Below are 72089 nucleotides of genomic sequence, written 5' to 3' on the forward strand. Positions count from 1 at the left end.
ATGGCTTTCTTTGTCTTTGCCATACACTAAAATGTCACACTCTACTCTTAGCTCCAATTTAAACAACTCATGCACTATCTTTTTGGAAAACAAATGCAGCTGAAAAGAGGCTGTACAGCACGCGCACAAAATGAAACAACCCTTTGGACGTGATGAATGCTGTCAGTTCCTAGACGACATGTGCAACTTAATCTAAGTGAATGCTGATTACAGGTCGAGAGTGGAAAATACTTGGGCATTACCCACAGTAGCTAATACTTCTGCGATATTTGATATTCGATGATAGTCCTGCATAACTTATTTGTTTAATGCTCTTACATTAATGCATAGACGCACCTTGCCATTGGGCTTTGCAACCACAATCAACGGTGATACCCATTCTGATACCTCAATCGGTTCCATTATGCCCTCTTTTTCCATTTTTAACAGTTCTTCTTTTACTTGATCCCCGACAAACAAAGGAATATTCCTCACTTTATGGACTGTGGGTGTAGAACCGGGTTTTAATTGTATTAGGTGTAAGAATCCATTAAGATGTTCTAACTCATCTACACATGTTTCCACCCCACTGTGTTTTTTGACAACTCAGTACTGTCTTATCAGTATTTGTATTTAACTTTATATCTAGTTTATTTTGATGTAACCAACTCAAGAGTGACATTGATCCATTGTTTGCAACATAACATTGTTCCTGTTGCTCTTCTACCACTGCAATGCATATTGACCGAGAACCATCCAATTATATCTATTTTTACACCTCAAAAGGTTACAGGCTTTAAAACATACATTCAAACACTTTTTTTCATCTTTCCGAAGAATAACATATTACGCACCTGAGTCTATCATCGTCTCAATTGGTGCCTGATTTATGAATACTATGTCTCTAGGCCATCAAGATCCTCTTCTTCATCATTTATTGCAGAGATCGCTATAATCTCATTCTCATTGAACTCTTCCACAATGTTTATTCTCTGAATCTTGCAACAATGGGTCATATGTTCTTTCCTCTTGCATCTGCTACCTATCAAGTCTATGGCTGGACATGTAGGACTACTCACAAAATGATTTTGAGCATCACACCTGTAACATCTATGCTCTGATATTTCACCACCCTTCGCACCATTCGATTTGATTGAGTGGTTGAATGGTCTTATGTTACTTGTGACATTTCTACCAGGAGTTCTAGAGACAGGACTCGCACCAATGACATTCGTTTCTGCAGGTATCCTGTCAAACTCTATGCTTGTGCCAGTCCTCCTTTCTTCATATACATTTTAGCATTTTAACTCTTATTTGTGTGTTCAACATCTTGCATTATTCTGAGCACTTCTTTGAGGTTTCGATCGCCTCCTGCTCAAAGTTGTTCTCTCATTTTACCACCTTTGCATTCTAGCATGAACTGGTTGCACAGGCCCTCATCATTTTGTGGGCCGAAGCTACATGTACAAGGTAGGCCTCAATGAAGTTATGTATCTCTGAAAGACACAGGAAACCCCCCACTTAGTATAACTAATTAGCTCAGAAGGAAGAGTCCAGAGGAGTTTAATTTATAAACAAAGTATAAACAAGGAATTTATTGTGCCTGATACATCATTTAACCAGACAAATTAATCGTGGCTTAATCAGCACTTAGCATATTATTTACATGCAGGAGAATTAAGAACATAGTAATCCATACAATTCACACAATTGACAATAAATCATTCACTCATTTGTCCACACACAGCCATCATACATACAGATTCTATATAGTTTATGTACCCAACAACAATACATATATGATAAAGCCTGTTAAATCCGTTTCCCCTTCTTCTTGAGTGCGTTTGCTGAATGGGTACCTTTCCACAATAACATAGAGTTTTGTTTCATAAACTTTGTGTAATTAGGCTATGCACTTCCCCTATTCACTTATCCACCAGCTTCCACTATGCTCATCTCTCTCTGGTAGATCGTCAAGTATGTCTTGTGCTGCAGCGCCCAAACAATGCATCAGAAATGCTTTCTTTCTCTCAATTCCATAGTGTGATGTTTTGCAACATATTTATCCCTAATGTTGGATTGTCTGCCCTATCTAATTGAACACATTGAAGATCAATCTTTTTTATTTCGTGCTGCGAAGTCTAATTTATTACAATATATTGTGTGTTGTAATGCCTGTCCTTTTATTTTATTTTTTTCCGTGTGATGTACTTCTACGGTGTATTGCAGGATTAGGTCCGAATTACACTGTTTTTTAAAAAGACTTGCATCGGAATTCACTGCGCTGCAGTTATACACAGCCGGCTCATACTGTAATCCTTTGTGGGTAACAATGCTGTGAACAGGTTGCTAGGTTACAGGTCTCCGTGTTCTAGGGAGAGTGCTCGCTCTTGTGGGTTCTTTCTCTGATGTGGAACTGACGGTGCTACTAGCAAAGTGTGTCTTCCATTACTCTTGTTTGGGATTTATTTTTTCTATACCAGCACCCAAATTGATAAATTGCGCCCTCCCCCCACCTGGATCCCTTTCCACCATGCTGCGAGGCTCTGACCGACTGTACACATATTTCTGACTGGTGTGGTTCAGTGTCCCTCGTCACCACCTTTGTAGTGCTGATACCCACCTCAGCAAGCAGGTTCAAGAACTGTTTTTTGCTTTTATTCTTTCATCTGTAGTATAAAACCCCACCAGCATCCAGCATCCTCTTCCTTCACTCGTCTCTGATTCTCTCCTCACCGCCTCTCACACTCCATACTCCACGTTCTCCTCACCTTTCTAACCCATGCACTCTAATTATAGAATAAGTACGACACCACATACCATTTGTCCTGTTCAGCAGCTGCACGGTTTGATAATTGAGTCCAGATCTGAAGAGCTGAAATCAAGGAATAGGAACAATTTTGGGCATTTTGAAAACCAATAAGGTTCACATTCTGAAGAGGGTATTTATTTATGATGGAGGTAGAATTTTAGATAATTTCATGTAAGATATTAGACATTAACGTAAAGTTCATTGTGCAAACTATGCAATTCTGTGCCAGTTATAGCCTCACACTACCGGTGTATTGATTATATACTAATTGCAGTCACACATTAAAAGATGGTACCATAATATGCCAAGTATATGCAGGTACTGGCACCTATACCATCTATGTAAGATATAGCCTGAAATATGTAGGTGTCACATGATATGCAGAGAGTACACTCTAATTGCCCTGCACAGCTACTGTATGCAGTTCCTGATTCTTATGCATAATATCGTCACTATATGAAAGGTACGGCCTCTCATATCTGGGTACTGCCACCTAATAACGAGAATATCATTAAATGACCTCCAACGATGAACTTAGTGTCTCCGATACTTGCTAAAGTCACATGTTTTAGCTAGAGTCTTACATGTCCGGACCCATGTACCCATGTGCTGTGCCAGCAGTCCCCTTTTTCCCCATCCCTGTTTCCCAAGGCACTTGTAGCATGGCAAGCCATCTTCCTTCAAACTAGTGTGCAGTGTGCCCCATTTTTCTGCTGGCCTCTTCACTGGTGATGCTCGTTCTGATGCAGGGGAAACGCCTGCAACCAATCCTCGCCCATGCACCTCTATCTCCATATTGCTAAACAAATGAGGGAATGTGTTATATATTCTTTGGTATGTGTTAGCTTGTTATTATTAATGTATGCCCAGTGTGCGGCTCAGGCTCCTTCCAGGCTGGAGTTTTCAGATGGGGGCCATCTAGAAGTGGGGGGAGGGTTCCAAGGTGGCTGTTGAAAGATGGAGCTGGTGTGTGAACTGCTACTCATTGGCGCCTGCACCCAAGCTTCAACAATGTAATACTCTACCTAATGAATACTAGAACTACTGCCGTGACTGATGTGTCTTACCGCACAGCTGCTCTTCAATGTAATACTGTTGACGAGTTTATAAATTGAACGGGCCCCTATAGAGTCACTGCTGCGGAAGGCCACAGTTCAGTCAGGACCAGGAAGATTTCGCTAAGACCCGAGGTGCTTGAAAGTGAGAAGGCCCTAATATTATGATATAGGGTGTTGTTAAAAAAAGAAAGTACTGGCGGAATGAGGTGTACACCCAGAGTGATTCCTGTTATAGATTGATGAAGCTGTGGAGTGCTAGCTCAGAAGGGTCAAGGCGTGCAAGCCCAGCACAGCCCATAAACACCTCCCGTATACTGGCCCTGCAGTCTGACCGCATATCCAGGACACTACAAGGCCAATGGTCTGGTGCTCTTCTCGCTCCTTTTGGAAACAGAAGGGTCTGCAGAACCTCATAAATTAGAGTGCAACAGAAAAGCCCACACAGGAGTCAAGTCACGGAGTCCACCAAAACAAATAAGGGACTCAAAGCATAGCACTAGCCGGCAGCGGCCATATTTGAGGGGATTACGTGTTTATGCTTAAAGTACTTAGGCAATAATATATTTTTTATTGATTTAATTGCATAGCAATTTTTTTTACAATTAACATAATTGAAAGTCTATGTTCCAGACTGCTTAACACTCAGGTTCACCTGGTGTGGTCTCGTTTAGAGGTCCCCAATCTGACTCTTAGTTTTAGTCCATCTATCCCAGTGGTTCTCCACTGTTTAAGTCCAAGGGCCTCATTACACTGTAGGCGGTAACGATGGCGCTATTAGCGCCATGGTTGCCGCCGGTATTTTACCGTGTCCGCCTTGGTGGATGGCGGAATTACTGCCCTACTCCAAGGTGAGCGGGGGCAGTAATTCCCCTTTCACCAAGGTACTTCCCCATTCCCATTTTTGCCCCCATAGGGCTCAATGGGAATGGGGAAGGAGGTAATTACGGTACCGCAAATTGCGGTACCGTAATTAGCACCAAGGTCCATTTGCGGGCCCGTTCCTTAACGGCTGGTAAAACCAGCCGTTAAGGGCGGGTCCCGCAAAGGGACCTCGTAGTAAGGTGGTAAGGGTTTACCGGTACCGGTGCCCTTACCGGTACTGGTAAACCCTTACCGCCTACCGTGTAATGAGGCCCCAAGTGTCTTAAAAACTGAGTGACACCAATCACGCATCTGGGGTCTTCCCCACTTGTCAGAAGTGCCCATAGTTCATTTTCATCTAGGGTCGAATAGTTTGTTAGCTATTTTAACCTAGCCTCTTTTAGTGTGCTGCATTCCAACAACAAATGACGACTGGTTTCCACCCTGTCTTTCTGGGAGCAAAATCGACAGATGGCAGAGTCTGATTGCTTTCTCAAGCCCTGGATTTCCCTTGTTCTCACTTGATTAAGACAGAATCTTTAGTATAGTCTGCTCACTTGTTTATCAGGACATTTCTTTAGGTAGCCTCTCACCTCTTTTATTTTCATTGCAGGAGTTGGAATAGTAGAGGTCAAGCGGCACCTACTAGCAGATTCCAACGTGGAAATCCAGTCAGTTTCATACAACTTCTTTGTGACTTTATTGGGATTGTTTACTAGGAGTTCTTCGGAGCAGTCCAAATCTTGCAGAAGTCTAAGATTTTCTTCCTTCCATTTTATTAACATTTTGTTGGAATCTGTGTCTAGATCCTTCTTTATCAGATCCAATGCTTTGGGTTTCTGAGTATGCAACAGTTTTCTGAACAGCATTAACGAAGATCTCACTTTTGTAGTTGCAAGCGATGGTAGACATAATTCATGCCTGATTAGTACCATCAGTGTTGTCTGCGCCAGACCTAGTATTGCTCTCCAGAAATAACTCTCCATCATCAGCCAAATTCCATCCGGAAGACACAGCATTGTGTCTACACCGTAGATTAGGGACGGTACCACCTTCATCTTGAAAAAGTTCAACACAGAGACGAGGGAAAAGCGTTCGTATTTGCGGTCCATTGATTTCGCTTGTGCTGTCAAGGACCTCAGCTTTACTCTAGTGTTTCTTGCTATAGCTTCTTCTTTTTGGTGGTTGAACAGTGTAACTCCGAGGTATTTAAAGCTGAGGACCTCTTCCAGTCCTCGGTTGTCTAGCTTCCAGATGAATTTTCGTCTGTTATTCTTGACCTTACCATCAGCATGATTTTGGTCTTTGCTTTATTTAGTTGTAAGTAGGCAATAATGTTTCAGTAATGTGCTAAACACAGCACCCTGCCTTGTTGGGAAGGCTGAGCAGCCTACCAACCCAGTTCTTACCTACTTCTGGGAAGCAATACATCAAATTGGACGTATGGCTAGAAAGACTTTCAAAATTATATTCTGGTAATCCATGGGCTGTCCTATAGCATTGAAAGCAAAAGAGCACTGCTATTGCACTGTTTAGGATTTGAAGGAAGGAAGATACTCCTGATCCTCTCTGAACGAAGTCAAATTGCCAGTGAAGATGGACAGGACCCCGGAGATTGGGCATCTCTCAATGTTTACAAAACTATAATAAGGAAACAGCATATTCACTTTCAAAAGAAGCAAAACCCCATTTTGAAATGCTATTATTTTGAAATGGGGAAGGAGGGATTGTGGAGGATTTTTTTTTCAATGTTACAGGAACTGGCAAACAAATCTAAGTTTGGATTGTTTTACAATGTACAATTTAGATTATGCTTAAAATAAAGGAACACGAGATTATGGTGGAAATAAGCAGCGAAGGAGAACCCAGTTTGTATGAAGTGATTGAGAGTGCTAAGAAAATGAAACACATGATGTAATGCGTGAAGGAGTTGCAAAAGGGGAAATTATTGTTATTAAGAGAGGATGCGCTACTGCTAACAGTAGTGAGAGACATGGAAGGAAGGCTTGATGTCTGGAAATGTATCTACCCAGAAGAAGATTTGCAGTGGTAATAGAGAAAAGTCTTTGTCAGGGATTGAGAGTGTCCCTGGAAAGGGTCAGGAACCTGGGCATAAAGAGGTATTTCCAATGGCCACATGGTATCTGCAGGTAGGCCATTTTGACCAATGTGGTGTAAACTTTCCAAGAGATTAATAAAATACGAGTTGTAGGCTGGGGTGGCCAGGAGTGTGGAAGAGAGTGCCAGTGATGTAATAGAGGAAGTGGTTTTCTCAGTGAACAACGGTCTGGCCACAGTGAGGAAAGCAGGGAAACTGCATGCTGAAGTCCTAGTAAATGGCAAAAGGATTACCTTGTTATTTGACTAGGGCTCAATTATACCATAAATGATTGGAGGGCCTGGAAGACAAACTTCAAAGTCCCAGATGTCAAGATGGACAGACCAAATGTCCAGCCAATACGTACAGAGGAGCAAACATTGAAATAGTAGGAGGGTTTTACCTACCTTGAAGTGTAAGGGTGTTCCACGGTTTCCAAAGTCTACGGGCCTCATTACAACTTGACCGGTGTGGAATTAAAATGCTGTTTTAACGTATAATGGCACTTTTCCGCACCTGCCAAGTACAAGTTTGTCAGTGGGGTGGGGGAATTACCTCTAGCTAAGAGCTGTACTGGTAATACTTGTGCCGGTAACACCAGCAAATCCCTCACAGAGTCCTATGAGACTATTGATTGGGGATTCACCACCGTCTCCAGCATTCATAATCCGATGCCAGGATACAGGCAAAGTTGTAATGAGCCCCTATGTAGCTTAGTGCAGACGGAGTCTTGTTGTGTGGTATAAGCTAAGCATACCTGGACATGTGGCTGTCCTAGAAGCGGAAGTGCTAGCAAAGGTGGAGGATAAGTGTAGGGACTTGGTTGCAGAGAATGGGGCTGCCTCAAGAGGTTTCAGCACTGCATTCGGCTCATACCTGACTCAGTGCCTGACTCAGTGCATGTTTTGACTAGGGCAATGAACGTCCTGATAAGCCTCCAGGGATACATTTTTCAAAGCCTCTGGAAGCATGGGAGGAAGGATGTGATAGAACCGGTGCAAGCTCTGAGTGGGACTCTCATATTGTGGTGGTGTGGAAGGCCACTGATGAATTTGACTTTGTGTAGACCTTAGGGCACTGAATCAGAATTTAGATGTGGAGAGATTTCCCCTCCAAAATATAGGGGAGATGGTGAGTTTGGTGAGCAGAGGATGGGTCAGTGGCATATTATACCTAGCCTCAGCCTACCACCAGGTTAAATCGCACACTATGTTTAGGTATGCAGAAGGGGTGATATGTTTCCAAGACCACATATTGGTTTCAGGTAGGATGGAAAAAGAACATGATCATAGGTTGGAACACGTGCTCAAGACTCTTCATGAGGTAAGATTGACTTTGCAGAAAGAGAAATGTCAATTAAGAGTAAGATCCATTATCCATTTGGGTCACAAATTAAGAGAAGCAGAAGGAGAGCCAAAAAGGAATTGGTTACAGGTGTAGTAAATTTGGCCATACCCAATGACTGGCAAGATATGGTATTGTTCCTGGGGCTGGTGGAGTATTACTCTAAGCTAAGGAATCTTTGGTGAACAGGTGCAAAAACATAGATAACCATTGCAAGGAAGGGGTTTAGTTTCAATGGGTGAATTCGAGGATATAAAAAGAAATTTGAGGATATTAAGCAGGCTAATGAGTGCAATTCAGTATTTGGCCATTGTGATACTGAATGTAAAACATGGGTCATGACGGATGCCAGTGATTCAGGTTTACGAGTGGGTCTCCTGCAGAATCAAAACTGGGTAGATAAAGTCATTGTATTTGCATCACATACACTGAGGGGGAAAAGTTAAAATAGTCTGTGATTGGGAAAGAGCCGCTCATTGTTATGTGGGCAGTAAACACATTAAAAACATTCTTGAGGGGGAATAGGTTTTGTATTGAAAAATGTGCAAAATTTCCAAGTCCTCTCAAATCAACATATAATCACAAGGCCTGAGATAAGCATGTTCAATGACATGTTCAATGACAGGAAAGCACTCTGCAACTTTTATTAAACAGTAGACTTGCTCAATCGGAGGTAGAAATCACCACATTTTAAAGTGACAGAGTAAAACAAATTTGTATTTTCTGCTGCTGTTGGTTCTATTTTCTTTTACAGAAATGAAGGGTTAGGATTAGGAAACCTACAGATGTTGAAAAATGTGGGTCTTTGATATGAGTTTGGTATGCCAATACAATGGATACATTGCTTTATTATAAAAAGGTGAAATCTAGGGGAACAGAACTCTCATGGAATTGGATTTCATTTCAAGCAGAGCCATGAAGATAATGGGCCTCATTAGAGGGTTTCCGATATCCCACTAGTAATTCTAGTGGGGTAACGGGAAACTTCCCTACCGTTACCAGCGCCTGACAGACCAGTATCCTGGCAACGGTGGGAATTTCACATTCAATGGAGTGCCATAGGACTGCCACAGTTTCCGGTACTGATTTACCAGCAGATCAGGGCTGGAGGTAGATTGATTCCCCCACTGGCAAACTTGTGTTTTGCTGGTGGGGGAAAAGCGCCAGTGCCAGAATTACTGTCACATTTAATGGCATTTTTCCTGCACAAGCAAAATGGTAGTGACCCCAATGATAGACTCTGGGACTAGCTCAATGGAAGGCCAAACTTGCTATCAATTCTAAGGGAGTGTTTTTACAAGCTGCATATGTGTGTAGTGGGCTTAACCTCGTAAAAGAAATAATAAAAATATAGCTTAACAAGTGTATCTGTTTTATCTGATCTGCCATTTTATGGTCTCTTAGGCCTTCCTGAGGAAAGCAATCTTGACAATTGGTAAAACAGAATATTTTATCCAAGATCTGCCAGCCCCTGGAAACTGCAAGAACCTCAAAAGACTGTACTACCACTTGGACTCTTAAGTCGTCAACACCTTTAGCCCTGAACTAATAGTAAATATACCAGGTGTTCTGTAACCAGGCAGATAAGCTAATGACTTCTATAGAATGGTAAAGTGGACAGAAAATAATGCCTTTTGAATGTTGAATTGGGATTCACTATTTTGCTCATAATTCTTGAACAGAAACTCATGGAGTGCTGATTTTTGTCTTACATTATTCAACTTCAAATGCCCTGTTAAGTGGTATACATTTGTTTGAAGTAATTTTCAATAAGCAAATTAGGCAAAATTGCATTTTGTCGCATAGAAACAGTGCACCTCAGTGATATACATGTCTTAGCATCTGGATGGGCGATCCTGTTACTTTGAGATGGAAAAATATTTTGTGTATGAAAGTATAAATAAGTTATAATCCAAGATATGTAAGTCATTGACCATTTGTGCTATCATGATGACAATTGTTTTGTTTGATTTGTGCCAGAGAGAGAAATCTGGTGATTAGTAAAGTGGTCATTTTTGTGTAATTCACTATTTCAGAATGTTACAATGTTTATTGTAAGAAATCACTGAGGAACACTGCCCAATCACATACATTGACTAATTCGATTGTAGAAAGTATACACAACTCAAAAGGGCGGGTTCTATAAAAGGTCCAAAACACACTTACTAGAAAACAGACTGACTCACTCACTCACTGACTGATGGAAAGGAAGAAGGAGAATTGATAGAAAAAGGAAGGAAAAGGAATATATTGCTCTCCTGTTGGACACATTTTGGATTATATCAGAGCTCCGTAAGTGAGGCCTAGTAGAAGTTAAAGTCCCAGGCCTTATTCAGAGGATGAGCCAGCAGACAGGCTGGGGAGGAAAGCTGATCCCATCTTGCTCACTGATGCCCACCGGTCCCTGTAGGGAGAGAACTGAACCAGTCCATAAGAGGTTGCCCACCTGTCTGTGAAAAAGCCAAAAGAAAGTCATATGTCAGTTTAATGAAAAGGAGAAATATTTCTGGGAGTAATAGTATAAAGGGAATTAGATTAAATCATGGACCCTGTTGTTTGTCAGTACTGAGGGGTGGCAATATATATATACAATGTGCATCTGAGAAGTAAGGAAACATTTCAGAAGTGCATGTGCTTCTGGAAAAATATATATATTATAGAGTAGGTGTCATGGTGTGTAAACAGTGAGATCCCCTGACTCTTTCTGTGTATAATGACGACTAGCACGGAAGAATCATTAGCAGAGTTAAATGGACAGGTAACAGTGTGCATACCTAGAAAATGTATATAATTGAAGTAATTCCTGGGTATACCATGAAGCAGTATATTGGTGTTAATGCTAGGTTGTTCCATACAAAAGGGAAATGGTGATTCATCACTAACCATTTTTATGTTTTTAAGTTGACCATCGAAAGTGAGAAAGGTACACTTTTACACAGTAATTAAATGGCAACATCACTGAAGAGAATTTAGCCTACCTACATGTTGAACATTCATTTGCCTTTCTCCAATCCATTTACATGCAGGAAGTTCCAGTAGTTTGTTGCAATTCAGTTTTTAGAATGCTGTTGAAATTCTGACATGTCTGTTAAGCAGGTGGAGTGGTACCTATTTGCAATAAATGGGAAGTAGAGAGAATTTGATAGGTGGGATGTTACAGATTAATTATTTTTTTAACAAATCAAAGTCTTATCCTGGATCCTTATGTCTTTTTAATCAATGGTGCATGCGTGCCCAGGGTAGACAAAACATTTAAGTGGGAATATGTGTGGTCTAAGAGTAGCTATCTCTTTGACTGTAACTTTGAAAACTGAGGAGACTAGTGTGTTGATGATTATTCATCATTGGCAGTAGAATATCTGGGAAGTAGAACTTATTTATCTTTAAATTGATTTGATTATTGCTATTTTATTAATTAACATACCATCTGTGTAACCCTGTTTTTATTGTCCCAAAAAGGTATGAAGGCTCGGGAAAGGCCATAGAGGAGGATGAGATTTTAAAGGAAGTTACTACGGTTGAGAAGAGACAGCATGGGGCGGTTGTTGGAGAAGGTGTAAATCATTTCTACAAAGTGAGAGAAGAAATGAGCATTGATGATGGGTTAATCTTCAAAGGAAGACAAGTGATACCTTCGTTAAGAGTTTGAAGGAAAGTATTGATGTAAAGTCATGAAGGGCACCTGGGAATGACAAATACCAAGGGGAGACTACAAGGAATTTATTGGTGGCAATGGGTGGACAAGGAATGGAGAGTTGGTTAAGGTTTGTGTGTAGTGCAGTGACACATTTCTAGGAAATCAGTTTCAGCCATTAAGATCGTCAGACTTACTTACACGAAGGGCAATTTTGAGTCGACCATCTCCCTTATTAACAAAGCAACACATTGGATCAATACAAACCTGATGGGGCCTAAAGTAGACCCTGGTATTATTCGTATGGCTAGAAGAGTTGGCTGGGATGGCACCAAGCCCAAGAATGTGGATGGAGATAGTGTAGTGGTGACCTTCTCGGACGCAACGGTAGCTGGTTATCTCCTCACTTCTAACCTTGTACGGGACCTTAAACCGAATGGCAGTAGACTTTTTAGCAAACTTCTCTCTCTGTATTATTTTTATGTGAGGGCGGTTGATCAGGTAGCCCCAGGAACAACTCTGGGTAGAAGGGATGTAGGAGTTGGGGTTGGTGCGGGGGGAGGGGCAAATGGGTTGGCATCCAGTATTTGCACGTACCAAGGAGGGAGGCTGGAGTTCAATCCCCTTGAATAGAGGGTCCAATCATATTGGTGAAAGTGCATTTATTGGTGCTCCAGAATTGGCTAATCGATTTGAGGTTCTCACCTCTTGTGAATACCTTGAGTGACAGTCAGATGTCCCACTGAGCAGGGTTGCCATGGAGGTAGGGGTGACGGGACACGGGGCAGCTCCTTTCATAGCTCATTTCTTAGTAAGTGACCCCCAGGCCAGTACACCCCGAGAGTTCCGTCTGCTGTCCTGGAATATAGCAGGGTCAAGGGGGAAGGTAGAAAGGAGAGACATTGCTGAGTTTCTTCAAGCAAATGAAGTGATTCTTTTACAGGAAACATGGGTGATGGTGACCCCGAAACTGGATGGTTTTGTTTCTTTTGGGATCTCTGCTAAGAAAAAATCAAGGGGAAGATGCTATGGGGGCTTGTATATTTTGATCAAGATCTCACTCTAATGTAGGGTTAAGGTGGTTGAAAGACATATGGACTTCCTTTAGGTGATCCATATCTCTACCACGAGGGGTGAATCAATTTGTATTAACAATTTTTATAACCGTCCTCATAAAGCAGAGGTTGATAGACTAGCCAGGGTTAAGGGGTTTATTGAGGATCTGTTGTCTTCGGGGTGGAATAGAACTGCATTGTATATTTGGGGAGGTGATTTTAACCTTAAAATGGGAATGGGCATGGCCGAGGATTTACAAGACCCTTTAGAGGATTTGTCTGAGAATATTCCTGTACCAATTTTGCAGGATTCAAGGGTTTGCAATAAGAGCCTCCAATTGTGCTCTTGGTTGACTGAATAGGGGTTGCAGACTGTTAATGGTCACTTGGCCCCAGATATACCAGGCCTTGTGACTTTTAATAATCATTTGAGCTCCTCGATAATTGATTACTTTTGCATCTCTGTGAGTCTTTGGGATTGGGCATTGAGCTTTGAAGTGATCCCGGATGGGAATAGTGACCACCACCCCATCCGTCTTTGTTTTAAGGGATGTTGGGGGCCCCAACTGACTCTGTATCTTGTCCAATTAAGGTGTCGGTTCCCGGTTCAAGAAGAATTAAATGGGGGACAATTAAGGGGGAGAATTTGCATTTAGACACCATCTCGATGAATGTAGCTTTATTACTTGGTATATTGGAGGACACTTCACCGCCAGGGATAATTGTGGACCAATTCGTTGAACTAGCTGGAGCCCTTTTTGAAAGGTTTTATGCTAGCAAATAAAGGGAAGGGCCCAGTGTGATGCAAGGGTTGGTTTGATAAGGCTTGTAGAAGCACAAAGAGAGCACTATTACTGACATTAAAGGCCTCGATCTCTAGTAGAAGAGAGATTGCCCAGGCTAGGGCACTTTACCAAGAAGAGCTAAGAGAAGGAAACTGGCAATCGAAGGGGCATATTGGGAGAGCTTTCTGGATGCAGCTAAATGCAATGACCTGAAGGCCTTCTGGGAGTTTGTGAAGGGGGATCCTGGGTGCGGCTTGACCAATGAGGCAAGTGTTACTCACGTGGAGGAAGCAGCCTGGCTGGAGCACTTTGGGAATTTGTTTAGGGGAGAGAATACGAGGGGATGTGTAGACCCAAGTTCCTCCTGTCTAAAGTTTGGGCTGGATGATGTAACAAAGGCTATAAGTCAGCAAGCCCATAATCATGTGCCGGGCCCTGATGGGATACCATCAGACCTCTTTCAGGATCACCTGAACTTGTGGACACCTCTCTTGACGGTGGTGTTTAATGCCTGCATGAAATCAGGGAGATACCCCCCATCCTGGAAAAGGGCTATTATATTTCCTATATTTAAGAAGGGGGACCATGCAAGCCAAGTGCCTGCAGGCCAATATCATTACTGGCCACCTCTTTTAAGATCTTTGGGAGAGTGCTTCTAGGCCATTTCGAAACCTGGCTGAAGGAACAGGCGGTTCTTTCCACCATCCAGTTCGGTTTACGCCCGGGAGTAGGTACTATGGAGCAGAGCCTCAATTTGTATCTTCTGGTGGCCAACTCAGTCTTTTGTAGGGGAGAGGTGGTGTATTTAGCGTTTATGGACCTGAGCACGGCGTTTGACAAGGCAGACAGGTCAAAGCTTTGGGCAATGCTCAGGTCGATGGGCTATCCTGGGGACATACTGAGGGTTTTGATGGAAATTCACAGTTATAATGAGGCATGTGTGCACAGTGGTCCGGGGGGTCATTGCACAGCGTGTTTTGGGGTTGGCTGTGGAGTGAGGTAGGGCTGTGTCCTAGCACCAGTTTGATTTTTCCTCTATATTAACGGCCTCTCAAAGGATTTGTTAAATAGATTGGCAGGCTTTTTGGTATCGGGGGTTGGGCATGTCCTGTGCTAGCATATGCGGACAATACAGTATTGCTAACCAGGACCCTTAGAGCATTACAAATCTTGATTAATGCATATGCAGCCTTTATGAGTAATTTGGGGTTAAAAATGAACTCCAGCAAATCGTCTGTAATGGCTTGTGTGGGCAGAAAACTGCCAGTTGCAATGCAACCAATGATTTGTGCTTGAGAAGTTATCCCCAGGGTGAAGGTTTTCGATTACCGAGGGATTAGATTCTCGGAAGCCGTCACTGGGAAGTCACACCTAACAAAACAATCGGCTAAATTGAGCCAACAAATAGGGGACATTTTTCATTTTATGTCCCGTTGTGAGGGTCAACTGCTTGATGTGGTATCCAAGATCTATGTCGCACAATCAAAGGCAGATACACTATATGGAGCCCCATTGTGGGGTTTCCAGAAGTCTGATGAGTTACAAGTTAAGGAGAATACATTTTTTAAGGGAGATTACTGGGACTCCCTAATTCTTCATCTTGCATTTCTATTCACAGAGAATTGGGCCTGGAATTCTGGGCGGATCAGTGGGCATTGGCCCCTATACTCTTTTGGGTCCGGTTGTGGGCGAATGTGCATGCCTCCCTCTGCCATTTTATCATTAAATCTGTATTTGGGAGGATGGGGTGGCAAAACATTCCTTGGCTGGATTATATAATTAAAGCCTTAGGAGAGGCCAACCTAAGCATTCTTTTTCCTCCAGCCGCTCTTCTGAAGTGAATTGTTACAAACTTGTTCTGGGTGAAGTGTTTGCAAGGAAGAGAATACTTCTTGAGGATGAAAATAACTCTGTTAAACTGCATGCAATGATCAGCCGGCTTTTTGAGATTCAACCCTATTTAATCTGGGGTGCCAATAATAAAGACCGTTGGTTAATCACTCGGGCAAGGTTCGACTGTCTCCTTTTGCGAGTGAACTGGACAGGTTATCCGGATTGCGCTGCTTGCCCAGTGTGTGGGTATAGTATTGAAAATTTGGTGCATCTGTTAATATGTTGGCCGGGGTACATCCGGATCCGGAGAGTGACACTAATCCCAGTTCTTAGGGAGACTAAGGTTCGCCATTACTGAGAGGCTACTTCATTTCTTTTAAGTGCAGATTCTGTTTTGGTTGCATGGGAATTACTCGCCTTTCTGAAAAGAGCGATGTATTTTAGAAAGGGGTTATTAAGGTTACAGGGCGAGGAATGTTGTTGATTCCTTCGTTGAGCTGCAATGGGTAGGGCATATTGATTTTAGATATGTTTTAAAAATTGTACCGTTATTGGCTGTTTGTATTCTATTTTATATGGTATTTTTATAATGTGACTGTTTTGAAGATGTACAATGTGGTTTTTGTGATAAACTTTGTTGACTAAGTGGCTGACTTTAAGGCTGTGGTGAGCTTCCTGGATGATGTTTTACAGAGGGAGGGATGTCCACTGAAAATGCTCACAGACAATGCGTTGCAGTTATCTTTCAACATTGTAGGTGCTTTCATGCAGGGAGTATGTGTAGTTCATCATATAAACCAACGGATCAGTGTAAAGGTTCAACAATACTCTTATGGATGTGGGGAGAATGGCGGTGAGTACAGGGAAGAGTTAGGGGGAAGCTGTGGAGAAGAGTTTGTATGAGCACCGGGTGGATCTTTATGCTATTTTGGGGTTAGTGCCATTTGAGGTACTTAGGCAAAGAAAGGCCCACACTGAGGTGTGACCACCATGGTTAGGGGCATATAGGTTGTGGAGTGGGACAAGGAGCACCTGGAGGGAGTGGTGAGAGAGAAGGTACAGTGGGAAATAAAGAGCTTTGACCCCCTCAGTTGCATCAGGGGTAAGGAGATTGAGGTAGAGAATGTAGTGCCTGAACGAGGAAGCCAGGGTTGACCAGTAAGTGCCTAAGCAGGTTCAGGTGGGCATAACGGGTGATGCAGATGTACACAGATGTGATAGTCACAGAGTATGGCGAGACCTGTACAAGGGAAGGTTGGTGTCTAAGAAGTAGCTTCCAAGCATAAATATCAAGGGGGAGTGGTGTGTTATATATTCTTGAGTATGTGTTAACTTGTTATTATTTACCTACGCCCAGTGTGTGGCCCAGGCTCATTCAAGGCTGGGGGGTTCAGCAGGGCCTTCTTCAAATGGCGGTGGGGGTTCAATGGTGACAGTTTGAAGAAAGATGGAGGTGGTGTGAAGTGAAACTCTTAGGGACCTGATGCTATGCTTCTGTGCTCTAATACTCTGCCTAATAAACACTGGGAACTACTTCTGTGGCTGCCATGCCTTACTGCGAGCTGACCATCAGAATGGTCGGAAAATGCCACTAAAAAAAATGTCCTCTAATAATTCTCTTCGGCTCTGTCTGTTCGTCTGTTTATACTCCCAGCCATGATCTTTCATAAAGGTGTTCCAATCATCAGAACAATGCATTCTGACCACGTACCCAGGTTTTTTCAGGCCGCAATATTAATCAAAATTGTATTCACTTGGAATAAACTTTATAGCACTTTTTAAAATAAAATATTCAAAGGGAGAAAGAGATGCGGTGTAACACAGCAGAAGGAAACTGCCATCAAGTGTTGTTGAATCCTCATCAATATTTCCCTGCAATATGAAATATGCCTAAAATATTTACAATAAAACCAGTTTCAATTGATTGATTGATTGATTGATTGATATTTTATTTCTATCGCGCTCGTACACAAGTGTTTCAGAGCGCGACAAGGCAAGGGAGGGGAACAGGGGAGAACAAAACAGCGATCTTACTAGGCCCAATGACATTGAGAATGTGCAAGTGCATGGGCGAGGGGGGAGGGGAAAAGTGCATGGAAGGGGGGAGAGGTGGAAAGTGCGAAGCAGAGGAGAAACAGATAAATAACAATAAATGAATAATAAAGGAAACAAATAGTGGTAATGCAGCCAGCAATTTGCAAGTGCTAGGCTTAAGGCAGCAGACAGGGTAGGTCTGGTAAGTGCAGGAAGAAAAAGGGGGGGCTGTATGGGTACAGATACAGACACCAGTGCAAGGGGTGGCCCGGAGGCAGTGCGGGAGGGTGGCAGGGTAAGCAGGTACCTGAGCCCAAAAGACAGAGGGTGGCCAGGTGCACAGTGCCAAGAGAGAACAGATCAGCGGGGGATAGGGGGCGCGAAGGCAGAAGAAAAGAGGAAGGTCTTGAGGTGCTTCCGGAACCGGAGATGGTTCTCCTCAAGTTTTAGAGTGGCCGGGAGGCTGTTCCAGAGGGAGGCCCCAGACGAAGACAGAGATCTACCTCCAGCTCGTTCCTTAGAAAAACAACTGACCCTGAGTGAGTTGGAGGTAGAGGAGCGAAGAGCTCAAGAGGGGAGCTATTTGCGGAGGGATAGCTGAAGGTATTTTGGACCCAGGCCCCAGAAAGCCTTGTGGACAATGCAGAGGGTTTTGAATTTAATCCTTGCATCCACTGGGAACCAGTGGAGAGATTTCAGAGCTGGAGAGATACGATCCCAGGGCTTGAGGCCAAGGACAAGTCTCGTAGTCCTGTATCTCGAAGGGTAAGATAATGTTCAACTCTGAGGATTCTGAAGACCCACCATGGATCAACAGCGAGCAAAACAGACTAAGCGTGCAAACTTTATTCTTTAACCTGCGAGAATGCACTCACGAAACCGAGAATGTGATCGATGGTATCATTAATCTCAATATTTTGCAGCCACGTGGATTCTTTTGCAGTACATGTTGCACAGCACAAACAAGACAGATGCATATTATGTATTTCACGTTGAAATGTCTGCTGTGCTTTATTCTTGTTTTGTGAAACATTTACGTTTCCATGCGCTGGTATAGTGAAATTATAATGTTAAATATATAACGTAATTTTGCGTAGTAACAATTACAAAGTGTATTTATGCACAAAGCGTGCACATTAAAAAAGAAACACATTTTGTACAAGTGGAATAGTGCTGCAGATTTGATAGTTTGCAAATGCATGCATTTTGTTAAAAATGTATACATCAAACACAGTTTAAATTAGTTGTATCTATAATTTATGAAATGCTGTATCTGTTTCTGAAACTGAAAGTATGAGATTTAAAGATGTTTTAAATAAACAATATAAACTAGTACATTGTTTGCTTTTTTATTTTGTAATTCAAAATAGTCCATTGGAATTTCCTCTGAGGCATCAAGCACTTAATAGCTAGAGAGGAAGCTGAATATTCCTAATAGATAAGGCAAAGTTCTTAAATAAGGCTCCTTTATGACACTTTCAAAATGAATCTGCTACTTTCCATTGCTTTGCTCAAGAACCAGTGAGAAAGACATAGAGCCTGATTTACAAAGCATTTTCCAATGAGGTTTCCCCAGTTGCCAAATGTTGGTCATTTGCACGGCAGAGTGCAAATGTGCAGGACAAAAAGGTGGCATACATGCGTGTACACTGCCTTTTAATTTGCACTGCTCCGTACAAAGGAATAAACACTGACAACCATGCTTGTGTGGCAGGCAGTGTTTAATTGTAGTTGTAAATGCTGCCTGCCATGTGTGCATGTTAGGCAGCATTTACAATGGATCCCTATGGAGTCTGCAAGTTGCTTTGTGACCCTCCTCTCCGCCATGCAAATGAATGCAAACGGTCGTGACATAACAAACCTGCGCAAAAGCCTTATGCAAGGCATTTACGAATGTTTGTTATGTTACACTGCAACGAAATATGATCCCCAATATGTTTGTAAAGGGCACCTTTGGAGTAGTACTTTGTTCAGAATATATTTGTGGATTTAAACACGCAGAATTTCTCTTTGATATAAAATATAGCTCTGGCAAACTCTGCCTGTTTCATAAAACTCAGAAAACCCCTAATGCGACTATTTGGAATTTGATAAAAATCCTATTGGTGACTTCATGACTCTTTATGGGCAGTACATTTGTGTGCCGCTAGGCACACCGACTTTGGACGTAAACATGGGTGTATCTGGAGGAGTGGTAATGTCTGGCTGATTCAAAATGATTCCCAGAAAAGCTGCGTGTTGTATAAGCAACTTTTTCCAGTTCCAACCTGTAATGGGTAAGATTTGGAATGAGCAAATTTGCACGAACACATATAGCTCGGTAAAAAAAAAATACAGACTCTGAACGTGGTTAACTATCCTCACTCAATATTGCACATTATTTCCAAGCAAAATATTGAAAGAAATATTCATTCCACCTTTCCCTTTCACATATTGTTTTTCTGTTTTTCCTGTTTCTAAGAATTGGATTTGTTTTCAGGAATCTACTTGTTTGAGGTCCATTTGCCAGGGCAAATTGTGGTACGTGTAAATTGTGTGTGCCTCAACCACAATTCTATTTGAAATGCTATTCATGGGCAAGTTGCAAGGGGTCTGAAGCAGGAGTCAGGTCCTAAAAATAAAAGTGGGGGGACTCATCAACAAACGCAATGGGATGTGACGTCACCAGAAATTAGCATATCACGGTGAAATATGCACATTTCATTAAATTGGCTTTGCATAATCACCCAAATTTCACAGGATGAATGGCATTTGCCTTTCATAAAATGACCATCAATGCTATTCAGCTTCTGTCCTTTTGTCTCTACTCTCCCCCGCACCGCTCAATATCTTGCACTGTAAATAGTTACGAGAAGCCCATTATATGCTGAACCTCAATGTTGTAAATTATGTAATGATGTTGTGATTACCTTTTTAGTACTTACACACCTGTATATCATATCTGTAAATGATTGGTTTCTTCCTTTATGCAACTATGTAACCTTAAACTGAAAGTATTCATGTATATGCATTTTCCAGTGCGCCCTGATACCTCTGGGTCTGGCGCGCATAACAAATAAATAAATAAACATTCGTAAATTCAAAGAGGACATTCAATGTTTCTCATTTTAGCTGGGGGGGGGGGAACTGAGTCCACATTCTGTAAAAAGTGGGTGGACTCAGTCCCCAAAAGCCCCCCCCGCCACGTACCCTCGACTTGAGCCCTGGAAGGGTGCAAATTACATCTACTGCACTGTGTGTGCAAATGATCATCGTTGTGAAATGGGTCCTCTGGAGAGGCTCAAATGTGCCACTGGTGGATAGATATTTTGCTCAAATGTTTTGCTTGGTGGGCCTTTTGGGCTGTACAAAAAGTAATTCCATGTTAATGATTTCAGAACATTTAATAAAGTAACATTAATCCATCACACTTTTGTTCCTTTCCAAGGTGTGACAGGGTAGCAAAGTGGAGTTTTCTTCTCCGCTTGTATCTGCATGAGACGTTCGTGCAGGTGTAAAACCAAATGATTCCTATGCAATACGCCTTGCATTTCCACCTGGTGCATAACAGGCACATTCCATAGGAATCAATATCAAAAGCACCCTGCAAAGCATAATTTGCAGGCAGCGTTTGATTTTTCACAATGCGTAGAGTAAAAGTGAACGGTAAAGCCGTTTTTGCCTTCATTTTTTCTTGTTAATTACACTTCGCTTTGTGAGTGTTGAAAAGTACTTGCAGGGGACAGGGGTGGACTGGGAACCAAAAGAGGCCCTGGAAATGTTTTTTAAAGTGGCCCTATATTACACAGTATGAGCAAGCTCCATCCATTTCCCATGAGAAAATGTGCAAATAAAATAGGTAACGGCACAAAAGAGGCCCATCAGGAAATCTCCAGGGTTCTCTGTAAGCCAGTACACCCCTAATATTCAGTACACCCCTAATATTCAGTACACCCAAAGTTCTGATTCCATATGTTGCTTTGTATAAGCAAGCCTGCAAACAAATGATGAATTGTCATATAATTGGATTGAAGCACAAAGATACCATAATGTGCCCAAGATCACACAGTTTTGGTGATATGGAAAACCCTGATTGGTCTCCTGTTCAAAAGTTCCACATCTTTTCCTAGAGTTTGAGAGGAGGGCCCAGCATGAGATGAGGATTGAACTATGGGGCTTTGTTTTTCTATAAAATACAAAAAGAATGTCTGGGGAAGCTCCAATGCTGCAGGGATTCATGCTGGGGTTTGTTGTAGTCCTGTCACACATAAAGCATTTGCTGGAACATAAGTTACCGTTTTCTATATCCAAAACCTCTCCCTCCAAACAGCGTAAACACCCTCTGGTAACACGTTGCAGAAATGAACGCAAAAGGTTTTCATTTATCATGAATCCGTGCTAATGTGATGGCTTTTAAAAAATATCTTGCAGCATAGTTACACCACCGAACTCCCTCCTCAGTCATCGTGAATTTAACTGCAGTTAGTCTTCCTCAGCCTACATCAGGGATAAATGCAACCATCTTCCCAGGCACGCATATTTGTCACCCAAACCTCCTGCCCAGTACAACCCTCCAAACAGAAAACTACTAAGACAGCAAACATTTATGGACACATGGTCACGACCTTTCGCTTCTCGTTGCTGCAGATTGCTTTTCTACTCTGCTGCCACCTGCACCTTCACCACAAGCATCCCCAGGCCAGACAGTGTCTTTCTGGGGCTGAGAGGGGGCAACGGAGACTGTGACCCCCAACCAAACTTTGACAGTTAAGCACTGCAAAGCTGACCCTGAAAAGTGATAAGACACGTTTTTCAGAGTGCCTCCAAAATGCCATCCTCTGGACATCCACGGCATGGTCACTGCATTTGTGTTCGTGGAATGCTTGTTTCCCACGATATTGGGGAAGATCAGCTTTTTCGGTTGCCCTTATTTTATAACATATTTTAACAAGAATAGATGTGAGGCCCTTTGAAGTCGAAGGCTCCGCTCCCCTTAATTTGCATGGGATTTTAATGGTCTGTAGAATTGATTGTATGCTCTAAAGACCCATGCACTCAAAAGTAAACATATCAGGCAATGCATTGCTGATTGCCAAGGCTGACAGTACGCATTCTTAGTTACATTGATAAATGACATACCTTCAAAAGGATTATACGTGACTTTTAGCAATTGCATTTTGCGCGCATTTTGCCGTAGCAAAGGCAGGTCATAAATAAACATTTTGAAGAAGCGCTGAAACTTTGTGCTTCATCTTGCGCCTTGCAGACCTCTAGATTGTATTTAAGATCATCATTACTTGCCCAATTTTACTGTGAAATCAGAATCTACAACATCACTATGGGGCACTTAGCCAGCATGTATCGATTCAGGTCAGAATTTGATGTTTTTTTTAACTTAAAAAAGAAAAAAAGTGTGGTGATAGTCCTTACCTTTCAGAACTGCTGCCCTCAGCCCCAGCCTCAAGTCGCAGCAGCTCGCCAGTTCAATGTGCTGCCTCCTGCCTGCCGAGCGGATGCAGCTCGCCTCCTGTCATAGGAGCACTGCACAGCATGTCGGCACGTTCACAATCCGCACCTGCACATGCAAACACACTGGGGCACGTGTGGTAGGCGCGCGCATAAATAATCCACTGGCAGGCAGGATCATGCATCGATGCCCGCGAACCACAACCAGGCTGGTTCACACTGGCCTACGTCCTGTCTCGCGGGCACAGGTGGCGAGCATTCATTCACTGCCCAGCATCTGAATCCCTTGTGCCCAATGCATTCCTGACACGTTCAACTTGCATTTAGGGAGATTCTGCTTAGCCACTTTGCGAACGGTGGGCACTCTATGTAACTCATGCAGTCGCCTACAGGCGTCCCATAATCCCGGCTGTCTCTTTCTCTGTTTCAAACCATGGTGTTGATGTCTTTAGAGAGAGATACAAAAAAAAAGCAGACAAGCGTGGAAAGAGAACTAGTTTGGGGTTCTCGCTCCCGATTACAGCGGTTAGAGGCACACCCCGTCTGACTTGGTGCCCTCCCGACACTGCTGCGCGGCCCGCACGCATTATTGCATGCAATGCAAACAGGCCTGGACTGGCCCACCGGGACACCGGGAGTTTCCCCGCTAGGCCGTGACACAACCACTCTGCCAGTCACGGCAGCCACCTTCATGCATCTCCACCACACAAAGTTAAATTAATAGAATGATATGTACCAGTGATATGGCAAAGGGTTCTTGGCCCTGTGAGATATCAGGGTTATTCTGGAGGGGCCGCAACATGGTGTATGGGGCACACGAGTTGTGGCTGTTTCTGCCACAACAGAGATTATAACTCTCATGGTTTCAGTGACGTGAGCCAGCTGCTCACACCATTTACAGCCTATTCCTCTATCCCACTAAACCCTTCAAAGGACGTGGAAGGTTAGGGTCAGACACCTTACCGTCTGTCTTCTGCCTCTTTGCTTGTACCCTGGCTGCACTGGGGAGCTCCTTACCTGTTCCATTGGTTTTCCCGGTGGTCTTGGTGTTTCCGACCCTGAAACAGTTGGACCTGCAGCGCATAGGACTCCTTTGTTTTCCTTGGACTCTGTGAGGATTGCTCTGGGATCTTTCTCTGCGTTTATGTCCTCTTTCCATTGAGTGAGTCCTCGGGCCGTCGGTTGAACTTGTGGATTATGGACTTACTGGACCCCTGAATTCCGCTTCGTGAACCCTCATATTCCTGAACCGCTGACAGGTACTGGTCTTCCTTAGTGGGGATTGCAGGGAGGTCACTTCTATTATACTGCCTTACCTGTGTCTTTTCTTTCCTTGCAGCCTCTGGGAGTGGAACAGTTCCCGATTGTATGGGTGTTGCTGTCTGCATCTTTCATGCCACCTATCACTCAGGCGCTGCTTGACCCAGTGGGTCGTGATGAGGAAGGTTCTTGGGGGTCAGCGTCCAGGCATCCCTCCCTAACAGAAAGCCTTTGAGAATGCCACTGGTGAAGTGTGGTGCAGCTATTGCAGTGGAAAAGCCCAGTTATGCCCCTGATTCAGCTTAATCATTAGCATAAGGGTGCTCACTTCTGGAATGTGCTATAGGTCATATATGCTCATGGTTCTGTTCAACTATGCCCTCTGACACAGCTCAAACAATGATAAACTTCTTTTCAGATACCCATACCCTCTCAATGATTGTAATGTCAAATTGCTCTTCTTAGAGATGGGCTAGGTCCTAGCAGTCTTGCCTCATTGAACACAGTAGCCAAAGGAATGGTATGGAACGGTATGGATGAGACAAGGATCAGAACAGCCAAAGCAAATGTAGGAAAATGGGGGCAGCTGTAGGTTGGGCAATTAGCTTCAGCCAAGGACTGGGCATGAGCTGCTGGTTCAGCCTTAGTATGCCTTAGTATGCGCCATTCTGCTTTGGCACTGCTGGTATGTCTGCCTTAATGTAATTAAGGAAGATATTTCACCAGGGACACCTGCTCTACTGGGAAATATCAGACCAGTGTCTTAGGAAATTATATTCCAGTTAAAAACTCAGATATTTTGTTGCAACCTCCACAGCGATAATATGAATAGGGTTTGTATTATTCGTTTTTTGTGGTCATCATAATTTGAATTTATTAAGCACAACATCCACAAAACTAATGGCATCTTGAAGCTACTCCAGAGGTAGAGGTAACTAAAAAAGAAAGGTCTTTAAGGCACGACCAGAAAATAAAATGGTTCTAAGAAACACAAAAGTGAGAGAGTTGCACAAAGTGGCTGGTGCCACAGAAAAGGCAAGACCACACACGTGTGTTCGACGGAACCACAGAACCTGCATAGTGAGAGAAGTTTGAGAGTAAAGGGGTGTGGTACTACATAAGGACAGAAATTGAGTTGAAGATACTCAGCCCCAGTCTTATAATAAGCCCTTAAACTCAATCTGCTTATCTACTGAAAGCCGATGAAGTTGGTGTTGAGTGGGGGAGATATGCACAGTCCGAAAAACATGTGCCACTGTTTTTGCTGCTGTATTCTGCAGCAATTGTAGCAGGTGGATCAAATAAGCTGGCTGAGCAAGATGAAATGCAGTAATCAGTAATCCACCCCACCCATAACTGGAGACTTAAGCACCTGAGCATGAAATTGAGAGGGGATGAAAGGTAATACGTTGCAAAGCATCCTCAATTTACAGTGTCCATTCTGACATACAGAAGATATCTGATTTTTCATTGAAAGAGATGATTGCAGTTTGACACCGAGATCCTTTACGGCCGAAACAAGAATAGGGGGCTGGCCGAGAGCTGTTGGCCAGAAATCTGTAGTCCAAAGAGAAGAAAGAGAGGAAAAAGAAGAAGAGGGAGAACACATAACCAGTACGCCTGTCTTGTCCCCATTCAATTTAAGCCAGTTGTTGTTCATCCAACAGCCCACAGCCTCCAAGCAACCCCGTAGCTGAGACAAAGTGTTTGGCTGTGCCAGATACAGCCGAACAATGATTTGGGTGTCATCAGCATAGGAGTAGCACCGGAGGCTGTGGGAGTGGATAAACCCAACAAGAGGTTGGATATATACATCAAAGAGAATGGGGGACAAAGCTGAGCCTTGAGGGACCCTGCATGTAAGTAGCACTGGAATGGAGCGAAAAGGAGGCAATGACAGAGATTGAGCGTGATCAGTGATGAAAAATGTAAACCATGAAAGCACCTGAGCAGAGAGACCTGCACTAGCCAAACGGACTAACAGGGTGGAGTGGTCAACAGTATCAAAGGCGGCTGACAGATCTAACAATATCAGCGCCCCCACTCCACCCTGATCCACCAGACACGCAAGGTCATCAACCACGAAAATTAATACACTTTCTGTGCCTCAGCCAGGGCAAAAAACCTGGTTGAAATGACTCAAAGAAAATAGTAGATTCAAGCAAAGGACTAAGCAGAGGGGAAATCAAAGACTCTAGCAATTTCATAAGAAAAGGCAAATGTGAGATAGGACAAAAATGAGATAAAACAGTGGGATCAGACAAAGTTTTATTTAACCGAGCAATAACCAAGGCATGTTTCAATTTGGCAAGAATTACCCCTGTACAAAAGGAGTCATTACCTGCCTGTGCTACCCCAGAAGCAATACTAGGCATGGACCTCCTTGAGAAAATTCAAAGGAATTGGGTCTGACGGAGATTCTGATTTCAGTTTGTTAGTAGCAACCAGTATGACTTTGGCAGAAAAGGAAGGAAGGTGGAGCACGATATCTCTAGAGGCTCAGGCGAGGTGATAGACACATATCTCCCCATTTTCAGACTGGAGTAGGCAATTGTATCGCGGATGTCCACAATCGTTTGATGAATAAAATCTGACATGGAGTCACACAACCTCTGTGAGGGGAAAATCCCTGATAAAGCAGAAGAAGGAGTGGACAGGGAGTGCACTAAATCAAATAGTTCCTTTGGCTGGTTAATCGCAGATTCTACCCTATCCACAAAAAAGGTTTGTTTAGCCGTAAGAGTTGCCTTAGGATATATAATAGTCGCTTGAGGGAGTAGTATCACTAGTGCTCAGAAGGGCGTTCATTTTGCATGCATAATTTACGTGATGCTACGCGTTCAGCCGTACTGTTAAAGGCACAGACCAAAGTGGACATGGAACAGACTCCCCTGGTCCCACAATAGGAATTTATCTGCGTAGCAATTTCAGGTATTGAAACAGAGCACCATTTACATTTCCACACATGTAGTCTGGCAGGGGCGACTGGTGGAACCACCAGCAGTATAGAGAAGGAATGATAAAATGAACAGACCATGTAGCTGGCAAAACAGAAAAAACTGTGATCATTGAGTCTAGGGAAAAAACCAAATCAAGTGTATTGCCTAGCTGATGGGTAGGCTCACCAACACATTGAAAAAGGCCTAAATCAGTCATATCTGCAATAAAAGAGATGCCCATTTTTCATTGTCATTATTAATTGCAAAATTAAAATCACCTACAATAATCAGATTAGAGTATTTCTGCTGCAGTTCAGGTAGGTATTCTGCAGAACGATGAATCATAGGCTGGAGGGTGATAAATAATGAGATCATTGGTTATTCATATCACGCTTAATACCCAGTGGTGTCTAAGCACGGACCCAGGGATCGAACCTGTGTTCCTCCCCTTTGGCTTGTTTCCAAGGCGAGTGTGTTGCCCTTGAGCTATCCTCCCAAGCCAAATAATGAGTACATGATATATTGAGGAGGCCATAATCACCAGACGAGTTAAACGTGCCTCCATATTAATACTATGATCAAGGTGCCCAGCTACATCCGTAAAAGAAGATTTAAAAATCATCAGGATGGCACCACCAGGGTGAGAGGCAGAGCAGTGACAACAAATAATACTATAACAGGCTATGATTGCTTGGGGTACTAGGTTTATGGTAATCTAACAGATCACGGCAGGCAAAGAAGCAGTGAAGGGGCTCAACTGATGGCCGAAATACTGCCCTATACTGCCCTATCTGCTTTGGAAAATGTCAGAAACACAGTAGGAAATATGGTATAGATGGGAGTAAGTAAAAGCACAGTAGTTTTAGTGGAAACCTATCCACTAAGGGTACCACAACATCATTCCCCCATGGCTTGGGCCTGGGCACGGACGTGCACAGACGGGCTTGCCTTTAGCGTGCCATCGGCACGCATCAGGCTCACCCGCTGTGCCTGCCCTCTGCGTGAACGGGGAGGTCAACTGACCCGAAAAGCATTGGCAACAACAAACAGTGAAAAAATACTGCCGTCAGCCAACGAGTAAGATTAATAAAATAAAATACAAAGTCAGCTTAAACACACACAGCTTAAAAGGGATATTTAGGGTAAATGAAGCGCACAAGAACTATTTAAAATAGCTTTAGAACAGAGCACCGAAGCATGGAGCTTCAGAACAATGTGACCCCATCTTACTTTCTCGCCGTTGGCAGACGGGTCTACCGGCAAATACATGTTGAGTGGGAGGGTCAGCTGACATGTGACAGTACCGGTCAGATGTAATATTGTCAGACACACCATGCACCGTTTGCCTTCATTCAAGTCCCACTTCCTCATCGAAAGACCTTTCCTTGATTTATTTCTTTTTCTAGATTGTTGATATGCCCAAAGAGAAATTAAATGCATTGTTCCACTCTCTCCATGGTGTTGTACTAGATGGAAGTTGTGCCATTGCACATGATGGGATGGGCTTAATCTCATCTGTCTTCTGCATGCTTCACCACCATGGCATTAGATAGACATATGGATATGACATGGCCTATCTATTGAGGAGTAGTCATGAAATACCACTTCAGTCAAAGCCCTTTTGCAATTGCCCTTGTTTTTTTAATATAGCCTTATAGACTGAGGGAGGAGTCGTTATCGCATGATAAAGACCCACCACCAAATTATGGCTAAGGCAAAGCCGAGGGCCATACATTGGGGAAGGGTCATTATCCCAAGCAATAATGACCCCTCAAGTCATTATTTTTCATGCTGAAGTAAAACATGATGCTTTAAGAGTGAGTGAAGTAAATAGACAAACTGAGTTTGTAGATTGAATGTCGTTTTATTTTGTAGTATTTAAATAACACAATTGTCTTCAAGTTAAGCATTTTAACTTCACCTTGGTTGAACTGGAACTGGTTCAACATGAACATGCATGAGGCGTCATGTAAAAGTACATGGTTTCTCTATAAGAAAGTGAAAGCATTTCAAATGGTTTTATCTTTCTCTTCCGTGTGTTAATTAGCATGTTGCATAAAAAACGACATCCCAGAGAGGAAGGGCCTCATACCGCCCGGGCTAATAACGTTACCGCAACCCGGTCCAGCGCTATTAGCGCCGGGTCAACGGTTGGGCCGTAATGGGTATTCCCCATTGAGTACATTGAGGTCCGATGAGGTATTTTTGGCGCAAATAGCACACGCTAATAGCGCTGCCCTAATTATGCCCGAAAAAGGGCGCATTTACTCCCAGCTTAGAGCTGGGGGTAAATGCTGCCAGACTCGTGATTGAGTGGACCCTTAAATGTGGCGGCAATAGCGTTATCGCCGCATTTAAGAGCTACCGCCCAACTCGTGATTATACCTAAAGTGTCTTGTTGAGACAATCCCTTGCCTGGAAATTCCATTGCTGTTCCCTTGCTTCTGAAAACAGAAAGTTCAGAATGCAGTTAGTACCAGTAGTTATTGACTGCATTCTAAACATTCTCATTGACTGAGAGGAGGCCAATACCGCTGTCCGTGTGCTAATGATATTTATTACAGAGCTACAGAATTAAAATAGTGCAGCTAGATTTACTGGTTGGATGACTGAGTGGACATTTCAAGGGCTATCAATTTCTGTCCTACGTTAATCACCACATTTCATACCCCCTTGCCATCCAACGCCAACTTTATTTGACCTTTTTTTACATGTGATTTGCTTTTGTAAAATCTAAACTTAATCCGCAAAAATGTAGAAATTGGTACAGATATTTGCAACCATTTTTAATGTCATAATCATGCAATAGGCAATAAACTGGTGGTCTATGTAAGATCTACACTCTTAGCCCCATGGAAGATTTTAACATTTCTCCTATACAATACAATGGTAATTACCGCATGCAACATCCCTATGGAATAGCCAGCCAAATAATCAGGCTCGAGTTAAAAAAAGCAGTGTTAAAAATACTGCCTATTTTTACCATCACAATTAACCGACTTTTCATCTGATATGTTTGCAAAGACACACATGATTGAATCCATACATTTTTTTATTGCAATCACCAAGAATTGTTTTATTTTTGCTCTCTAAAAAAAACCATCCAACACTTAATTAGGAGGGCAACTTTCAACACGTGTCTGCTCTACTTAGTTGGAGAATATTACAGAATCAAAAATAATGGTGAGCATTACAATTGGTATTCAGGCAATGCCTAACCTTCCAACTATCTACTCTATGACAGAATTCTGAACGACTAATATTATAGAAGTTTTGGTTTCAGTGCTTTTTGGTGGTGCCAGCATATTTGACAAAACCTTTGCTATGTAGGAGCAAGAGAAAGAAAAGGGGTGCTGGAAACCATAATATCTGGTTGGCATGGCAAATAGCAATGCCAGTGGCATGAAGTAAAAAAAGCACAATGTTTTACTTTAATTTGCCTTCCACTATTTAAACCAATGTGCAGGGTTTTTGCAGTAATTGGGCAGTCCGTAGTTTTCTTTAGATCTACATGATTTCGCTCTGATTTGGTGTGTTTTGATCATTCCTTTGTTCCTGCTCAGGCTCAAGGGTCTTGCAAACTACTCTGTTCCCAGCACTGCACCACTGTTGTCTCCTCACCTGTAAGCTCAGCCGTATTTGCTTCCCGTGACTTCGTCTCAACCCCCATTCTCCCTTTTGTGAGAGTGCACTCAAAGTAAGCCATGCCTGCCCACCCTGTTGTCCCAAGTAACATTACATTCAAATAAAGTTTATTTCGGTAAGACATAGCATACCTTAAAAACACAGCAAATTACATCATGCTATCCATAAAACATTAAGACTGATATGCAAATGGTTATTTCCCATCTGTGAAAGGTACAGTGAGCAAAAAGCGTGTGCTGCAAACTCTCATCTCAGAACAGGTTATCATGCCAAGTTCTTTCTGGAGAGGAGCGCCTGCTACCTTTTTTGAAATATTTGCAAGGATTGGTCACCCTAAGTTACCTGGGGGCACCCAGACGTGGACTCCCTGCTCACTGTGCCCAGAGAGACAAAGCTTCACCTCACTGATGAGGCCCAACAAGGGTGAAACACGTGTATGGGGTTGCTGCTGGTACTCTTGTTCAGAGAGGAATTGCCATAGCATTTCGGTGCTGGACTCCCCATGTGGGCGGGACAAAGACTGATATGCAAATAGATATTTCCCATCTGTGAAAGGTAGAGTGAGCAAAAAGCGTGTGCTGCAAACTCTCATCTCAGAACAGGTTATCATGCCATGTTCTTTCTGGGTAGGAGTGCCTGTTACCTTTTTTGACATAAAACATTAAACAAAATCATCCTAAAAGCATTCCGAACAAAACTGTGAAATCATGAACAGTCATAATTTATTAGGAGTTCTCTTAATGATAAGGCACGCTTTAGAAATGTTAAATGGACCAGCCCACCTGAGCCGAAGCTGCCCATAACAGATAATACAATGCAGGCTCATAGAATGGAAAGCCCTGGCCCTGCAAAACGAGCTGCAATGTTTAATCCCTAATCGGTGAGAAGGTAGGACAAAACAGAACAAAATGAGAGAGGTCTTCTTTAGACGCCCCACAGAAGGGGCATGACTTTTTAAGAAATGTTAAAATAAATCTTACCTAGTTGCGTTCGAGACCCACAAACCAGCGCTATGTTTTCAAAAGTGTTGTGGGCCTCTTTCTAAGGGAATTTGTTCTTGCTTCACTCCACCACTCCACACCACCTCCACACCCCTTTTATAGATTTAAATGTGCTGTTTTAACAGTACAGTGGCAGTCATAGAATATATAGGTTATTGGCATATTGTATGTTTTAATCTTGCAAACCAAAATTATACTTTCCAGAAATTCCCAGATGCTTTGTGGTCAAAGACTCATTCACATATCTGGGTAATATGTAACAGGCCTATAGTGGCAGATTTAGGGTAGCAAGACATGCATGTATTAAAAGCAAAGTAGATGTCTGCAGGACGTGTTCTTGATGTAATGGTAAACCAACACAATGGGCTACAGCCTGTCTGGAGCATTCCAGATGATGTTTGAGACTTGGGGGTCAGGCTGGTGTTACAATGCTGCTGGTAATACCGAGGTGTTAAGGTGTACTGCAAGAAGAGTAAATAACAAAACATCATTGTAGATGTTCAACGTTCAGGTGACCTCTTTGTTTCTAGAAGTGAGCATTTTGGATTTTGGTGCATTTTGCTGCACCACTCGACCCCACCACTCCCCCACCACCACTCCATGAAATGCCTACTTCACAACGCCTCCTCCACAATTCTACATGTCTCCTTGCCACCACAAAACTACTCCATGCCACTTCCACACCCCTACATCACCACAGCCTAAATCCCACACCTCCACTCCACATCACCACTTCTAGATGTGAAATGCAATAAACAACTGGGAGGGCAAAAAAGCGATTGTTGCCCGTGCACATTGATTGGGAACCTTACATGATGCTTCTATAACAAAAGCTATAATCTTATGGCACGATATAATTTAATTTACATCTTTAACGGATGAATAGTGTTATTCATTGCATTATTATTTAAAAACAATGCTATATATCTGCACACCTGAAGTTGCAAGTTCCTGTCATCTTAACTATGTTCTCACATAAACTTGAGTCTGGCTTAGCATCCAAATACACATACATTTGCACCAAATAAATACTGCTCATCGCTAACACAATGATGCAGGTCTGTGATTGAATTGTAAGGTTACTCTACACTCCATTAAAGAAAAGTGTGTGTTGTTTGGTACGAATCCTGGCCTTGAGCATCACTCAGAAGCCAGTCGTGCTCATTAATTAGAATGAGATGCACAATGCAGGTCTTCTGCTGGTGAACATGCAGGCTTCCGAAGGTAATCAGAGACCCAATGTGCATCAGCATTCCGGATCAGCCTGCCATTGATGCAACGTCTTTCTGAGGCACTGGGGCTTGTGCCGGCTTGCTCTGAAGATTCCCTATAGAACTGCCTTTGAGATCACAGCAGTAATGGGGCTTTGTTTTCACATCGACAGATTCTTCCTTGGGAGTGACTGGGGACACCATAGGCGCCTCACCAGGCACCTGAAAGGCTGCAGGGCGATGCTAACCTTCATGGCCTGACTGTCTGATGTGCATAAGTGAACTGCATTATGCTTAACTAAATGTGAAACGGGATTACAATGTTGAGTTATAAAATACAGAATGGGTAAAGTAATAATGGTAACGTTTCCTGACAGATATGTCTCATTAGTGTTAATGACAAAGGCAGTGGCACAAAGATAAATGACACGTAGATCTATTTCTGGTTGGATAGCAGAGGCGTTAAGCTCTAAACCTCATATGTAGCAAATTTGCAGTTTCCAAATTCGAATTGCGCAGGAAGATTGACTCAAGCTTTCATCCTTACATGGTGCATACATTAAACACCATTAAATGGGATAATAATAACACCTGTTACCTTAGTAGCTATAGAAGGCTGGAATGAAATGTTATATAAGAGTACAACATATTATTACTGCACACCATGGGTTGTCTAAAAACGATCAGTTATTGGACTTTAGCCTTGTTATGTTGTAGATTTTGAGTCTTGAAAGCAGCTGGGGGCCCCTTAGAAATATAGTGCTCATAACATCCTCAGCCTTCATTGCTTCTTTTGCATTTATAACAAAAAGCCATTACATGCTCTTTATATATGTCTAGTTCCGCATGGGTTATAGGTGAAAGGATCGAATCAAAAGGATCGAATGACAAAAGGGTTGTATCAAAAGGACCAAAAACAAAAGGATCGAAAACATTTTTTTTGGGGGGGTCCCCTCCCAACCCCTGTTTTTGTGGTTAAAACCACTTTTTTTACCTATACGGAAACCCCAAAAAATATATATAATAAAAAAAAAATGTGACCCTTTTGTTTTCGGTCCTATTGCGTCGACCCTATTGCATTCGATCCTTTTGTAGTCGAAACTTTAACCGGACACCTTCCGCATGTAAGGGCACCTGGCCCTTCACTAACGTGTCTTTGATAAAGTACTTTTAAGTGGGGTAATGTGAGTGGGAGAGAGTGAAGAAGAAAAGAGAGTGTGAAAGGGGCACAGAAGGGAGAGAGAGACTGGATAAGTGAGTGGAGTATGGAAAGTAATAGAAAGGAGGAGGAAGGGATGAAAATAAGAGGGGGGTAGGAGGAGGGATAGTAGGTGCTGTAAGAAGGTGGGAGAGGAGAGTGAGAAGACAGGAGGGACTGAAAAGGCAAGAGGTGGGGTGGAAAGAAAGGAGGAGAGGGAGTGAGAGAGAGAGAAAGACAGAGAGAGAAAGACAGAGAGAGGTAGAAAGGGGAGGGGAGAAGTGGGAGAGGGAAGATTAGGAACTGAGTAGAGGAAGGAGGTGGAACAGGAGAGGAAGACCACAAGTATTGGGAGGTGAGAGGAGAAGGTGGGCAGAACAGGACGGGAGGAAGATCAGAGACAGTGTAAATAGAAGAAGAAAAAGGAAATAGAATAGGGAGATGTAGGATCAGGGAGAAGGGTGATGGGAATTAGAGAAGAGAGTGCACAGGAGAGTGACTGAGTGAACATGAACACCATTATTTTGTGAAGAACATCATTGGAATAGGATTAGAGTGGGATATAGCTTAGGAAGACCCAGAGGGGGTCAGGTATAGAAGGATTCTGCCTTTAGACCCTCAGACTGTCGATAGGTTATAATAGACATTAAAGGTAAGCAATCTCTAGCGTTCAAGTTAACCTTGGGTGTCAGGGGAGCCTGGGGTACGGTAGAGCGAGCCCCACGGAGACTGAGGGGCCTGCTAGACTACCCCTTCGGACACATTACCCTACAGCCCAAAGCAGATTAAGGCAACAATCTTAGACATTTGCTTATAAAAACCCTTAAACCACATCTTGGATTTCTCAGATTCGTATGGCCAGCTGTGACAGGTAGTTCCTTTAAAGGGAAGAAAGGAGCAAGAACATTCAAGATTAAAGCACGTGGATAAAATGAGTAAAGTAATACAGAAACATGTATCCAGTTACTTACCAAAACTAGAAACTAAACAAAAAAACTAAAACCTTATAGAAACCACTAAGAAAAACCAGGCACTAAATTAAGAACTTCATATGAACAATCCAACAACATAAATATAGATTGCAAACAGAGCCCTTACAAGTTGCATTAACATAATGGCCATCACAACTTACCTCAATGTACAGACCATAACTCATGATAAAATGTGATGAATGTTACCCAATCCATCTAAAATCTATGGTAAACACAGCAATAAACACGTAGGCATTGGAAAGAGGAAAATCTGTAAGCATATGTGTTGGGCCTGTGAATCCATAGCAAATGAACTATTGGAATAGATACTACATCTAGAATCATATGGATTTGGTAATATTTACGTTTTGTTAAACTTGGAAAACATGTTGCTGTGTTTATAAAAGACCATATATGATATGCTGCTGACATTCATTGTCAGCACGTGCCATGTATGTAGTAGAAACTCTAAATAGTTACCACTTATAATTAACCGGTAATGAACATAGTGCGGCATGCCACGCATAACGCCTACAGAAATAGTTTTTGGATTCACATAGCAGGCAAAATGTCCCTCATAGGGAGTACCATGTGGCTGGTACACAACGAATGCCAGGGCCTTCATGCATAAATATTCAGACCAAGGGCCTCATTCTGAGTTGGGTGGTAAGGGATACCGGGCACCGGTAAGGAGACCGGTGCCGGTACACCCTTACCACCCAATTCCGAGGTCCCTTAGCGGGAGCCGCAAAGAACGTGTGGTCTGACCACACGTCCTTTACGGGTCCCATTAAGGGACCAGGGCACTAATAACGGGCCTGCTATTTGCGGGCCCGTTATCAGCGCCTTCCCCATTCCCATTGAGCCCTACGTGGGCTCAAATGGGAATGGGGAATGGTTGGTTGAATGGGGACTTACCGGATCCTCCTGGGTCGGAATGACCCGGTAAGTCCCCATGCAACCAGACCGGACCCAGACCCGGTATTGAAGGCAGCCATGGCGCTACCTCCAATCTCGGAATGATGCACCAAGTAAGTGATTGGCGGTGGGCAAATATAGCGGTGCTGGGTCAGAATAAGCAGCATGGAAAGACCCCGCATGATAGCAAGGGAAATATCCCTGCATCCTGTAGGAGGCTTGTGTGGTTTATTGCTCAAAGATATGGGGTGCTTATAGGAAGTGTGCTGCAGCGAAAGATTGTAAAACCCAAAGTGGGCTAATCACCTTGACAACCGGGGGAGGTCCAGGGGGTACTGAGTACCTCATGCAAGAGTCTACACTTGCAGTTATACGGAAATGTAATCAATTCAAGCAGCATCAATAGAACGTACCAGCAGAGGGCGTGCTAATGGAAACCCTTGATCTATGTTTCTAGTGGACACTATGGAAGCAACTCCCATGCGTATAATGTATTTGCTCCAGACACTATGTCCACATATTTGTGTGTTCTAAGAAACTGAACAAACGTAAACTCTGGTGTATATATATAGACTGCAGTCTTTCCTTCTGCAAGGAAAAGGGGGTAACAGGCTAATTCACCCAAAAGTGGCATAAAAGTACTAAAGCTACAAAATATGAATGCACATAAAAGACACACTTCTCAATGAGATGCCATACATGGTGATGTGTCTAGAATGGCAAAGGTGAAATGTGCATTGATAATGCCCCATCACTTATAAATCAAGTGCTAATGGATCGATGGACATGAACCGATGAGTTTGGTGAATAGCAATTTCGCGGTTTTTTTGGTGCCGGTATTACCACTTTGTTTTACCACAAACAGCGGGGGAAGACCCACACAGCTCCCCTTTCTCCCACCCTACACTTTCTATATACCTGAATACATATCATCTACATGTGTGTAGGGAAAAATGCAGTAAAAAATGCAACAAAACTAGTTTTGGTGAAATTGCAATTTGACAAGAGGGTAATACGTGCTAAGAGAACAAAACATCAAAAATAGGCTCGTTTTAGGAGCTGCCAACTTAGATAATGTTACATACAGACAAATGTCATTATAAGCTTATGAAAGAAAAGCGCTCTTCATCTAAGTTTTTTAATTTGCTTTTTATTAGTACATATGGCTTATACGTACGTAAAACCTGTATACAACCATAGATAAGATAAATAACATGCAAAGTACACAGCTTCATGCATACAGTTAAGAAGCTATCCCAAAATCATAAAAAGTACAAATTCCACTTGTCCTTATTTTATAAAACACGTTTTCACCTAGTTACTCATATATTATAAATATCACACAAATGAGTGCCATTGCCATTGCTAAATGTTCTCCTCCAAGCGTGCTTTCATGCCTCAGCATTCATCAGGAGGGCAGCTCAGAATCAGGTGTGCTAAGTTAAATCCTGCTGATAAGTACCAGAATGTTACAGCATGGTATTCTGGTTCCTGTAGTTCAGAGACACCTGGGAACCTTGCACACCTGAATATGAACTGCTGCCCTGACGATTTCTGGGGCATGAAAGCACGCTTGGATGAGAACATTACTGGACTTTGAGCTGTTTGGCAGGTCTTCAGTTCTTTCCTAAACTGAGGTAGACTTCAAGCAATCCACACTGCCACAAAGGTGGACCGCCAGAGGCCTGAAGCATAGCATGAGAAGGACTGTTTCATAGTTTTCTCCCTACATGCCAGTCTAGCTTCGAGTCTGAGATGACTGTGTGCCTCCTGATGTTTTTAGTTGGGCCATCAGGTAGGCCAGTGTACTGGCAGTGGTTGCCTTGTAGCTAAGACTGTTAGGGAGAAGTCTCAGAAATGTGCGAATTCCCTCTACCTTAGAGACCCCCAGCAACTTTTCTGGATTTTGAGGACTTGATTATTTTAACCTGAAGAGAGTGAGACCCTTTTTCCCACTCTCTCATGTATTTCTTTGTGATTTTTAACACTGTGTTTCTTTTGTTTGTGGAGTCTGACAAACTCCATAGGCATTTCTTTTACATTGTGTCACACAGCACCTTCAGTGTAGTGCCACAGGGAAGTCTTTCAGATTTCCCAAAGGTTTAAATAACATCTCTTGGATAAACAACTGTTTCCAAGAGCAGTAAGGTGAAATTGACTTTATTTACATTTGTAACTTTCTAGACCCAGCACATACTATCTTACAGTAGGGTGTTGGATGGGTTACTTAGTATCCCCTTTGTCTAGCTTCTCATTTAACAATTTTATGTCACCCTTTCCTCGCTGAATGGCTGTTGGCAGTGGTTTACTTTTGACTGCCATTGAGTGTTTTTACGTCGGACTGCTTTCGCAGCCACGGTAAACCACCCATGGGTGCCATTTTTGTCAAAATGGCCCCAGTCTTCTTTTTTTGGCATGTCTTTGTGGAAAGGTCCTTCTTGAGATTTACTCTGTGTGCCAAACCAGGTGTTGTCCCTTTGTTCATTTTGTCTTTGGCGGGATTCACGAGTGAAGTTCGCCTCTGGCACCAGGGTGTCTGGCGGGGGAAGGAAGCGAGGGAACTGACCGAAACTCCCTGTGCTTAGTCTCCTAGGAGAAAAGAATGCACTCTTAGGTGATTGACTGGCTGCCTGTCCGGCAAGGACAGCCACTCTGCTGGGTGACTGACAACTATGCTGGAATGAATGGGAGAAACCTGCATAAAAGCCCTTTGGCTTGGAAGGCAGAGTCGACCACTGGACGAAGGAATCCAAAGAAGAACTTGGAAGAGACACCTGCTGCAACTCCTGGACTGTTGGTTTGCCTGGTGAAGCCCTGCTGCTGTGCTGAAGCTCCAAATTTGTATCGAAAGAGAAACCCCTGCAAGGATGACTTCTCCCTTTGACTTGGTGGGACCAATCAACTCCAAAGTAAGCCACCTGAACATCCTCTCGAAGCTGGTTGAATTTCTACTGCAGTTGCTACTGGAACCGAATAGCCCTGGAGAGGAACACCAGTTTGTGTGCGTTGCTTTTAAGCTGCCCAAGAGCTCCAGGAAGATCCTACGGACTCCCAGGAAGCAGGACTGACTGAGCCTGAGCCCCCTTAACAGAGTGCGGGACCACAGGCGCAAGGAAAGCCCACCCCAACAGCCAGAAACCGCTGTGGTGCTATTTGCGGTAGACGCAAGGAGCTGAAACACCGAAATGCCACTTGTTTGAAGTTTGCCGGTTGCAAGCGGTGACCGTCCCATTGCAGTGCAGGAGTCCCCAGACGTCCTCCCTCTTGTCCCCAAGACTGAGGCCCAGGAACAGCAGGATCTGCAGAGCTGCACAGGAACAGAAGTCATCTGCTGCTCTTTTTCTTCAACCTAAAGGTATTGTGCCATCTAAGAGGACTTACCTCTTGTTGTGTGGCCGCTTGTCTTCGTTGGAGACTTGCTTGGTTGCATTTGTAGAGTTGCTATCAGCTTCTTTATCTCACAAGCCCAATCAGCTTGTGACCCTACTTTAATTTCTTCTATCCTACAAAGACTTTTTAAACATTGTGAAAGACTTTCTACTTACCTGCAAGAAATGCTTCAGCTCACCTTGACTTTTGCTAACTTAAAAGTGGCTTTCCTGGCTTCCAGAATGACTCTGGAGGTCAGGGTTGTTGTAGTGCGCCCAAAGGCTACTGCGTACAATTTTGCCTAACACTAAGACACATGGCTTTGAACCAGATTCTAGCATGGATTGGGAGCCAGTGTAATTCATAGAAGGTGTGGCTGATGTGGTCAAATTTCCTAGAGTCTGTGATGAGGTGAGCTGTGGTGTGGTTGCAGCTTTGGGAGGGGCCAGGTGAGCAGCTGGAAGTCCTGCAAGGAGGGCACTACCCCCATCCATATGGAAATTCACTAGGGCCAGCACCATTGTTTGGAAGTCCTGCGATGTGACAAAGGGCTTGTTCTTTTAGTGTAGAAAGATCTGCTAACAAACTGAGCATTTTTCATGATGTGTATTTGTATTTGTATTTATTTTTATTTTTATTTATATAGCGCTTTAATCCAAAGCTCTTTACATGAGGAACAAGCAAATACAACAAGCAATACATGCCATTAAATCTAAGCCAGAAAACAGTACAAGGAACAATTTACATTATTGATGAGGTTACGCGCAAGTGGAGAGGGACCAAAGTGAGAGAGGGGGGTAGGAGGTGTAGGTGGAGGTGGGTTCAGTGGTGAGAGAGGAAGCAAAAAAATGCTAGGGGGGTGAGTGGAAGAGATAGGATTTTAGAGAAGTGTGAAATTAAGGGTAGGAGGTAATAGAGCGGACCGGGAGGGGTAGGTGGCTCCAATGGAAAGGAGCGAGAAGTTGGAAGGAGCGGAAGTGGGAAGGGGCACATGGTGGAGGAGGAGGAGAGAGAAGGAAGTGATCAGCAGAACGGAGAGAATGAGAAGCAGTATAGAAAGTGAGAAGGGAAGATAGGGAGGGAGGGGCAAGACAATAGAGGGCTTTGAAGACTAGACAGAGGAAGTAGAAATTGAGCTGGGAGTGAAATGGGAGCCAACCTAGTGAGTTAAGAGAAGAGGAGATGGGGTTGTGAGGTGAGAGAAGGCAGATTGAGCGGATCACAGAGTGGTAGATAGATTTGAGGGGAGAGAGGAAAGGATATTGCTTTTGCTGAGTGGAGAAAGTGAAGTTTGAATGTGTCCAAGCGAATTTTGGCCAGCCACCTTTGAGTGGGTTCTTGCGTGGAGGTGTGGCCCACGAGTATGAATTCAGTGTTGGTGGGCTTGAGCTATAGGTACTTGTCATCTATGTTTAGTGGTTGCAAGGCATGAGCAAAGGTGAGCGATAGCTTGTGGGCCCTTGATCTTTAGACAGAACTGTGTATTATCTGTGTAAATTTGTATCACATTGTTGGGGTTATCTGGGAGTGAGCCCAGCAGTTCTAAATATGAGTTAAAGATGGCCGGGGAGAACATGGAACTGAGAGGGACTTCACAGGTCATAGGGTGGCATTTGGACCTGGGGGAGCCCATCTGGACAGCCTGGTGCTTCCAAATAGGCAGGATGTGAAGCGTTTCAGAACAGTGCCAGAGAAGCCCATCCTGTATGAAAGGAGGGTGAGAAGTGTGTGGTGGTCGGCAGTGTCAAAAACAGCCTACGCATCCAGAGCAGCAGGATTGAGTCTCCTTTATCAATAATCTGAGGGGCATCATCAGCCAGAAAGGCATTGACTATTCTAAGAAGAGCAGTAAAGGCACGGCTGATATGTTTTTTAAGTATGGCATTTTGGAGTAAGTCGCCAGTATAAGAGGTCCTAGGTGACAGGGGAAAAAAGTCAGTCCTGGGTTGAATGGCATGGGGTGGAATATATGGAAGGAGTCAGAGGATTTGGAGCCCTCAATGTGGAGCCCGATGATATCAGTATTGTTGATAAAGAATGTGTTAGTGTCATCGCACTTCTCCTGGGATTCTGGGACCTCCTAGGATTCTGGAGCCTCCCAGTGTTCAATGCAGTGTGTGTGATGGAGGATACATGTTGTGCTCACTATGGAGGACTGTTTATTTACCCATTGGGCAAAAAAGAAACACCTATAGCAAAAGTCCCTTGAACGAGATGCAGAACACGAGAAATGGTCAGGGATTTGATCAATGAAGCATCCCATTCAAGAGCAGCAGGTCCCAATGGACTATCTAATCACATACTGAATGAGAATGTTGACACTTGGACGACAGTGCTTTACAAACTCCTCATGAATTGTTTTGATGCTGAGAACTGGCTTCCTAGCTGGAAGTCTGCGGTGGTGGTACCGAATCCAGACAATTATCGCCCGATCCCCCTTCTGGACGCAGACAGCAACATTTTTGCGGGTGTGGTTCTGCGGGAACTGGAGAAGTGGGTTCAGGAAAATAGCATACTCATTAAGGCACAGATCAGTTTTAGAAGAGGAATGTTCACCACACTGAATGAGCTAATAGTTAACACTCTTAGAGAAAAAGCATGATGTGTGGGCAGTTCCCCGTTATATTTGGCACTAATAGACTTTACTAAGGCCTTTGATACCGTCAACAGGGAACATCTATGGAGAAAAGAAGAAATGATTGATGATAACATCCCTAATGGTATACAATACATCTTTTAATATAAATAAGTAATATAGTTAACAGAAATCTCACTAAAAAGAATACAATTCATATTTTCTTACAGTACATAGTTTTCATGAAGAAGCAACACAAGAATGTAATTATGCACAATCTGAAGAATCACAATGAGAAGCTCCATCCACAACTGTACATATCACAATGAGAAGCTCCATCCACAACTGTACATAATGAAATCATGATGTTGTCTGCAAAATTGGACAAAATTAGCAATGACTTTAAAGAACTTTTAAATTATGTTAAAAATCATGATTAAAATGTTCATTAACACTGTCCTTCCTGCACCTGCCCCCCTTATCCCTAGCAATCATCCCCAATAAATTCCCAAATTTTAAATGAATGACGTTTTGATGAAACCTCACTCCCGTACTCCCCTGATAATTATTTTACAGAAATTCCTAATTCGCCCATTTATGTTTCCCATTTCAATAGCCCATCCCTTGCCTAAATACATTTATCTTTTATACTATAAATATCTCTGTATACTGTTCTGTGAATACATTTTTTTAAAAGCCCAATTATGAGTCTGTGGACAGTACGACATTTTGGAGTGTACACACTCAAAATGGAGCGGCCCCGGACAGGCACGATGTCCGGACGTGTCCATTTTCTCATGATGCACTTTTAATTAGTCTGCGGACAGCTCACCTGTTTTACGGATACCCATGCGCATGCACCCTGCGATTCCCGCCTGATGGGTTTCTGCGGATGGCCGTCAGGACTGCAGGTGTCCCCGGACGTCATCATGTGACCGCACCCATGTCGCAGGCAGTTTAAAAGTGCATTTTCTGCCAATCACAGGTTTTTCAAGCTGAAACTTTACCCTTCCATAGCTCCCGACCCCTTCTTGGTTGATCTGGCAACTTTTTACAACATTACTAGGCCTATTCAGTCAGTAGTCCGTGGACAGCATGACTGTCCGCGGACGGTTCCCCTGAAGGGACCCACCCATTACTTTTCCTCATTCTTAATCTGGCTATCCACGAGAGAGCACATGCTTTTCAGATCTGTTTTGCAGAACTTCTTGGAGGCCATCATGGCATCTGTTATGGCCATTCCTCCTTCCGAGGCAGCCCCACCACCACCACCACCTCAACAACCTGGAGGGCCTGGACAGGGGAACAGGCACAGATATATATGGATGATGAGGATCAAGAGGAAGATGAAGATGAGGTGGAGGACGTTCCTATCTCCAACACCCGGAGTGAGTCATGGGTGTGCTGTTTTTTCACCACCATTGTGGATGTATCAAAGACTTGTGTTGCCAAGCTCTGATTCACTGAGTGCAAAGTTGTACTCAGTCGAGGAAAACCGGGGCTGTATTCCTACGGGACCACCTCCATGCAGCGCCACACAAGTCTAACCACCCAGGTGCTCTGAGGAAGGAGGTAACTTTCTCAGGGAAAAGTAGGTTGACACCCTCTACCCAATCTTCTTCAAATGCTCCTGTTACCACAAAGGATACGCCGGTGGGGAAGAGGATCCCAGCGCTGGCCTCACAGGCCATACAAAACACTGTTGACCCTTACCTTTTGAGAGTCACAGTGCTATGTTTGTACTGTGAAGCACCGATCTATAGGGGCGAGTAGTTTTGTAGTGCTTTCGAGGCCGCAGTCAAGGAGCATGTGAAACACTGCCACCTACCTTGATTAAGGCCCACCCAACATCTTCCTCTGTCCACCTGCCCCTTCATCTCAGTGGTTGGTGCCCGTTCCCTCCATTCTCTCCCTTCCCTCCTTCCCCTTCCTTGCCTCTCTTCCCGCCCCCACCTTACCTTGCCTCCCCTGAAAAAAAAATACAAAAAAGCAACAAAATAATACAAAACCAACTAAAAAAACCAAAAAAGATTCCTTTTAGGAGCCACCTTTCCCAGTTAAAAAATAGAAGTGAGAAAAAAAGTCACAGGCACCTTTGCAGCTTGCATAGTCGGTGGACAGCCTGGTAATCTGCAGACACGTACAACATTCTAAGCATGGGGTGGGCAAATGGAAATCATTTTTATTGTTTTTCATGCAAAAATGGTGCCTCTTAAAATAACCTTTTTTGTTTTTTTGACTTTTAAATATGTTTTTGATTATTTTGTTTTATATACTAAACTAACAAAGAGTCTACACAACGTTATTATTATGTGTTCACAATAACTGCTTCAATGCATTTTGAACTTTTTCCATAAAAATCTGATTGCCACATAAGTTAGTTGCACTCCATCTCTCTGAAAAATGGTGAGAACATCAAATTTAATGTTCTCATTTTGAAAAGATGTCATGCCAACATCTCACAAACAAGCACATACAGCTTTATTCACATTGCGCCTTGCTTTTTCCATTTGCAGATAAAATAAATTTGAACGCATCCACATTTGTCTCTGGGCAATCTGAGAAAAAAAACATATGGGAATTCGGAACCATTTCCATCAACTTTACAAATGTCTCCTTAATTGCAAACTGCAATGAAATCCCAGTAATGTACCCCAAACTGTTCCCTCCACAATGAAGAACAATGATGTCTGGCTGTTTTAAGTGAACCATATTCTAACAAAATGGGAGCAAATCTGCCCACTTCCTCCCTTGCCCTTGCACTCCATACCATGACACTTCAAATGTATGGAATCCATGATTATCAGCCAATCCACAGTGCTCAACATAGACCTTCAGCCAATAGATCCAAGAGTCCCCCAAAATCCATACATTTATCCTCCTCAAAGACATAGCCATAGCTGTTATAAGTGCTCTTAAAATTCCTCCAAACACAACTCTTGCTACCCTCTCTTCCTGTACACCACACCCAGGACACCTGATTGTTTAATCCCCACAGTCCCCTTTCCATGTCTGGCATCCTTAAACAACCTGTATGTGCACATGCGGTCTGTGGACTACCGCAGTCTTTGCAGACATCTGAGCCACTCAAAGGGGTGGGGGGAGTTTAAACTCAATTTCATTTATTTATTCTTTAGTGGTGGCTCTCAAAAGAACAGACCCATAGTGGCGCATACTGACAGCAGATTGGAATCCTTGTCGATATACGTCGATCGATTACTACAACCATTGATTCAGGACATCCCGACGTACCTCAAAGACATCACTGATTTCCTCAATTGCATTCAAGAAATTACAGCACTGAGCTTAGAATGTGTACTGTTTAATATGGATGTCTGTAGTTTGTACACATCCATTCCACATGAGGAAGGGATCCAAGCAGCTGGCTTTTACTTAACTCACCAGCAACAGAGGAAATCCACAGTTCATTATGAAGCTTTTGAGTTTAATATTGAATAATAACTATTTCAGATTTCAGGATATCTTTTACCTCTGGGCTACTGGAGCCTTAATGGGGTTAGCAATGACCCGAGTGTATGCAAACACTTTTATGTACAGATTTGAGCACATGCATGTGCTAGATAATCCGGAATGGTCAAGTAAGATACTCATATGGAGGCGTTTCATAGATGACTTTTTTGGCGTCTGGTGTGGCACAGCAGAAGAATTGACCACCTTCTTCAATTAACTCAACTCGGTACATCAGAGCATCACATTTACAATGGAAATTGGAACACCATCCCTGCACTTCCTGGACGTCTGCCTTGAAATCAAAGACAATCATATAACTACCAATGTTTACCATAAACCAACTGATGCGAACAATCTCCTACACTTCACAAGTTTTCATCCTAAATCCATGCTGGGCAACTTACCATAAAGCCAAATCTTAAGACTTAAGAGGATCATTTCAGATCCAGCGGGTCTTGAAGTTGAATGTACAAAACTATTGGACACATGTTTGAGAGGAGACGTTATCCACACTCTGTCCTAGAGGAGGCAAAAGAGAAGTAATCAGGTGTCATTAAGGATCATCTGCAGACTCCAAGAACAAAAGACAAAGAGACCCCATTGCTCTACATATCCAAATATTCACCACAGAGCTTCCAAGTGGGGGGAGCCATCAAACACTGGGGTGTCCTTCAGAGTGATCCACTCCTCCATAAACTTTTTCCCAAATCACCGATGATGGCCTTTAAAAGAGGTCGCAATCTTAGAGATAAACTTGTTAGATCTGAGAAACCCCCGAAGTTGAAAAAAATGTTGTTGAGTATAGGAAAGAAAAGAAAGAAGGGCACCTACCCCTGCTTAGGCTGCTCGCATTGTAATAATGTGATTAAAGGTGAAACAATTGTACATCCCCACACAGGTAAGAAATACAAACTGAGAGACTTTGCCACTTACATCTCAGTTGGTGTTATTTACGCGATTAAATACCCCTGTGGCAAATTATATGTGGGCCAAACTACCAGACCAGTAAAGGACAGAATTACTGAACATAAATCAAATATTAGATGTAAAAACACTAAATTTCCTCTAGACAGACACTTCACTGAGAATCACCACACAGTAGCTCAGGTAAAATTCCAAATATTGGAAGTTGTCAAGAAACCATACAGAGGGGGAGATCATCAGTCCATCCTCTCCCACAGAGAAAAGTTCTGGATACATCTCCTAGACAACTTGAACCCAAAGGGACTCAATGAAGAGTTCTCCCTCAGATGTTTTATCTAATAAATATCTGAACATTGATACACATACATGTCCACAAGGGAGTCAGCATGGAGTACTTGATAGGATATAAGATTGTAATACAAGGTTGAACATCTGTTAAAATAGTGTCAGTCGCGGTACTGTTTACCAGCCCACCAGTGACCATTGATGGTATAATTGACTAACATTGGAACATTGAGCACACGAGGAGTGAATATTGATATAATTTACATGTTGGTGGTATTGTTTGCTGTTGAGACCATAATGCAATAGCTGCAGTGTTATATTAATGTCAGACTAACACGCACAGAGCTTTGGCTACTGGTCACATCTATGCACCTCCACGGGTAACTATAATTGAGCAATATGAGATTCCCTCAATTGTAAGTTAACAACTGTTTGTAGTATAAATGATCATGGATACACCTTGTACAACGCTACTTGAGCTTTACGATAGATTACATGAGTATGTATATCCAGTGAGGTTTCGTTTCCTATCAGAAATTCTAAGATGGTGCCCATAACACATTTAGTTTGACAGGGGACCTAGGTGTCAACAATAGCATCCGAACTGTGTTCAGTCCTTTTTTAGTTTTTATAACTTGCACGCAATGAATAGGGGCCAGGTGCACACGCTGTTCTGCTGGCATCCTGCACGGTCCCCCGGACTACTGAGAAACCCACCCGGAGCGTGAGAGGGTCGCAGCTTCTCTGCACATTGGTTCGTGTGCAGCTTTTCCAGGGTCGAATGAATAAGAGATTGACTACGGATGCTTGGCTCACACTCCGTCCTTAAGTAGATGCAGTTGGTTTCACAGGTGAGAATCACGTCGTGTTTATACACTGCGCCCCCATGATATATCTTTTTTTAGAAAAGTAGATAATTTAGTAATCGCATCTTGGATGTGTTATCTTGTAGATTCTCAATGCAGTTCTCTGCTGTGCATACACCATTGATGGGAAAGCGGAGTTAGCACAAGAATATAAAGGACGTATAGTGCTTTGAAATTCCTTTACCCATCCTCATAGCAAGAGAGGTGAGCCAGCTTTACTGATACAATTATTATGTTCCCTAATCCCTTTTTTTTTTTTTTACCAAGAATGAAATTTGAGCTAAGGTTTATATTGGGAGATAGTATGTTCAACATTACCATAATTCTCAACAGATCACAAGCTTGTTACTTAACTGATACGAAGGACACATAAGAACAGGTGTTGAGGGCACAACCGTAAGCAGTCTTGAAAGTTGCAATAGAAGACTGCACCGCTTGAAGCTGGAGAGACCATAAATGTTTATCCTCGATAGAATGTGGATTGTCCATAGAGATAAGAGCTCCTTACCAATGTATATGCAAATGTTCTGTCCACAGTAAGGTTTTCCACCTCAAGACAGGAGAGTTGTCCAGTCTTGTGAATAGAGTACCAGACCACAGAATTTAAACACCGCTAGAAGAAGTTTCTACAGGCACTCAAATCAAGGTACGCCTATTACTTTGCAAAATTCTGCCTAGGACTTTTTAGACATTGTGTCACAGCGTAAACACTAGAGAACTGATATTAGATACCAATGATTGGGGCAAAGGAAAAAAAAATGTACTCTGGGTAAACATAGTTTCTTTGTTTTCATTACATAGGACAATTGGACTTTGATGGGAGTAATTTGCTCTTAATATGAGGGATAAGCCAGAGATATAGAGTTTCCCTGAACACAGTAATAGACATTGTTCTCATTTATCACTCACACTTTTGGATGCTCCTGAGCAATCTTTAGCATGTCTCTTAAATCTGCTGCATCTCTTTGAATGTGATCCACTCATGTTGTCTAATGTTAGATTGTGCTTCTCTAAAATCTCTAAGTGTTGACTGTTAGGCAAAATACTTATAGACTTTTCATTCACATTGTTGTTTTACAGTTCAGCTTTGGCTCAAGAAGAAGAGATGGTTATCTCGAAATGCGTCAGCCTTTGAATTTGAACTAAATATATGTATTGATAAAATTGTCCACATAATCCATTTATTTTGGACTCTGCATTGAAAAGAAAGGGAAAACTATTGCTGTACATATTAAATTACTGTCTTTTTTATCAAATGAATAACCAGTGTACTGTTGACATTTTCAATTTATGAGAGTTAGAATTATCTTGAATATAAATATATGGTTAACCGTCGAATTACGGGATATTAATAGTTTGCAGGGACGGGAGGGTTCCCATTTTTTTTGGATCCTCTTCTCTTCTCTACATATGTGTGTTGGTGGTCCTGTGCCAGGTCCACTTTTCCTCCCCCGCACCTTAAATATTTTGTGAATAATTATTTAGGTACATATTGAAAACTTTAAATAACTTTGGAGTGCTCCAACAAATCTCTTCTCACAGGACGGCTCTCAAAATAACCCCTGTTTTTAATTTGTTTTCTTGGGGTTTGTTAACAAACACCTTTTTTCCTTTTGTGTTGCTTTTATGTACAGTAGTTCTATACACTCTAGCTCGTCCCGTACAATTTTCTTACATGAATTTTTTCAATGAATTCCTAACATTGTACAGACAAATCATATTTCTGACATCTGTAAAAGGAACTCCATCTTCACGAAAAAAATTCACACAATCAAACCTCATATTGTCATTCTCAAAAGATGACATTCCTGCAGCATATAAAAAAGCACAGACAGCTTTTTTTACAAGCTGCCTCGCTTCTTCCATTTGTGGACTGAAAAAGTTTGGACATCTCCATGTTTGCCTCTGATTTATTTTTAGAAAAAAATAATCTTCGCAGCAACAAACAGTACCATTCGACTTTTCAAGAAATCCTTCAGGGCAACATGCAAATACATTGAGTCACATACCCCAAACTGTCCCCTCCACAATGCACAATTACAATGTCTGGACATTTAAAGTGAGAAATACTATAACAAAATTAGAACAAGCTTGCCAGTTTAAGCCACAAACGCCATACCACAAAACTTCCACTTCTGCCAATCCAATACTTCCAAAGATGCCATGATTTTCAGCATACACTTTCAATGACTAAATTGAAGAATCTCCCAAAATTCACACACTCTGCTTCTTAATGACCATAGACACATCCATCTTCAAGTGCACAGAACAAACAAAATACCTGCTACCCTGTATTCCTGTAAACCACAACCAGAACACCTCATTGGCTAATCCCCACAGTGCTCTTTCCATGACTGTCATCATCAAAAGACTGGGATGTGTCACCAGCTCTGACCAATGGACAGGATCACCTTATAGGGATAGGTTGTGCTTCCTCCTATGGATAGTGCTAGCGTACACATTTATTTATACTGATTAGATATGACCACTGACCAACCCCATAATTTCATTAATAAATTATGATGTCATTTTTGGGCAGTCGGACAGTAATTCAATTAATGGGAATCAAGTAGAATAAGAGCCCCCAGCCCACCCGGGGCACAAAAACTGTAAATAATTACTCCAATGATAGTGTTAACACCATTAGAAAAATGGCCATCACCTTAGACAGCCCAGCCCCAGAATCCTTAGGGGCTACAATAAATAACAGGATCATGGGAGACTGCGTCGCCTAGCAACCAGTTTGTTTGCTGCATGCTCGAGTCGGACAGCGGCAGGAAGAATTATTGAGGGACAAGTGTACTCCACCCGACGGTTAGCACTGTTCCCTTTGGAACTCTGAATATAAAATCAGCATGAATGATACGCGGCATCGGGAATGAAGCGTTAATGTAATGAGACCATTGTTCACAGTTCTTTGAAATTAATGCTAAGGGGGTGCATAGATACAAATGGAAAACACACACTTCCTAACTATTTCACCTAGCGCAAACGTAGAAGAAGATGCATGCCACCTGCCCTGCTACTGTAATGAAGTTACATTTGCACTCGGATGAAAACCATGGTCCTGGATTGGGAACAATATCTCATGAATATTAGGTCCAGCGCGAACGTACAAGAAGATGCATGCTTACCGCACCCGTGATTGTTGAATCCTGTGGCTAGACATGAACAATAGGTGATAAAATGGTTAACATAAGTTCTAACACTAAAAGGCACAACCAAATCCTGCACTACACAGCAGCCATGTAGTTTGAGCCTAAATGTTTCACAAGAATATGTCTCTGGCGTAGATAAGCTGTCTAGAAATAGATGGTGAACAAGAAACGGAACCTAACAATCCCCCTTTTCCTGTTTTGGTTTAGTCAAACCCTGAATTGAAGCAATAACAGGGAGACAGCACATAAAGAAAAGGAACATCCCTCTAGCCCACACGGAGGCGCACGAGCTGGGGCATGAGGTAATGACTATGGATTTCTCCATCAGCACAAGTTCAAAGTGCTTGCTTAGTAAAGCATAAGAGATGCCCCCCTAGGGCCACATGGGAGATACACACTGAAGCCCCTTTGTCTGGGCAGGGGTTCCCCCGATAGTGAACAGGTCAGTATTAGATCAGTATGATCTCCTATAATGATTGTGGCATTGACCTGCAAGTAAAAATGATGCTCAGCACAAGCAGGTGAACATTATTTTTACTTCTTCCCCAGGTTGGGTGTGGAGGCCCCACCCGATCTGATGGACAACACGATTGATAACATGCACTAAAAACACAGGTCCTGAAGAAGATGGCTACAACCACTATGTCATCAAAACCAGTCAACCCCTCTATCGTATGACATCCCTGAAGGGAGTTGCAAAATATAGATCTGGTTCAACAACTCCTGTTTGTAATTCTGTTGGAATACTATACATTGTAGAGGCAGGGATAGATTCTCTCTGCTCTTTCCTATTAGATAGGCGGCGCACCAGCTCTGACCAAGGGACGGCATCACCGTATAGGGATAGGGTGTGCTTCCTTCTAGGGACAGTGCTAGCGTACACATTGAGTGTCTGCTGTTGAAATGCTCATGAAACAAATAAGAAATATGCTTTACATGCATACATCACCCTTTCCAATCTGCAGGTGCTTATCCAGTCCTGATTTATTCTCTACAATCTGGGACTTGTACTCCAACTTTTATAATGGGGAAAAGTTGAACAACAAGTCCCAGAACGCAAACATGAAATCTAGGACTACATAAACACCTACAGATTATAATGCATCATGTTTGCAAGTATGCATATACTCTTAACATATTAAACTTCTTAAACTTAAAAATGTACTACAAATATTTTCCATTAGCCTTTCTTCTCTTTTACAAACAATTACACACAGAGCTTCTATAAATGATCATACACATTTCTTCACTTTCATGAAAATGCTCCTTAAAACAAACATTTTGAAAGGTCCAAACTCTTTTTCCCCAACAACTCGTAACAACCTTGCTTACTAAAAGTACTTCACCATTACCACATATCCCCTTTAACTTTCTTTTACAATTACAGGAAAGAAGCACATTGCCAAGAACAAGTCCCAAAAAAAAGAATACCATTCACATCCTACAAAGTACATTAATGTACCATGTATATGTATATAATAGCAACATTACAGTTCCACTATATATTGCCCCAGACTACTCTTTTTGAACCAACATTTCTTTCACTGTAACTCATTATATTGCACCATTTACACTCTTTATATGCCCATCTAAACACCACCTTTGCAACACCCACTGCTTTCCTGAAAACATCACATTCAATCACACTACCACTTCCTTAGTCAGTAACCCAACACCATCATGCCTCTACAGACTCTTACTCTTACAACCTTCCCAACCACACCTAGTATGCCACCTCACAATCAAACAGCACTCTATTAACTTCTTCAATCTCACCCACACACCCATTCACCATACATGCATATACATTACACAACTTTCAAACCCAAAGTTACTGTTTTCCCAAAAGACACAACAACATGCCAACTAAATAGCAACTCTGTAGAAAAGAAAGAAAAAATTGATTAAATAAGAATAAAAGGAAACCATATAGGCATCCACCTCTAAAACAATGTATAGAACAAATTAAAACAAAAGAGCTAGTAACATCATGCTACAAAACTGAACCAGCCACAACTAAAAAAGGTAAGGCCCCTCTTGCAAAAATGAAAAGTAATAAAGTATGTGCAAAGGAAATCAGACCTACCAATGACCTTACAATGTATCTACCAGTGTCAACATAGTCAAGGTAAAGCAGCCCAAAAAATGAATGTTAACAAAAACAATTTCCACTGTAGAGTTCTTCACAATCTTATTTATCTAATTAATCAATACATTACAGAAAGTACTTCTAAACATGCACAATTTCAATATAGATACCTGTTAAAGCTTCTGTGAATGTGAATTGATTCACTCAAGCAGCACAGAACCATATTTCAATGAAGAGGCTTATAAACAAGAACAACAAAAACCAATTGCCATAGACAGTAATGGTCGAGGGTACGAAATGGTAGGAGACACCATTATGGCAAAAGAAACCTTTATAGAAATAAAACATCCCCAAAAATGTTTTCAACCAAATACTCCTTTCACCCAAACAAACCGTTCAGTGTACGAATGGACATGCAGCTCAATTTGTAACTTACCCCAACAATCCTTTAAATCTTTCTGACAGTTTCTCAATCCATATGTGAAATTAATAGACAGAAGTAAAATTAAAACATTAAAAACCATGGACTCTTGTCCAGTCCGCAGCGACACTGGACTTCGAGGACATTCATTAGCTTGCATTTTAGGAACTGGTTGCAAAAGCACCTTCCACCACATCAAAATGTTAGCAACACACCATTACGCTATATGGAATATTGTGCATAGACTATACTATGCAACAAGTCCTGCTCTAGAACTACAACATTTAAATAACATTCTCCTACTTGGAACAGCCAAATAACTGCTTCAAGAAATAGAGCACATCCAAAGTAAATACTTTGGAACTGAAGTTGAATTCGAAAATTCAGTAACTTCAGAAAACTTTACCGAAAACCTCAAAAACTCCAACCTCCTAAAAAACACATACAAAAAAAGGAATAGCTACATTTTAAAACACATCTGCTGAAATACCAGACCAAGTATGTGTCTGTTGTCGCAGAACATTTTATAAAAAGAGCAAATAAATAGTAGATATAGCCTACACAATAGAGGACAATGGGGAATCCCAAAGTTTCCAATTAGCTTTATATCTAACAGCAGAAACTAAATACAAAAAAACAGATTCATCAATAGTTGGCATGTACTGCAACACAAAGCTTGACAATAACCAAATGACATCACATGCTCTCACTAATAACTTAAATATTCCCACTTCCAAAAGCTCTCCAACAACTTAACTTGCATGAGAGCTTTATAAAGCAAACAGTACACTCATTTCAAGCTATAATACACCTTCAACCGAAATCAGCCAAATGACCTCCATCCGAGTTACTAAAGGACAACCTTGGCAAAGTAGTATATTTGCCATTAAATCTGAAAGACAATGTAGAAACTCTAGGAACACAATGCCCAATAGATCAATCTTTGATTGTACTAGTTAATGGTGTACCAACAGAAGACAAATACATTTGGCAACAACTAGTGGACTTAAACTAATTTAGACAAGCCCTACAATATCTAAAACAAAACAATGAATACTACAAAGATATAAATATAGAGGAAAACTCAAGAGAAACCACCAAAATAATTCAATATTCACCAGCAACTGGCCAATTTGAACGTGTAGATCCTGTTACTGTAGTCAACATTTTAGACCGGTATACAATTCACCCACCACACTCCAAAGACACAATTTAAGATGCATTAGAAACATATCAAATGCATCAAGGCAAAGGATCCCCAATGAGCATATGGGAAAAAAGTGCAGAAGCACGTTCTTTTTCTCTACTCTTTCCTACGGGAATAGGAGGAGGATATGATGTAAGGTACACACTAATTAGTGCATCAGAATATCGCTCTTTACAAATGTATTCTGAAGACCCCAGATTCAGACAAAATGTAGAATACATATTTCACTTCCTGTGCGAAACTGAACTAGCAACTCTATGTTATGGAGTTGCACACACATCAAAAACAAGCTCTAATTTTTTAAACATGTCCGATACCCAACTGCTTCAAAAGATAAAAGACAGAGATAAAGTTTTGCAGTGAAATATCACAGATCTCTTGGCAAACATGCGTGGTACAAAGGAATACTGCTTCTGATGTCACGCTGATGTACGTTGTATGCTAAGGTTACTAGGACCACCCACATGGTTTGTTACTTTAACTTGTGCAGAGTACGCATGGGATGACTTGCACGACTTCTTACGCACTGGAAATCAACATGAAGAGGGAATAGATATAAAAACACCAGGAGAACTATGTTCTCTTGACCCTGTCAATGTGTCCAGGTACTTTCACCATCGCTTCATTACCATGATACACTTTATCTGCAGTAAAGTTACCCCTCGACAGTGCAGCACTTCTTTTGAAAAAATAAATATCAATCCAGAGGAGTACCACACATCCACATGCTTTTGTTGATAAACGATGCTCTCAAATGTGGTAATGACAGTGACACCACTGTTTTACAGTTTATTGAAAAATACATTACCTGCGACATCTCTTGAGAAACCAAAGATAGTGACCTACGTACACAAATCTTATGCTTCCAAAAAAATAAGTGTGGCAAATACTGCTGACATACATATAAAACAAAGGTAAATAATATACCAAAAGTCGCTTTGGTGTCCCTAGACCAGTTTGCAAAAAAGGACAAGTTAATAGCTTGATGTCTTCTGTTGGACAGAGCATAAAAGGCAAATCCCCCAAAAACATATACAGCATTAAATAGGACCAAGCATCCAAGTACATCAATGATTACAATGCAATCATTGCCCTCTTGTGGAATTCAAACATAGACATGCAACACATTGCAGACAATTCCACTGCAGTTGCACAACATGTCACAGCCTATCTCACCAAAGCTGAAAAAACAGAGCTAAAAAGACCTCTGCGATGACATATCATCTGACAAAACACTATCAGAAAAATTGTACAGCTTCGGTATACAAATTGTCTCCCATAGAGAAAGCGGGTACTATGAAGCGGCAGACCGTTTAACAGATAGAGCCTAATATGGCAAATCTGAACACATTGTCTGGCTAAACCTTGGTCCAGTTTCATCCTGAAAAAGAGAAGTATAATCCTACCAAGAGATATAAACAATAGCCACAAATGATCCCAACAGCCAGGACATTTTAAAAAAAGCAATTTAGTTGAAAATACTACCCAAACAGAAGTACTGCTTTGGTAAACATGTGCTTGTACGACATAGCCTAAAAATACTCCTACAAAAACAATGTCACACCAGATGAGACAACTGGCAAATATTCAGTCTCAACTTGTGAAGGAAGCCTAGCAAAACTTATCAAACCCAGCCTAATTAATAATATAAAGTTATCATTTAAATCTCCACAACATGGAGGACTGTATTACATGGCACTACTATAACCTTTTAAACCTTAAAGAAAAGAAGAAGAATTATTAGGTGACTATGACTCATTTGAAATTTCATTCAGAGCACATGAGAGCACTATAACAAATGTAAATTTCAAACAATGCAAAGAAATGTTGGACAATGAACTTCAACAAGAGGATATAATTGAAGCTCCATTAGATAAAGACACTCCTGATGACAATTAACCTTTCCTTACAGGAAGCCAAGAACCACTTGTAGAACCACTCATTCTAAATGAAGCATAAAAAGCCATGACTGAGGTAGAAAATACCATGTGCCAATATGAACAATCTGAAGTAGACTTGTCAGTGCTCAAATCACAGCTAAATGATGAAAAACTCACCATTTATCTAGACGTCACTAAATAAATTGAACATGGTTTTAAACATGAAACTTAAACATGTACCTGTAAAAATGATAAACGTCTGCTCCTGTATGTAAGTGGTGAAGCTGGTTCTGGTAAAACATTCTTAATTAAAATAATCAGCAGATTTCTACAAACCTTAACAAATAACAACCTTTAGGCTGCTGTAACAGCACCCACAGGTTTAGCTTCCTACAACATACGTGATGCAACTTTACACCGACTACTCCTCCTTTCAGTACAACACCAAAATAAAATCAGAATACTAAACATTATCAGCAGAGGCTGCTACTGAAGTATACATAATTCTGAAACAAATGAAAGTGCTCCTAATGGATGAGCTAAGCATGGTTTCCAATCTCATGTTGCCTTTATTTCACCTCAGAATGCAAGAATTCCACAAAACTCACTATGAAGACATTTTGGGAGGAAAACATGTTATTGTTTTCGGAGACTTCCTACAGTTAACACCATTAAAAGGTTAACCTATTTTCAAAACATTAGGATACAAACAATGCTGCAACACACTCAACAGCATTGGAAATGTAAATCTCTGGCAACATTTTCAGTACAGAGAACTAACTCAAAACATGTGTCATTCTGCAGACCTCAGCTATTCTAACATTTTAAAAAGCATTAGAACTGGTCTTCTTACAAAGGATGCACAATCCATCTTAAATACTAGACTAATTCATAAGCTATATGGGCGAAACACATCTGCTGATGTCATGGAAAAATTAACTAAACAAAATCTAAAATTCATGCCCTTAATGCCAAACTTTGCGAGCTGTAGTCAATTCATCGAGGCAATGTTTAAAATAAATGAAACCATACTGCATATCATCTCCACAGACAAGCTATAAGTGCATGGCATGCCACTCCCTATGTGTCAAGAAGCAACAGCACAACTAAATACATAGGGAAAATCTATCCCCAGCACAGCTGGATTGGAGAAAATATTAACTTTATGCCTAAACAGCACAGTAATTCTAAAACATAATGTTGATGTTGAACAAGGTTTAGTTAATAGAACAAATGGTACAGATGTTTGCATCCAAACATACCCACAGGACAACAACCTTCAGTTTGTCAACATCCACTTTGTCAAACTTGCAGAAGTTACAGAAATTGGCTGCACAACAGCATGTTTCCTTCTTTTCAAAGACATGTAGGCATGCAGAGAACAATTTTCGCTATCTCTTGATATGCTGTCACTATTCACACATCACAAGGTCTAACCCTAGATCACGCATTGATTGACATTGGCAGCACAGTCTTGAAGGAAGGTATGAGTATGTAGCACTTTCATGTTTGTGTATACTCAAGGGTCTATTCCTTGTTAACTTTGATACAAACAAAGTCAATGCTGACATTCCTTGCATTCTAGAATACAACAGGATATGTGCACTGTACACCCCATCTCGATATGTACCCTGTACCTCAAAAAATAAAACCTTCAAAAAGAAAATGAATGTAAACAGAATCTACAACAGATCTCCCAACAATACAGCTAAAGAAACAATGACCAACTCCTTCTCCATCAAATAATACAACCACAAACCTGTTTACTACAAACTCAACCATATGTCCATCAGAAAAGAAAGAGACAATTATCTCTTCTCCCAAAAATCTGCAGGTCCATCAAACGATGCAGACACACAACTCTCTGGTCCATTTACATCCAGCAACACAACTGTAGTAAATTGCTATGCAAATATAACAATCAATCTTCTCTTCTATTTACAACCAATTATTCACATCATTTACTTAAATGGCTCAGACTAGTTGTGTTTGCAAATGCTTGTCTTTCATAGAAATGTCAAAAATAATCCTGACAACACTTACAGTGTCTCGGGTATAAGGCACGAATTGGACTACTGTCCAGGAATGGTCAAATTTACAATAAAGACACAAGAAGAACATCAGCAATTTCAAAAACATCCCTGTAAATTAAATCTTCCAGACTTCATACAAGTGTAAACATACATGCACTCTTGGCAAGCATTTTTCACAAGAGCATATCCCTAATGAACAATTTGTATATGTATGCACACCAAATTGTGAATCCATTCCTTTTCACCAGCTTCTGCAGAATGCAAATCATGGCATATTATGCCATTTTTGCAATTCAGATAGTCATTCTAGCATGCAAATCAACTCACATAGCCAATACGTCATACTAACGCTTCTTATGTACAATGCAGATGGTAACAAAAATAGCTGTAAGCTAACAAGCTTCACAGACGATCAAGTATCTCTCGGCAAGAACATCTTCACAACCGTAGGTATAATATACCACACTGGTTAATATACCACACTGATGCCATAACCACTTCAGTGCACTATACTGCAAATGTCATAAAAAGAAGTGGTTGGTTTGACTGTAACAACACCTCCATTACTCAAAAATATAGGTTACCAGCAAATCTAACGAAGGCCTACTTAATATTCCTTCAACCCAAATTTAGTCACTAAATATAGCACAATAAACAGTCATAATACGCAAACAGGTATCTAACAACATCCATAATGCTACAATACTACTTTTAAAAGTCACGATAGTTAGAATACACCAACAGATATCTAACTACTTAAAAAATAAATTTCATTGCAATACACTTGAAATATGCCATCACAATTTTTGTTTCTACAAAACTTCTTCTAAATTCTAATTAAGTTAGAATACACCAACATATATCTAACTACTTTAAACATTCCCTTAATAAGAACACACTTCAAACAAACATACTATGAATCTTACACTGACATAATTGAAGACTTTTATTTTAATCCATTATGTCTTTTTTTCCCCAATGCTACTAAAGCCTTTCAAGTATCCTGCTTGATATATGATATGATATGATATTTTATTTGTATCGTGCCCATACAAACATGTTTCAGAGTGCCACGAGGCAAAGGAGGGGAACAAGGGAAAACAAACAACGATATTACTAGCCCCAGTGACATTGAGAACGTGCAACCGAAGGGGTGAGGGAAGGGGGAAAGTGCAAGGGGCAGGTGAGAAGTGGAAAGTGCTGAACACGTGATAGGACAACGATAGGTAGTGCGGCCAGCAGGTGGTGAGTGCAATAATAAGGTGTAGACAATGGTTGTTAATAAGTGCAGGAAGGGGACTGTAGGGTAGCAGATACACACCCAAGTGCAAGAGTTGCCTGGCTGGGTGGGCCGGGATCTGGGCCTGAAATCAGTGTGTAACCCGGTGCCCGGTGCCGAAGCAGACACATCAGCAGGGGAGAGGAAGAGCGAAGGCAGAAGCAAAGAGGAAGGTCTTGAGGTGCTTCTGGAACCGAAGATGGTTCTCCTCAAGTTTCAGAAAGGCAGGGAGGCTGTTCCAGAAGGAGGCCCCAGCTGAGGAAAGAGATCTATCCCCAAATCGTTGCTTGGAGAAGCGACTGACCCTGAAGTATTTGTAGGTGGATGAGCGAAGAGCTCGAGTAGGACGGTATTTAAGGAGGGAGAGTCAACATTATTTTGGACCCAGGTCCCCGAAAGCCTTGTGTACAATGCAAAGAGTTTTGAATGTAATCCTTGCAGCCACTAGGAGCCAATGAAGAGTTTTCACAGCTGGAGAGCCTATACATTTTTACTGCTTTTCATTTTCCCATAACTTCGGTTATAGCTGCGAATATCTCTTGCATGGGGAGAAAAACAAGATGGCAATCGTTTCATTTCTGAAAACCATGATCCTACAATGCACCATGGGAGATATCTCTACTTTTTGGGCGGGAAGAGGGCGCCGCTTTCTCTGTCAAATATTTAAATAACTACTGCATAGAATAACCCCAAACCATGCATGGCATGCAAGTCAATGCTTTGTGCGCAAGTTGTTTCAAACCTGGTCCAAATCCTTCTAGCAGTTTTGGCTGTGTGCTTTGGAAAGAATGAACTTTTTGTGTCTATGTTTAAATGAATGGAAAGTAGGCCGCACTTTTGGAGAAAAATAACTTTTGTATTTTATAACAAATCTTTACAAAACGTTCCAGTCTGGGGGTTGTGGGGGCGGGGTTGCAGACTTTTAATCACTTTTGAAATTTCTGTCAAATCCATTACTCGAATCAAAAGTGATTAACAAAAGAATTTTGAGGGGTTCCTATGTGTCTTCGACTTACCTTAACTATGTGGTGGCTGTTGCTGCCCTATAATAGATAAATATAGATCTATCTATCTATCTATCTATCTATCTATCTATCTATCTATCTATCTATCTATCTATCTATCTATCTATCTATCTATCTATTCATTTTTGTATCGTGCACAACAGCCTGGAGGCATTGTGCCGCTTGTTACAGGAAATGACTTAGTTACAGGACAGACAAGGTATTTTTACTATGACATGTACATACAGGCAGAGATACGAAATACAGTGATGAGGCGGGGGCAAGGTGGTGCTAGCTACAGGAATGGAACATAGTTACAGATATATAGATATACAATGGCATAAATACAGTGGTAGAGAATATACAGGGCAGTGATAAGCAAGCTGTGCCGAGGCAGAGGAGGGGGGTGCTAGTGAAAGAGGGAGGTCTTTATGTTTTTGCGGAATGCAGATAGGGAGGTTTCTCCTCTGAGGGCTGTAGGGAGCCTGTTCCGGAGTTTGGCCACTATGTAAGGGAATATATCTATCTATCTATCTATCTATCTATCTATCTATCTATCTATCTATCTATCTATCTATCTATCTATCTATCTATCTATCTATCTATCTATCTATCCATCCATCTATCTACCTATCTTTCTATTCAATGAAAAAACTGTGTTAATGGGACATTATGGTTAAGTTGTACTAATAAAAACCTATGAATTTCAATGAAACATCTTCTTTAAAGGGACATTATGGTTTCAACTAAAACAGAAAAACCTCAGAAATTCGCCATTTATGGTAAGCTTAGAAACCATAACTCACACCACCACCGTACACTGCTAAGACTAACACCTATAAGCGATATTCAATCAACACTACAGCTAAGTCAATGCCTAGTCTGGGATGCTGAGGAAAACCCTTATTGATGTATTTTTATGTCCAGTTCAGTACTCTGGATGACAAACCTTGTATAACACCCCCCTCTTAGAATCCCCCTGACCCCACTGAGCCAAGAAGTGTGTTTGTTTTGCAAATTAAAAGGTTTATTTGAAAATTTAAACAATATATAAATATATATCACACTTCTATAAATAAATTGATAATGGATATTGCACTTGTGAATATGAGCAGTAATCAGCAAGGGGTAACGTATGAATAGGAACAGAAGAATAAGGTGGGAAAGAATGCTTTATATGGTTAAGGAAACGCAATGATGAATGAAATGCAGTACAGAAGATAACTTGATATGGCTTCAACAAAAGACAATGTAATCACTTTTCCTTGACAATTCACTCCCCCCCTATGCAATGTAAGAAATGGAAGGAGAGCACACAGTCTTCAAGAATCCCAACAAAATGCAATACGAAATGCAGTTCCCCCCAGCAAGCTTAGAGGAAAACAGGTAGAGGTTTGAAACACAGGCCCAACATGCTTTTAAATGTGGTGGCAATGAAGTGAAAAGATGCTAAAATTGATTTTAATTCCCTCTAGAGATTCAGGGTGAGTGAGAGATGCTTGTTGGTATTAGTTCAGGTTCACTTTAGCAATGCTCTATGAGTTATTACCAGGTTGCAAACAGATTTTAACAAAGGAAAGAACGGAGCTGCTATTTTGAAGTGGAGGAATTGAGCCAAATCGCAAATCGCGGTAAATTTTGCGAGTGCGTGAATCGCGATTGCGGTAAAAGTATAAGGAGTAGGAACTCGGTTATAGGTTCGTTGGAAAGCCTAGAATCACAGCTTTAAAATGAAATTTCGTTCCTAGCCCAAACGGTTCAAGAGATACGGACGATTTAATAAACGTAAATTTTCGGATTTAAAGAAAAACTCAAAATGACAGGTGACAGCTTGCAGCTTCAGAATTGACAGGTGACAGTTGTGCAGCTTTACAAATGACAGATGACACGATTTCTAGGAGGCTGTTCTAATTAGGTTAAAATAGTTTGGATTAGATTATTTTAACTAAGAGATTGGTTCTGCACAGTTCTGCTAGGTACTCACAATATACATTTGAAATATGCCTCGTCACGGATCTGGTCAACACGTCCGGCGCCGGTTCTGTCTGCTCGGCGGGTCAATCGGGCACCGGTTCTGCTCACAGCGATCCGGGTCTCTGGTTCTGCTCACAGCAGTCTGGGTCTGGTCTGCGGTTCCGGCAAAAGTTCTTGCCACAGAATTCAAACAGCTCGCCCGGCTGTGGAATAGTTGCAGATGATTTTAAGGATGCTGAAGCCTGCTGAGAAGAGTTCTCAGTTTTGTGGGTTTAGGCCCTTGCTTTAAGTTCTGAAGTAAAGTTCTGGTCTTTGGAGATTGATGGATGTGAAGTCTGGAGTCTCCCGGCAGAGCGTCCCGCAGAGAATGGAATTGAATGTCTCTACCTGTCCCAGCAGTCTCTTTTTATGTGTTTTAAAAAGTGGGTGGAGAGGCTAGCATCACTAAGCCATTTCGTTCCTAGCCCAAACGGTTCAAGAGATACGGACGATTTAATAAAGGTAGATTTTCGTATTTAAAGTAAAACTCAAAATGACAGGTGACAGCTTGCAGCTTCAGAATTGACAGGTGACAGTTGTGCAGCTTTACAAATGACAGATGACACGATTTCTAGGAGGCTGTTCTAATTAGGTTAAAATAGTTTGGATTAGATTATTTTAATTAAGAGATTGGTTCTGCACATTTCTGCTAGGTACTCACAATATAAATTTGAAATAGGCCTCGTCACGGATCTGGTCGACTCGTCCGGCGGCGGTTCTGTCTGCTCGGCGGGTCAATCAGGCACCGGTTCTGCTCACAGCGATCCGGATCTCTGGTTCAGCTCACAGTGGTCTGGGTCTGGTCTGCGGTTCCGGCAAAAGTTCTTGGCACAGAATTCAAACAGCTCGCCCGGCTGTGGAATAGTTGCAGATGATTTTAAGGATGCTGAGGCCTGCTGAGAAGAGTTCTCAGTTTGTGGGTTTAGGCCCTTGCTTTAAGTTCTGAAGTAAAGTTCTGGTCTTGGAGATTGATGGATGTGAAGTCTGGAGTCTCCCGGCAGAGCGTCCCGCAGAAAATGGAATTGAATGTCTCTACCTGTCCCAGCAGTCTCTTTTTATGTGTTTTAAAAAGTGGGTGGAGAGGCTAGCATCACTAAGCCTGCCCCTCTCTTGATTTGATAGGTCAATAGATTCTTTGGTCCCTGATTTGGGAAGGGATAGTGTGTCCGAGTGATGCCATTTTTATGACCTGCAGAAATGACACTCCCCTGGTCAATGTGCACACAAATCTATTCCTGATCCAAATACATATTTCCCAGGTACACAGTTGTTTGACATCACATACACACATCATATATTACTAAAGATAGTCCCTGTCCCGACTCTGGCGTCTCTAGGAGCTTGCATTCAAAAATGGCAATTTATTTTCGATTTTAGTGGGTTTTGCAACATTGGTTTTTCATCAAAAATTATACAAAGGTACATTTCCCTTCCACATATATCCCAGTAACTTTCCATGTCTCTAGCTTAAACACATTGTCTACAATATTCATAATTAGCGGGGTTTTGCCCCAGAACATGGTACAAATTGGAGTTTGGACTCAAATCGTGAGGGCATTTTTCAAACTAAGACTCTCAAAGTTGTACATTCCTGTCATTTGGTTACAATAAGTTAACACTGTTTCTATAAAATATATATTTGTTGCAATTCAACTCCCCAAAGTGTTTGGGTCCGCCTCCAGAAGTCTGGGTGGGTCAGTGATGACATGTCTCTCCTTGCTGGCAGAGGGCTGTTGACAGGAAACACTCAAAATTAACATACCCCATTCAACAGAAAGAGCCTTTTTCTGTGGGCTCCAGCAGGCTGCCTGGAAGTCTCTCCTCAATCAATCAACAGTGTCATGTGATATCCTGCCTCCTGGTGTGGGAATCTCTAAGGTGTTAAGATTTCCCAGCCTCTTGGCCTCTGGGAACAGCAGGTGGCTTAGATTTTCAATTAACCAACAAGCTTTGAAGTCCCTGCCCCTCTTTCAACTCCTAAATACAGTTTCGCTGTCAGAGTTTAGATCGCTAGCGCCGCCTTGGGGAATTTGTCGGTACTGCATCCATTTTTGAGTTGTCTTGAATTACTGCATTTCAATAGAGTGGTCTTTTGCTTGATAGTATAGGATCCTTGCTTAACATTGTTTTGATGGCATCCTTACAGTAGAGTGGTGATGTGGAACCCCCCACAAGAAGGTTGTATCTTTGGAGTGGTCTCGTGCCAACTGCTCAGTTCTCCTATTCTGGTGTGAATGTGGGCGGCGATAGCTCATCCCCACATCCACCCAGTCTATTGATTTAGTTTGTTCTGGGATAGAATAATGGGCGGTGACAGCTCATCCCCACATCTACCCAGTCTATTGATTCAAAATGGGTCAAAACCCTTGACAAAACCCGCCCGCCCGACTACGCTTTGATACAAGTCGAGGGGAAGTCGGGTGCAAAGGTGGTTTTGAGCCCTTGCGCTAGTATGTCCCCATTATCTTCTTCCAATTCTGTAGATGGCACAGTTCAGCATCTTTTCCTCCACCCAGTTGGATCGATCGGTTCTCCTCGCCGGTCCTGATGGGAATATTGGGCGGTACCCCGGGCCCCTCGGGTCTCTGCTCCCGGTCCCCGGTCGTCCTCCTTGGTCAGTCTCCATGGTTTCCTCTCTCCTAGGATGATAAAGCAAAAGCGGTAATACACATTCCTAGCCATTTTTCCACCACTATTAATGGTGTGGCGAACATGTACATTTTATACATCCGAATGCATTTTGCAGTCTGATTTTAACAACAATATATAAGAGGGAACATTTGCATTACGTTACTATATTTTTGATATGTGGAATATTTTAGAATTTGAACTGACTTACTCTGGAGCGGCCCCCTCTGGTATTGCAGAGGACTCCTCCAGCTGCTGCAGGGTGTGCCTGGGATGGCAACACTTTAGCTGATTTATATGTACCCACTTGTCTTCCCCCTCTGCCGAACTGCCTTTGGGGATGCGGATCTTGTAGGCCACAGGGGAGATTTTGTCTATAATTTCAAACGGTCTCTTCCATGTAGGCAAACTTTTTGCTGTTTGGCCTGGTTCCTTTGGAAATTGTATAGATAGACCCGGTCCCCCACGGTATATTCCTTCCTGGTGGTCTTCAGGTCGTAGTGGGTTTTCATGCTATCAGCTGATCTTTCTAGATTCCGCTGAGCATAGGCAAAAGCATGCTGAAGGTGTTTCCTTACATTCTCCACATACTCATGAGTTGTGGAGGCATTTATCAGTGTCTGCTCCTGGGTCCTGTAGAGTAGATGCTGGGGAGCACCATCTTGCGTCCGGTCATCAACTCAAATGGTGACATTTTAGTTGCAGATGAAGGGGTAGATCTGATGGCCATTAGGAACAGAGGTAATCGGATATCCCAACTTGGCCCAGAATCTGCCACAAACTTTTTTAATATGCTCACAATGGTTTGGTTGTATCTCTCCACTGCTCCAGAAGAAGCTGGCCTGTAAGCAATGTGTAGCTTCTTTTTAACCCCCAGTATCTCCCACATCTTTGTCATTACTTCACTGATGAAGTGGCTACCCCTGTCTGACTCAATCCTTTGAGGTAGACCAAAACGGGAAAAGATGTGGTTAATCATCAGGGCAGCTGCTGTTTCTGCCTTGCAGTTTGGGGCTGGGAGACATTCCACCCACTTGGTAAATAAGCATGTAACTGTCTGTACTTGTTTCCTCTAGACAAGCGGATCACAGGGCCTACAAAGTCGATTTTCAAATCTGACCATGGCAGTGTCATCCCCCTCTTTTGGAGAGGTGCACGGTGTGTGAGGGATGATGGCTGAAATTGTGCACGCACAAGACACCCCTTCAAGTATTGGTCGAGGTCTTGCCCCATGTGTGGCCAGTATGCAACCTCTCTTAAGATTTCCAGTGTTGTGTGAAACCCCCTATGACCGGCGGTGGCCGCATCATGGGCGTGACTTAACATCAGGCTTCGGAATGAGGTAGGAACCACCCACTGATCATGGCCAGCTTGGGATTTCCTTACCAACAAACCGTCTTGGATTTGGAACATCTTTGGACATTTCATCAACACTCTAAGGTCCTCCTCCCCAATGTAATCGGTATCCGTCAAAGGAAAGTTCTCAGGGTTCTCAATGTGTTGGTAAAATTTACCAATTATTGGATCCCCCTTCTGAGCTGTAATCAAATCAGCATCAGGGGTCTCCTTACTCCATTGTGCAGTTGAAAGATCATTGTGAGCATTCGTCTGGGACCTAGTGATAGCAGTGACCTGGATTTCCCCCAACAGGGACTCTATTTCTATTAGATCCCCTTGGATGGCCCCGGTTTTGGCCAGCTGATCAGCTAAGTCATTTCCAGTTTTGTCTGGTCCCTCTACTTTGGAATGACCCTTGATCTTTTTCCAGTAGATGGTCATCCCATTCGATGTGACCAGATCATCAATATTTTGGATTAACTTCCCATGTTTCAGGGGTTTGTTATTAGCACATAACATGCCTCTGGTTTTCCAGTTAACCAGGTGCTCCACAAACCCATTCCGTACATAATCCGAATCGGTGATTATGACCAGTTCGTGGAGTTGATGTTGGACAGCAGTGAGGATGGCCTGATGTATAGCCATCAATTCTGCCACCTGACTACTTCGGGGACCAGTTTTGTATCCAGCGGAGGGTTCTGGGGACTCACTCACCCATGCATTTCCTACACCGGCCACCAGTTCTTTCTCCCCATTGTTGTCAACATGGTACGAGCATCCATCCACATAGACAGTGGGCATTCCCTCACACTTGTCTTCTTCAAAGACTTTGTGTGGGGAATTAAGGTATGCCTCCATGTTGTCCTTGATTTTTAGACTTTCGTCCTCGAGACAGTTTTCTCTGGCACAATCATGCAAGTCAGCCAGACCTTGCGCGAGGGGACTCTTCTTGTTTTGGCCATATCTGACCTCCACAGGAAAGCCTTGCATTGACAGAATCCAGGAAGTAATTCGGGAATTACTCACATTTCCGGCCCGGATTCTGTCACTTTGGAGGTATTGCAGAGGCTGGTGTGGAGTCTCCACTATGATGTGTTCCCCCTGGATAAACGGGCGGCAATTCTTCAATGCCCACACCGTTACCAGGAGTGCCTTCTCACAATCGTTGAATTTTTCCTCCACAGAGGATAAAGTTTTGCTCGCATAGGAGATTACTTTATTGACCTTGTCATGGTTTTGGTATAATACTGCCGTCAAGCACGTATTAGAGAACCCTGTCTCCAGGAAGAACTCCTTGTTTCTGACAGGGCAAGCTAGGCAAGGCGCTTGTGAGAGGCTTCTCTTGAGTTGTCTTACTGCCTCGGATTGTTCTGGACCCCATTCCCACTTGACCCCCCCCCTTCAAGAGATGAATCAGGGGTCTAGTGATCTCTGCGTAGCCTTCAATGAACTTTCTGCTGTAATTAGTCAGTCCAAGGAGGCTCCTTAGTTCCCGCAGAGTTGTGGGGTCTTTCAGTTTCTGGAGTGCTTCCACTTTCTTTTCTTGGGGACAGAGACCCTGAGGAGTAATCTCATGCCCCAAGAAATTAACACGGGTTCTACACCACTGTGCTTTCTGAAAGGAAAGTTTTGCTCCGGCGGCCCTCAACTGTGTCAGAACATAACGGATCTCCGCTATGTGTTCCTCCATAGATGAACTTTTGATGAGGACATCATCTACATAAGCCAGGTTACCCCTCGCACCCAGGTCGGGCATGGCCTTATGTAGGAAAATGTTGAATTCATTGCCGGAGTTGGGGTATCCGAAGGGAGTCCGGGTCCATGTGTACTGCTGGCCCCCAAAGGTAAAAGCCAGTTTGTATTGGTCTACCCTACTGACAGGCACGGTCCAGTATCCATTGGTCAGGTCTATTGCTGAGAATACCTGTGACCCCTGGATCTGGGCCAGCCCTTGGTCAATGTAGGGCAGAGGCCATCGGGAAGTATGGACCCATTTGTTGAGCTCCCTAAGGTCGGCGCAGAGTGTCCACTGGCTGTTTGGCTTCAATATTCCCAGCACCGGATTATTGAAGGTGCTGTGTACTAGACGGATTATTCCCCGGGACTCAAGGTTCTTAATTATTTCAGTAAGGGACTCCATGGATGCGAGAGGCAAATGATATTGCTTCACAAACACTGGAGTCATTCCAGGGTCCGTGGGAATTGTTGTGGTGTGGATGTCGGTGCGACCACAGTCATATGAGTCTACAGCAAAGAGATTTTGGAAATCCAAGAAAACTTGTTTCAACTTTTGCTTCTGTTCCAGAGTCACACAGGCATCAGCTAGGTTGACTCTCTCTTCCACCATCTGCCTGAAGCCTGGAAAGACTTCTGGTTTGGCTATCTCAGCGGCCTCCTCCAGCTGGGTGGAGAAGTCCCTGGTCAGAGTGCTGATTTGGACCGGAGGCTTCAGGTGGGCAAGGAAGCCCTCATGGACCTGGAAAATCACCTCATCCCCTCTGAAGTCACAAGTCACATCTTCCTTACCATAAGGGCAAGAAGTGTACACCAGGAACTTCCCCCCATGCCGGGTGAAAATCCTGTCTGGTGTTGTATTGTCCTCACTGTCACTGTCAAGACAGTCCTTGGGGATCGGTCCTAACAGTTCATTTCCTAAATCAATTGAGAAATGTCGGTTATCAACCGCCATTCCAATGATGTGCCTGTGGCTAGAGTAATACTCTGTAAGTCGATGTTATCCACCTCTATTGGAATGGTGTCATGTTCTATGTTGACTAATGGTGTTGGGTTTACCCCTAACCCTTGTTGTTGGAGAGAAGCATTTAGATGAATATAAGCATCAGGGTTTTTCAATTTTTGTCCTCTTTTAACTTTCACTTCCAGGGAGAATTGTCGGGTCCTTTCCGGGATGGTGACTTCCTCTTTAATCTGAATTTCAACTGCATAAGGTAGCAATTGAGCTGACCTAAATGCTTTTTCTTGATCATCAAAGCCCATGGGATTATCCGCTAATCGGGACCAAGCTTTTAAGTTTATTAGGTCCAAACTAATGGCAAAGCGATTGAGAATGACACTGCCGCAGTAAAAGGCGGCAGTGACGTCTCGCACGACCCAACAATTATGGACTATGCTCTTGTTGCCAATGGAGATTTTGAGCATACACCTGCTTGGCAGGAGATGTTTGGAATTAGGTGCTTCCAGGTCCATTTCCCATTTGTCTATCAGTTTGAATGTGGGAATGGCTGGATCTTTTGGGAGTTGGCGGAACATGGCTTCGCTGATGAAGCTCTTACCATTGTTCACACACACTCGAGCGAGAAGAGAGTCCTTCCCATCATTTAACTGAACAGGGATGAACAACTGCTCTCCAATTTGCTGAATATCAGCCAGGCTCTGAGCTGATTTCACATCTTTCTGGACTATAGGAGTGGGAGTGTCTGATTGTGGGTTGGTAAAGAACTTCAGAGTGTTTCCTTCCAGTGTGGAATACCACCTTAAACTGGAAGGAAGGTTGATTTTCAGAAATAGAGAGGACCCCCATCACCAGTCTGTTGCCCTACTGCTATTACTGTCACGTCTGGAATTTGGTTGTTCTGGAAGTGAAATTCTACTTGGTCAGATTTTTGTTCAACCATGTGGCAGGTGCCATTTAAACTAACATGGTTGACACTCTGTTTTAATTTTATTGGTCGGCTAGTCTGGGTCTAGAGGACCTTGTTTACGCAATCTATTAGGGGTGACAACCTTCTCAGGAGGTCATTCCCTAGTAAACAAGGGGTGCCCTCTGGAGTCACTACTATGACCGGGTGTTTCACCTTGTGTCGCCCAATTTTGATGTCCAAATCTGCAGTCCCCTCGACAGGATTTTCCTTCCTGTCAACGTTCTGCAGTTGTCCAGGAAGAGAGGTGAGAGGAATACGGTAATTCTCTCCCCTTCCTGCATTTAGTTCATCAAAGGCCCTTTTGGACAGAAGGGTGGCTTGGGATTCAGTGTCCACCAGTGCCGAAATTGTACCCTGCCCCTGTACTTGTACCGGGGCATAATATCTTCCCTCCTTCTCCTCAAGGGGGCACAGATAATGCACATTTTTGGACAACTGGTGGGCTAATTTTCTGGTTTTAGACATGGCGAGAGAAGAGATTTGGGCAGAATTCTGTGGAGAGTCTTGGGAATCTGAAAGAAAAAGTTGGCAACTGGAGATCAGAGCCATTGTGGGTTCCCCTGGTTCCGGTTCTGGGCCACCCCCCCCTTTTTGGAGGCAGTCACTAGGATGGGTTTGAACCAGGGGATTTCGGTATTGTGGGTTCTGGGATGAGATGATGGGCGGCGGTAGCTCAGTCTCCATATCTCCCCTGTCTGGATTGGAATCCCTTGGGACCCATTTTTCTTTGGGAGGAGTTCCCCCATCTCTAAAGGAGAAGATACTTTTCCCAGGATCCTCTGAGGATTCCTCTCCCTCAAATTGGAAGATCTGCACCTCCTCCACAAACTGGGCCTGTTTGGGTACTTTGTTTCTCCTACCCCCCTCTGCTCCTTTGGAGGCAGACTTTCAGGGGCAGGAGATTTTGTTTCCGGTTCCTGGTTTTCCAGGGGCTATTTACAAGTTGGGAAGGAAGCTTCCTCCAAGGCTTTACACCCCTCTTCCCCTTGTGCCTCCTCCCTGGGAACCGGTGGGTTATCGGGGTGCTGCTCCCGTCATTGTTCTGGAGCATCAGGTCCAGAGTTTGGGGCATTCTGCGGTGGTATGCTCATCTGAGGGTTCTGTTGAGCCCTCAGTATGTGACCCAGATCCCGTGCCATATTTTGGACCTGGCGCTCAAGTTGTGAAACCCGCTCAGGCTGATACGGGGCTCTATTTTCTCCCCTGGGCTGATCCCGGGAAGGGTAGCTATCCCTTTTCTGGTAGTATCCCTGGTTGGGAAGATTTTGGTACCCCTCCACCCTTGGCCTCCCCTCTCCCGGATTAGGTTGTCTGGGCTCAGGGAATTGGGGAAAGAAGGATGGATGATTTTGGGGTTGGACATTGGGTGGATACCTGGGAAAAAAGTTCTGCCCAGGATTTGGTGAATTTCTGCCCTCCTGGGGGAAGTTAGGAGGGAAGTTCCCTGGGTCAGGTGCTTGGCTGGATCCAACCCCTTGGGCTGGAGGAGTCCACACATAACCCAGGATGGGTCGGTTTCCCTTGTAGCGGGGACTTACATAATCAGGGGAGCGGGGGACCCCATTTGTGGGACTACCTCCTCGACTCCCTGTCTGTGACTGGCCCGAGGGCCTTCTGGGCTGTGAATTATTTGGTGCAGGCAGGTTTTTAGGCCCCCCCATCTCCAAATCTAAAACGGGGGCAACCTTTACCTCCGCCACTTTGGCAGCAGCAGGGGTGCTGTTGGTTTTGGGTTTTTTCGGTGCATTATTTTTATTTTCGATGGGCTTCTGCACCTCACAGATCCGGGTAGCCTGTTCAATGACC

The sequence above is a fragment of the Ambystoma mexicanum genome, chromosome 5q (assembly GCF_040938575.1).
Source record: "Ambystoma mexicanum isolate Mex_15411 chromosome 5q, UKY_AmexF1_1, whole genome shotgun sequence".
NCBI lineage: Eukaryota > Metazoa > Chordata > Amphibia > Caudata > Ambystomatidae > Ambystoma > Ambystoma mexicanum.